The sequence below is a fragment of the Amphibalanus amphitrite genome, unplaced genomic scaffold (genome assembly GCF_019059575.1).
Source record: "Amphibalanus amphitrite isolate SeventyFive unplaced genomic scaffold, NRLGWU_Aamphi_draft 000426F_arrow, whole genome shotgun sequence".
NCBI classification, from domain to species: domain Eukaryota; kingdom Metazoa; phylum Arthropoda; class Thecostraca; order Balanomorpha; family Balanidae; genus Amphibalanus; species Amphibalanus amphitrite.
The window spans coordinates 230,577-301,656 of record NW_024881920.1 but is presented as its reverse complement, the minus strand read 5'-3'; the positions used below and the strand labels follow the sequence as shown (position 1 = coordinate 301,656).

Genomic DNA, 71,080 nt, shown 5'->3' with positions numbered 1-71,080 from the left:
CCGTCATGTCAACAAGAGTAGCCAGTCTTATCAAAAGGGAAATGAACTACAACTTCAAGCGAATCGTCTTCTGGACAGACAGTCAAGTGGTGCTGCAGTTTTTGAAGAACGAAAGTCGGCGATACCACACATTTGTGGCGAATCGTGTATCTGAGATTCACGACACGACAAGCCCAGATCAGTGGCGCTTCGTGCCAGGCTCAGAAAATCCGGCAGATCTCTGCTCAAGAGGAAAGTCTCTGTCAGAGTTGAAAAACCAGCAAGAGTGGTGGCTAGGCCCAGCGTTTCTAGAAAGCAAAGAAGAGCACTGGCCACCACAAGAAGACGTAGGAGACATCAGTCCAGACTGTGTAGAAGTCAAGAGGTCAGCAGCCATCTGTGCGACAAGTCATGCTAGTTCACCAAAAGAAGAGATCACTTCTCTACTGTCCCAGCTCATAGACCCGGCGCGGTTCTCTTCATGGACTCGTTACAGACGCATTGTCGCATGGATAAGGCGATTCATCAGCAACGTGAAGAGCAAGGTTGCTGGCACAGAAGTCATTGATGGTCCACTACGCAGCGCAGAAATTGATGCGGCTGAAATCAGCATAATAAAGGACGATCAAGAAACCTGCATGAAACAAGCTAGTCTCGACCACCTGTCTCCATTCCGAGATCAACACGGCCTCATGAGAGTTGGTGGGCGCCTGAGCAAGACTTCGTTAGACGAGTACACGAAACACCCCGTCATTCTTGACGCCAAGAGTGAGATCACCAGACTGGTCATTGTCGATGCACATCAGCGAGTCATGCATTGGGGATTGGAAAGAACACTTTGTGAGCTGAGATCGAAGTACTGGGTGCAACGGATGCGGTCAGCTGTGAAGAAGCACCTGTGGAAGTGTGCATTCTGCCGTAACCGCCGCGCCTCGCCTCAGCCACCCAGGATGGCAGACTTGCCAGAGGCCCGTCTAGACATGAGACGTCCGTTCAGCACAGTCGGACTCGACTTTTTCGGACCTCTGACGGTGAAGAAGTTTCGAAAGACAGAAAAGAGATATGTGCTGCTGATCACATGTCTCGCCACTCGGGCCATCCATTTGGAGCTAGCTGCTTTGATGGACACCAGTAGCTTCATCATGGCACTGCGCCGCTTTATCGCACGAAGAGGTAGACCTCGAACTATCTACTCGGACAATGGCACTAATCTAGTCGGAGGCGAAAGAGAACTGCGAGAAGCCATCGAACATTGGAATCAGGCACAGATATCCGATGCTTTGAGTCAGAGAAACATCCAGTGGGTGTTCATCCCGCCAGCCGCCCCGCATATGGGCGGTGCATGGGAGCGTCTGATCGCCTCGGTGAAGCGCTCCCTCAAAGTGGTTCTAGGAAACAAATGCGTCTCGGAGGACGTTCTTCAGACGACCCTAGCGGAGGTCGAATTCATGATCAACGGCCGTCCTCTGACCTACATTAGCAGTGATCCTCAAGACCCCGAACCTCTTACGCCCAACCACTTCTTGTTGGGCTCATCTGATAGAAGAGAAGGACTACCGCCAGGGGTATTCAATGATGCTGATGCTGATGTTGTTGGACGGAGGAGATGGCAACAAGTACAGATCCTCGCTGAGCATCTGTGGAAAAGGTGGCTCAAGGAGTACCTTCCTACGCTGATAAACAGACAGAAATGGAAGACAGAGAAGAAGAATCTGCAGATAGACGACGTAGTTTTGGTCGTCAACAGTCAGAGTCCTAGAGGATACTGGGAATTGGAACGCATCACAAGAGTCTACCCAGGCTCTGACGGAGGAGTCAGATCAGCGGAAGTGAAGACAAAGAGTGGGACGTATGTTCGCCCGACAACGAAGTTGTGTCTCTTGGAGAGTCTCAACTAAGCCTCTAAATCGGAATCATCGGAGAATCCGTGCGACGGGGTGCACGGCCAACTGGCCCAATATGTGATGCTCATGTGAGACGAACCGTGAAAGTAATGTTGATTTTGATGGAGGGGGTACGTTCTGTGTTCGAAGACATTGATAATGATCCGCGTGGCTAGCACCCACATTTGTGACCTGCGTAAGGTCAACGCGAGCCGTGACAGAATCGGCATGGGCCGTTAGTGCTCAGAGCTGACACGGTGTGGTCGTTAAGTGCAGAGTGAAAGACACCGAGGGGTGTCAGGAACGTGTGGCCTGTATCGCGAGTGACATGTTTCGTGTTCCCCCTTGTGAACACTGGTGGGGGAGGATGTCGCGACCGGGGGGTACTGTGCGTTTGTTGCCTAGCAACGAAATTGTTGTCATATTTTTGTGCTTAGAAAATTAAGGAAAAGGGGGTTTTTGGATGAGAAGCTGATTGAAACGGGGTCATTATTATAGCTCATTCTGAAACAGTGAAAGTAAATATGCAAAGCCAAGGACGATGCATTCACTGATTAACAAGTGTCAAAGTGACATTCAAGAAAGGTTTATCTTTATGTTTCAACTTATTTCTTAGTTTATTTTCTCTCGTTAGCCGCAATGTGCGACTTTTGGAACGGTGTTTTTCATTTCGATCAAGGAGCGAAGTGGATCAAGCCTGTACCAAAATAAACATTGATTTCGAAAGTGCATTTGCGGCATTAAGTTTCATAATTTTTAACGGCTAACGGTGACATCGGTCATTTACGGTTACTCGCATAATTTGACCTTCGATGACCTCTGATGACGTCATTTTGAACCCTAGCGAAAAATGACCGAAGTACTGTTTTCATAGACCTTCTTACGAGCTTTCGAATGTCGTTTGCCGCTTCTCGCGAAGTTACTTAGTTCTTGAGATCTTTGGGGGGCGGTCATCCACCCTCTCGTCGCTTCTAAGTTGGCTCAGAACCCCTTCGGTGCGCGGGTTAATAGATTCATCTGTCAATTTTTAACCCTATTAGTGGCAGGGGGGGTTGTTTTTATCCACCCCTCAGGTTTTTCGGGAATATCTCTGAAACCGCTGAAGCTACGATGCTGAAATTTTCTGACTTTTCCTAAAACTAAATTGGCCACATTCCCTGAAAATTTCAAGTTCATAACTTTACCAGGGGCGGCTCCAGAGCACTGGGAATTGGGGGGTCCTATTCGTGAAGCGAGTCATTTGGGCGAAGATCACGATGCTGCACCAGTTTTACGAACAGTGAATGAAAGGTATCATGTGATAACATATACAGTTTTTGTGCATCCTCTTTTGACACGTTTTTGCTATAATAGGCGGATCCAGGCGTCCAAAAAGGGGGGTTATGTTTTACCTCCCAACATAGGTGCCCTGACACCGCCTATGCATGACCAATACAATTGTAGTCGTTCTCTCATAAGAAAATTGTAACATAACAAGACCATTACCACCCTTTTTAGAAACAGTACCAACAAAAACCTTATTTACTATACTTTTTGTGTACCCCCAATCTCAATGATCTGTATCCGCCTATGATTTTTGAAAATGCATATTTTTAGGATCCATGTGAATTCCTGGTTCATTCTCTATTGATCGGCAAAAGTTGCGTTAAGATTGGTTCAGAAACCTGGCCGTGATAAACAGTCTAAAATGTACCTGCAATTTGCCCGTTTTTACCCCCCCCCCTCTACCCCCCCCCCTATTGACATTTTTTAATTTTTATTTTTTAGAAATGTAGATCACGTTGAGCGAAATCGAATGCCGTTTGAATTTTGAAAATCGGCCCGTAAGATCTCGAGATATCAAGGGGGGGTCGTAAACAGCCCCCCCTGCCACTAATAGGGGTAGCCAGGAGCCTGCCACTAATAGGGTTAAGGATCGACATTCAAAATTGCTATTTTCTTAAAGATTACAGTGCTTAATATTTCTTTACATCCTTCAATTTACATGGATGGGCGGATGGACGGACGGATGGACGGCCTGACATACAAGGTCGTTCTTAACTTAAAGATTGCATTGGTTAATAGTTCTTTTTATCTTTCAATCTTGGTAGATGACGACCTGGCGGCCACCTTGGTGATCGGTGGCGGCACGACGATTTCGGAGCTGCAGGATGGGCGCAACTCTGTGTCCGTTCACCCAGAAACCCAGTGCCTGGTCAGCGATGTGAAATATCGTCTCCCAAACAGTGAGATGAAGATGCTGGCTGCCTTCGCTGCGGCGCACGCTGTGCTATATTTGCCTTTTAGAGGGCCCAGCATGATCCTTTTTGAGGTCATATATGCACGGGTTATGAAGTTCGCGATTCCTCTCAGTGCGGCCGAGAATGCCATCCTTCGTATAATCCACTGTTGCCGATTCAGAGGCACCAGTGCAGTGGTCGGGTGACCGAGCAGGGCCCTGTTTCACGGCACGGCACTACTGTGCGCTGCGCTACTAGTATCGCGGTATTGAGTTTCCATAGAAACATCTACAAACTTGGACGCTCCAACATTGAGAGCGTTCGAGTATGTGGATGTTTCAAATAGGAACTCAGCACCGCGATACACGTAACGCACTGTAGTGTCGTGCCGTGAAACATCTTCAGTACCTATAGGCACTGCAAGGCCCTATATAGCCTGCAAGGCCCTATAGTAGGCACTGAAGATGATGTGAGTTGAGAAGGCCTCAGTCAGTTTTTTTACGGAGTTTTTGTTGTCAGTGCTTTCCTAGTTCGTACACCTGTGCTTTGATTTCAGAGACCGTACGTTTGGTGTCGATACTCGTTACACGAAGGAATGCTCAGCTGTTTTTAAAGTACATGATGAAACGTGACTTAGTGACCTGATGACCTGTGCTGTGAAGAAAATGTGATTTGTGCAGCTTGTGATATCCTCAGGGAAGTCAGTGTTAGGAGGAACCAATCTGTAGCAACCTGTGATCTGTCGTTTCAAGTTATTTTAAATAAACAACACGTTGGAGAGATGCACCATAGTTGACTTTATCGAAAGTGCTCAGAAGACGACAGTAGATACAATCACGCTGGGGGATAGTTATGGCTGGCGATGTATATTTACCCAGTCGTATTTTTACTCCCTCTGGAAAAGAGCATACAATTATTATCGTTTACTTTTGTTTTGTATGCGGATTATAACGTGAGCTATTTTTACATCTTGACTTAAATTGTACACATTCAGCTTCGCAGCCCGCTGGTATTTCTACACCATGTCGCAAGGCGTAGAAATTGTTTTGGCTTAAATTGCACTGTGGCGTAAAATTATTATCGTAAATTACAAGCTTAATTCTTCCTAACGCCCCTTTACACCCTTTACCTTGGGGTGTAAAATGAATTGATTTGGGGTGGAGATTTGTGTACCGTACTTTTATTCCGCAACGGGTGTAGTTCTAAGCTTACGAGGATATATTACTTACTACCGGGTGGCAGAAATAATCTCCAATTGTCCATGCAAACATCTTTTACTCTGGCATAAAATGAAGTTAAAAGGGGTGGATATTTGTGTACCGTAATAATATTCCAATTTCAGGTGTAGTTTTTCTTTCAGTGGATTATGCAATCAAACACGCAGAAAAAGATGATCAATAGGACAAAGGAAAAGAAGAACTAGGTAAAAAGGACGAGGCGTTTATCAAGGAATAGAAAAAAAAACGGTGAATACCCGGATTGTCCGGCGGGAAGCTTACCCAAAGTAAAGGTGAATTATGAACACATCTACAAGATAAACGGCGAAGTTATTAGACATTATATTGAATCATTGATGTGTAGGTATGTGTAATAATTATATGCGTGTTGAATTGATCAAATTGATCGATGGATGTCAGATCATTTTTTAAATGAACAGTGTGTCGTATTGTGATACCAATTATGTCTAAATGTGATGTGACTTGACTGTGTGTTTATTAAATCGTCTAATAACTTCGCTAAGGAAAATCCATGTTTTAAAGGATATCTGGATAGAATCCAGAGTTTAGAACCGAACGCTCGCCATGTTCAGGAAGCCGGGCACAGAGACCCTGCTGACGAGTGACCAGGTTATTTGGCGTTTAGCACCACAACCGCAAATGGTCGTAGTTCCTTCAGGAGCAAATAATGGGTAAGTGACGCACGCAACATCTCGAAAAGGTTGGTCAAACGATCAGACATAATAGAATCGTTTTGATCAGTACATTGATCCGGCATTCCACATTTCTTCGTCGTAGCTTTACAAAGCACAATATTGACTATGTGCAATTCGAAGCCAGCCTTAAGCTGAGTGACTCATCTATCCCAGTGAGGACTACGCTGCGGTCCCCACAGAGTGGGATATAAGGCCAAATGTCTCGGCACGAATCACACCAGCTGGCAGTCGATAAAAGTTGTTCTCACGACGGGCTATCTGGCAAAGGCACCAAACCTAGCGAAATCTATTCAAATCTCTAAGTTTATTATTAACAGAAATCAGCCAAAGGTACTCCCAAATCTAGTTTACTCGCCGATTTTAGGCCACTTATTTTTCACCCTTCGACCTTTTTACCGATGCGAACGAAACGAAAGCAATTGCAACTCGAAATAATATGAAGAGATCTTTATATTTTGTACGAAGAGATATAATATTTCAGAGATTATTTTGCATCAAGAGGTATTAGGGGAAGCGGGGGTAGCACCGCCATGTGGGAAACACCGCCATCCTCTCTATCGGCAAAACTCTGAATTGTAAATGTAAACACCCGCCATTTCGGTGTCCGAACGGAAACGGGACGCCGCGTGAGGTAGGTTTCGCTAAGATTTATTTGATTTTGAGATCACAATTGCCCATTTTGTGAATTTCAAACCATCGTTGTAATCATTTGGCATGTTTGAGCAGCAAGTAAGGGGTGAGACTAAATGCTTACTTCGAAATCTAAGCTGCGTTGCGGCATTGGCGGTTATGTGCGGCGTGTATGCCGCATGATTAGTAAGCGGCGACCACTAAATTAAAAACTCAATAGCTTTGACCTGTTTTCAATGGATAACACTGCATACCAAAAATGTCCATCGCTCTCGTCATAGGATATTTAGATTTAAATAACTAACTTATCTACATCATTGTTTTGAACCAAATTAATACTTTCAACTTGACCCTCGCCCGTATTTGTGTTTTTCCATCCGCGAACGTATAAGGTATAACCCCTTGCCGTTTCGCTCCTGATCAAGCTAGAGCTTCGCGGAAAAAACGAGCGTGTTGCCCGTGACGAGAGGAAGCCGATGATACCCAATTTTAAGGTCCTAGGTCATCGGTTGACCTTCCAGGTCAGGTCAATGACCCAAAAGGCGGGAAAATTGGGACCTGTTAGAACGTCGTAGTGTGGCTGCTATGGGGTTTTTCGGGGTGCTGATCACGAATATCATGCTAGTTTTGTTCACAGATGATGTCTTCATTCATTTAGGCCAGGTCGGGTTAGGTCAGGTCAGGTCAACCAGTAGAGGTCCTGCCGGGTATTTGTAGTAGGTGTCAACCGCCTCTGACAGCCTCGTAACATGTTACGAAGGCACCAAAACTACTTTGTAAACGTTCATGTGATTGCTTAATTCGAATTCTGCTAGAAAAAAAATGGCCTAGAAACATGTCAAACTCGAAAAAGTGAACCGAGGTCACCAAAGGTCAATGAACTGACCTGACCTTCAGGTGACCTTTACACCCACCCTAATGCATGGGGGCAACATCATATCACATGTTTGAACGCTTGAAACCACGAAAAGACTGCAAACGCGCTGCTAATGCGAGCCGACATACGCCGAATCGCGGTTCCGGCCAAACATGGTCTCGAAAAGTAGGTCACAGGTCAAAGGTTATTTGCGTCAGGGTCATGAAATTTTCAGGGTAGGTGTAAAATTGATCAACGCGAGGGTACTAAAATTTACGTCGTGACCGGCCGCTTTTTACGCGAGTTATTTGCGAAAAACCGAGGGGAGTCCGTTCGACCCCCCCCCCCCCTAAAGGGCGAGGGTTAACTCACAGTCCGAACTCCGAACAAGTTCGGTCTTGTTTGTGAATTTGTCGGAGCATCACCTAAATCTAGTAGAGATGATGGAGGGAAACTAGGCTTTTAAGGAGGGAAGGGAGTCGGTGGCGGTCAGGGGCACTACAAGCTGGTGACAGGGCTGACATAGGTACCATGTTTTGATAGCGTGACTGAAACTTTTTGGGTAGCCAGGAAATCGCATGTGAGAGCCTATTGAAATTCTTACATCGGCCTTTATATGCACCAGTCGTATACTGAGGTGCGGGATTTGGCATACGATTTCCAGACAATCGAAAGACTGTTTGGAGCCAACGAAGGAAGGAATGAGTGAGTACTAAGTTGAAAGCATTAATTTGGTTCAAAATAATGATGCAGATAACTTAGTTATTTAAATCTAAATATCTTATGACGAGAGCGATTGGCATTTTTGGTATGCAGTGTTATTCATTGAAAACAGGTCAGAGCGTTTCAGTCTTTAATTTAGTGGTCGCCGCTTACTTATCATGCGGCATACACGCCGCACCGCACATAACCGCTAATCCCGCAACACAGCTTAGATTTCGAAGTAAGCATTTAGTCTCACCCCAAGTAAGTGGTCATTTCAAGTCAAAATGCCTTGATTTTTACGTTAAATTTGAGAGCATGAAGTGCTCTTTGTTGAGAAAGGAATTACAGAAGAATCGCGTCCCGGCTTGTTTTGCTGTCGGGGCGTTGTCGGTCCATGACTGTGAGTGGGGTAACACCGCCATGCTCGGCGGTGCTACCCCAAGGGGTGGCAAAATGGATAAAGCCGCAGTGATGATTCACTCAGCTCGGAGAAGAGCTTTAGTTAGGCCGCAAACGTCGTCTGTTTTTTAACCTCACGTTTGACTTCACTGGATGTTTCGAAATAAACGTGAATTTGTCATGCTTTGTATGCATATTGTCCGCAACAAACAGTCTGATCTGTGACAAACTAACAACCAACTCTTGTGTGTCTTATATGAGTTTGAGTTACTATTTCAGACAGCAGTAACGCTTCCAAGGGTGGCTGTCACCGTAAGGCCGATCTGTGGATAACATCGCCATCAGTGGCGGTCAGGGGCGGATCCAGAAAATCTTCAAGGGAGGGGCCATTAGAAACCAGGAGGCCCCCCATAATCCCACCTGTTGGAGGCCCCATCTTCCCACTTGTTGGCCCCCCCCAAAAAAAAACTGCGTCTATTGAGCTTATCTAGCTGTTCAGGCAACATCTCAACATCTGTGCAGGCTTGGAGGCCCTCTGTGCAGGTTAGGAGCCAGGAGGCCCCATAGGCGGTCCCAGGGGGGGGGGGCCACGGGGGCCATGGCCCCCCCTTTGGTGCTGAAAGGTGGGGCCATACTATCTTTTGGCCCCACCTTTCAGATCGAACAAAAGTCTTAGAAAGCCTTTTGTATGTTTCATTTTCTTTCTTGCGCCATCAAAGGACGTAAATTTCACTCATGAGTGGGCTCAGTTTCGCATTCTGTCAATTTGGCGTTCAGCGTCGCTGGCACAGGTTCACGAGTATGGCCGGATCTTATATGGAATATCAGCGTGGGTTTACTTGAGGCTCTCGTAGGCCCAGCAATGGCTCTGGCATGAGACCCTCTTCGGCAGTGGCGGGTGGGCCCTGCCAAATGAGCGTGGCTCTACGACACTAAAGTAAGACCTCATGGGTTGGTGCTGTGCACCTCAGAAGCCCGGTGGTGACGCCGTATGCCAGCTTGGTTTCTTAAGGATTAGCGTGGGACCTCCGGGGCCTGCATAGAGTTTGCATGAGCTAGTATGCAATCTCAGAGGCCCGTGTGTAATGTGTACACAGTGGCGGTCGCGGGGGGAGGGGCATCAGGGCCATATCCCCCAAAGGCCAATAAAGGGGGCCATCATATCATTTGTCCCCCTCAAACAACCGATGGGCCCCCATAGGTGTATGGGGCCCTGGCCCTTATTCGATCGTCACGAGGCTAAAAAAAACTCCCAGCTATTAATATAGCTCCCACACCGGTCTTTGAGCGTGCTACAATAACCTCTGAGGGAACTTCAGTGGCGGTCAAGCGCCCACGTTGGCCGCTAAGAGCCCACATCAACCTTTGAAAATCTGGCCTATAAGGGTCCCTAACCGGCCTCAAGGGCCCCAACCGGCGTCTGAGCGTCTCACACCGGTCTCTGGTGGCCTTATTTCTGTCTCTGATGTCCCAAGACGAACCTTTAGGTGCCAATGAGGGCCCCGCACTGGTTGCTAAAGACCCGATGCCGGCCTCTAAGGGCCTGCATTGGCCTCTGAGGAGGGCCCATCTTGGCCTTTGAGGGCCCTCTGCTGGCCTCTGGGGTCTAACGACGGCTCATGCCGGTCTTTTAGAGCCCCACGCTGACCTCTGAGGGCCCCATGTTGGCCTGTAATGAGTAAGGACCCACATTAGCCTCTGAGAGCCCAACTCGGTCTCTGATTGTCTCAAACTACTGGCCTTTGCAGTTTGCAGGCCCTGTACTGGTAGTGGTCTCTGAGGGCCCTCAACTGGCCTCTAAGTGAAAACATACATGGGTGGGCTTCTAAAGATCAGAGGGCTTACGCAGACTCCTGCGACCTGCACAGCCTTACGTTGGTCCTGATAGAGATCACTTTACGTCCTGCTGGTCCCGCGTAGATTCCCTCATATTTCGACGTCGGGACCCCATGAGCCGTTGTGGGTCCTGGGGCTGGCAAAGACTGATGTAGTCCTCAGGGCTCAGGGCCAGTCTTTTTAGCATGAGGACTAGGCAGGTTGAGTGAGCCCCAATAGAGCCGTTGCGAAGCCCGCAGGAGTCGCACGCGGCCCTCAGATGCCAATTTTGAAAGCCAGGAACCTTTGTTCTCCAGAGGTCGGTGTACCTACTCTCTCCCGCCGCCACAGAACTATATGAGCAAAAGTCATAATAGTCTGAAAATGCTCTCTGGGTTTCACATGCTTGTTCAAAGCAAGAGGTAGGTACCTATCTGATTCTGTACTTTTCTGAATTGTTTTATAGTGGGAAGGTCATGAATCCGCGTGCCCGACCTTCCAGTCTATGCTACACCGATCCGTCGCCATGGTGCAGACTGCAGTGGCCCGCGCGGTGGAAACACCGTGTGACGGGAAATGGAACTGGTGATTTTGCCTTAAATTTAGCTTAAAGATTTCACGTAAGAATGAGATGGCTGAGGCATAAGTAGTGCCAACTGCGCGGCGCCTCAGGGACGTAAAACATTAGCCGATCACCCCCCCCCCCTCCGGTGACGGATAAATGTCATGTCCCGCGAGTGTGAGTTTGGCCCCCCCTTTTGCTAGCGGCTGCGACCGCCAGTGGGAGGCCCTGTAAAAGTGGTCATCTCTGTGAGTATAAGAGACCTCCAAGTTATGAAAAGCTTTACCAATCTTCTAACAAAGAAGTCTTCTCAGCTAGTCTTCTAAGAAATAACTAAGTGGGTAGGTTAAAAAAAAAAAACTCATCGGATTTCGGCCACTTTATTTTCAGGAGGCCCCCTTTTCAGCTTTTTAACTTTTTAACTTTTTATTTTATTTTTGAAAAAAATCGGCCAAGGGGGGGGGGGGCATGGCCCCCATGGCCCCCCCCCCTTGTATCCGCGCCTGGTGGCGGTGCTACCCGCACATTTTTTGGAGGACGAAAAATGCAGGACTTGTTTTCGACGTCTGTAAAGTAGCGAAATTTTATAATGGAGCGCTGGAAACTATGCCAACATGTAGGAAAACATTTCTACTTTCACATGAATGCAAAAGAGCTTCGTTTTTACTACGCATATCAGCTCGGTGAGCAGAAATGCTTAAGGTGGCGGTGCTCCCCCCGCTTCCCCTACTTTGTATGAAGAGATATAGCGTCGTATAACTCTTCGTATTATGAGTTTATTTCAATGTTTTAATCGAAAATGATGTCTGATAACTTGATAAATAAGGTTTCTAGCATTTAGTAATTAGTACCTACTACCAAGGCTGAGACCCTACCAAAAAACACTGCACCTAATTTGACTAAATTGCACCAAATGTCTGTGACCTTACATCAGTACGTCACTAGTACTGCGCCGAACTCTGCTGAGTTTAACCCGCGCCCCGCTGGGGGGGGGGCAGAATCTGCCCCCCTCTCGTTTTTTCGCTAATAACTTCTAAACGCGTTACGCCAGGGACGTGAAACATTCTGTACCTTATCATACATCAATTTGACACGATGCCTGAAAATTTGAGCGAAATCCGTCAGAATTTTTTTGAGAAATTGACGTTTTAGTGACGTCATGTTCGCCATTTTCGCCTCAAAAACGGCAAAATTTCAAACGCCGCTAAAATCTTCAATTTTAACCTTCGCCCCAGTGGGGGGGGGGGGCATATGCTACCACCCTGTCGCGTTTTTTTGCGTGTGAATAAAAAACCGCGGCGCGTAGCGCCGCGCCGCTTGGGGTAGCTTGTGGTACATGAATTTTGGACAATGTGTGAAATTTTTGACCCCAGGTCATGTCAGGTCAGGTTACCAGATCAAGTTAACTGACCAAGCCTAAAAAAAGTTTGCAATCATGTCCAGCCTGCAGTGTTTGTCAGAAAGGTTTCAAACTTGGTGGATTGCATGCTGTTATGGGCGCCTACAATTTGTATATCTCGGATTTTTTATATCCGTGACCTAAGGTCAGCTCAGTGGCGTGACCTTTCCATTACAAGTCAATAGAGAAAAATGAAAATGCCTCTAGATCCGTGTGTATGCATCGGAACAGTCCAACTATTTCAGAATCACAATGATTTAGTCCACTCGTGATGACCAAGGTGTCATTTTTGCTGATAGCCTCTTGACAGGTCATCCGAGGTCACTTGAGGCTACAAACAGTTTTTTGCCAATAACTCGCGATTGGAAAGGGATAGAACGCTGGGGATGGTCTCATTGTGTTTGTCTTGTTGAGACGCATCGACTGATATGCAACATGACCTTTTCCGGTCAGGTCATGACCTTGACATGAGGTCAAATTTTCAAGTTGACCTTTCAAGGTCAAATTATAGTTCATTCGACGCGTCTCGGCGAGGGGAACACGATTCTGGCAATAGAAATGTCGTGGCTTTTTGAAGTCAAAAGTTATTGTCGAAAAACACTTTTCGTAAAAACAGCGATTTTTGGAGTTTTTGCCCTCTGGAAGCTAAACCGTTGACCTGAGGTCAATATTGATAATGACCTTTTCAAAAGAAGAGTTCAAAAGCTATCGTTTGCTGTTTCGTGCGTTTTTCTAGCTACCATAGTTCCTGAGATAGCGGCACGTTTTATGAAAAATATAATGACAATTGGCAAATTTTGACCTTTGATGACCTCTGGTGACCCCAATATTGCTCTAAGGTGAAAAATGGCCGAAATACTTTCAAACGTACGCATTGAGAGCTATCGACTGCTTTTTACCGCGTCTTTCTAGCCCTCTTAGTTTTTGAGTTAGAGGTGGGTGGTAACATATGCCCCCCCTCACTAGGGCGAAGTTGGCTGAGACCGCCACTGGGGCGCGGGTTAAAGGAATCAAGACGTAACAAAAAAGGTTATACGTGATTCTACTGTGTCTATCAAATGGCTATCTCGGTTTTTGAAAATTTTGGATTTTGGCCCAAATTTTTTCAAAAAACTGACTTTTTTGGGAAAATAGTTATAAAATCCAAAATTTTGAGGGTATAAAAACCGGAATATATGTCAGAGAAGTAGTCTATGTGCACCTACATACCAATTTTTAGAAGAATCGGTTCATAAATGTGGGAGTTATTCAAAATTTTATGACGTCACGACACACAAAAATTTTGAAAAATGATTTTTTTTTTTTGAAGTTCTAGACCTCGTACGGAAACAAAAATAGCACCATTCGATTCGCCGTGAAAAACTATATCAGGTAGACACCTTTTTAGGCTTTAACAACCAACTTCAAAATTTGACCTCACTTGACTTGACCTTGACCTGACCTCGACCCCAAATTCATCCAGAGGTGGTCTATATCACTTATTGAGTGTGCCTATTGAATTCTATGAGTAAAATGACCCATAAAACATGTATCGCACATGCCCTTTTCTATATTTTGTTTTTGGTGACCTGACCTGACCTGACCTTGACCTTAACCTTTGAATGACATTTTTGCAACGAATATTGTCTTGGTAGTCTAAGAACACGTTTTGGGCAATCAGTCTCAGTCCATTCTTCGGCAACTACGGTGCAAGGCCGATACTGTAGAAACTTGCATTTTGTACCCTTGACCTGACCTTGACCTGACCTCTGACCTACTTAAGCAAAAATTTTGAGCTCTTTAGATCCGCCTTGTTGAGAGCTTTCAATTGCCGTTTTCCCCGTCTTTCTACGACCATCGGTTCGGAAGTTAGACAGGGGGGCAGAATCTTGACCTTGACCTTTGAATGACATTTTTGCAACGATACGCGCCCCCCCCCCCATACGCGCCCCCCAGCAGGGCGCGTATGGCTGAATAGCCCAGCGCGACACAGGCGCGGCTCCAGAGGGCTGGGGTTAAACGACACGTGCACTTGGCACGATGTTATACCTAATCTATCGAGGTAGGTATAAATGCATATTAGCGTTTTAATGCTGTTAGGTCAGCTCAATGCCTAGTCTGTTCAACGTATAATTCTGCCATGATGATTTAATTCGTTATCTAATATTTTGATGAACCTAAGTTTAATGTTTCATGAAGAAGGAGTGTTGTAAAATTGACATCATATCCATATTTTATCGCGGCTGTTTTCAGATTCTCTTCCCGTTCCGCCACTCGCCCAGCAGTGCCCTCACCACGCCGTCGGTCGGTCAGAGAGGCCATACCCCCGTGCCGTCACGCTGCACCAGAGAGCGGTCCTGTTTTTACTGGTGACGTAACCCGCCAGGCCCAGGCGACTCGGCAACTCGGCTGTGGGCGCTCTCGTGCACTGTGTGCAGTTTGTGTTGTAACGTGTATAGCGCGGGGTGCGGTGCGCAGTATTCATTCACCAATTAGAGCTATCCGTGTATAGGACTGGCGCGGGAGTGCAGAGTGCTCACTGTGACTGGTGCCAGTGTTGTTAGATCTACTCGTTGTCGCTGATCTATTCGTCTCCAGGTCTATTCGCTGTCGGTGATCTATTCGAGAACGCAGCCGTGGGATACCGTGATTGGTTATATGTTCAAGGTGAGCCAATTGGGTGTTGAGATAGTCAATAGCATGAATGAACACACAGAGGCGCATGATTCCAATAAGGAGTGTTTCTAGCTAACGCTTTACAAGACGACTTATTGAATACTTTCAGCCTCTGTAAAATAAGATCGACGGAGCGTACGAATAATAACGCGTTGCTCGATGAAAGGCGAGCCTTTTGGCTTTTGCAGTCCATAACGAGTGCAGGATGTCAATGGTGGGGTGTCTTGGGTGTAATAACCTGAAGTGTATATCTATAAAAGCGTATACCTACAGAATATACCTAAAGCGCGGCTTGCTACATTCTTTTAGCTCAAAACCTGAACCGACTTTTCGTAGCTTTTGTAACGTAAAGGTGTATTGTTTTTAAATAGTTTCCTAATGTCTCTCTCGGGAGTGAGTCCCAACCTACCACATCATGTAAGATCTCTATGACCACATCCCTTTCCACTACCTAATCTTCACTCCAGATGTCGAAGAGTCAGCAGCTGCCGTTCAAGATGATTCCCCTGCCAGACGACATCCAGAAGAGAATCGCCAGCGACTTCAGGGGCTTCCCCAACGGCCTTGTCAGCTGCAACCACTGGGGCTACAAGGTGTCCGCCACGACCACGGAACAAGAGCTGGATGGCATATTCAACTACCCGCTGGATCCACGTGACGTTTGGCTGGTGACGCCGCCAAAGTGCGGAACCACCTGGAGCCAGGAAATGGTGTGGCTTATCGCCAACGATCTGGATTATGAAGGAGCCAAATCACCACTGATGCCAGACAGGTAGGAGTTGAGAAGTCACTGCCGAGGGGGCCATGCAGAGGCCCGCCCGCCGCTCATAAAAACCGGAAATGGTTGCATTCCCGTCAAGTAGATTTTTCAAGTAACTTCAACTTTCAAGTAGATTTTTCATACCATAGACCTCTGTACACCGGTGTACAGAGGTCTATGTTCATACCAAATCAGTTGAAGCTTCCGTCCACGATAAAATCACTATGGTATCGAAATACTGATGATAAATTTGTAAAGACGTTTCCGGGTTCGATGGAAAGGCGTTTACAGCGTTCTTCTTCATCCAGCCCGAATGCCTTCCCAGGTGGAACTTTCCCGACTTTGTGACCGTGATCGACAAGGACGACATGCCCCGCTGGTTCCGCGGCAGTGTTCGCCACGGGCCGGGCCAGCCCAACGGGCCATGGGCCGGGCTGGGCTACGGGCTGGGCCGGGCCCCCAAATATCATTAGTTAACGGGCTATGGACGGGCTGGGCCAAGAGCTTTGTGCACTATGTGTTTTGCGACTAATGTCAATTTAAGAAAATTTGGAAACTGATGCAAACAAAACCCACTGGGAAAATACAAATACTAAACCAAATTTAAGCAATGTGAAAGAAAACCTACCTGATACTGAATTTTGGGAATCTTGAGAATTATCCAATATCACATCATGTCACACATAGGAGGGTTTTCATAAAAATTCCGCAACCAAAAAGATCAGAGAATCTCTAGCATCATGAGTTTGTAATAAAAGTTAAAATGTAGTCATCAGAATAACTTACTTAGCACTACAACTCCAAAAACTAAGAAGCCACTCAACAATGATGGGCTACAGGGCTACATTAAGTTTAACACTTATATATGGCGATAGTGAGACAATTCCAACACAGTCTTTTTTCCTTCACCGACGGCTTTTTAACGAACAGAACCTTAAAAGGATACTCACAAAACACACTGTAAGTAACGAGGAGCTCTACAGAGTATTTCGCGATGAAAGCTTCTTTAAATGTCCATAAATTTGTCAAAATAAATCACAACAAACCAGCCCCTTCTCAACAAAATTTGCAATCATGGCGGCGGCGCTATGTTTATGTGGCGGCATCTAGGTAGTATACACAACAGTATATCAAATAAATACGTTTTTTAAGTAAGTATCAAGGTGAAAAACAAAATTAAACAAATAAGAAATAAAACCTAAATCACGAAGTCTGAAAACTCGAACGAAAAACAAAACAAAAACTTGATCATATATGTTTTATTATACAATTGGTCAAAATTCCTACCTGCCGCAGCTGCGACAATCAAGAAGTGTTCGCTCATTTTCGATTGATGATGATGATGCGTAAAAGTCGCAAAGATACCCAATGATATTTCAAGCTTATCATGTTTTCTGCTTACGCTGCTAGCGATATCCATATCTTGAAAAGAGCCTAACATAAAATAGCAAGGAAAGTAGCAGATAGTTGTCCACAGAGATTCGGTTGACACGTGGGCATGAATTGAAAATAGATAAGATCAGTTTTGCTGATAAATGGATGGATTTTCTCTTTTTTTGGAAGACAGTGCTAAAGTTAGTGTCACCTATTTTGTATGCTTTCTCAGGCGTTTGATATTGCAGCATCTATGGAGTGAATTTAACAGCAAGGTCAATCCCAGACAGATTCATCAATGGCCATAAGTCAAGCTTTTTTTCTGCTGGTAAGTGCTGGGAAGTATAGAGTATGTGGCAAATACTTCCTTCAAGTATGCATTAGAGTCACCAATTATGAATGATAATGTTCACACACATCAGCTTGCAAGATAACTTTACTCATAGAATGTAGTTAATATAATCATGTGAACTTTTTATAGGTGTGTAATCATGACCTAATTGACTGAGGTGCTTGCTGTTACTGTTAAAATTTGTGCCATAGGTGCTTGAAATGATTATATTCATTGAAAAGAAGGGAGTCATGATTGCCATGTTAATATTCATGCAATTTGAATTGTTCTCAAAATAGTGTAATCAATCATGCTTATTATAGCAATAGACTAAGACAATAACTAGATTGCTATTTTTGACGGGCCGGGCCGGGCTGGGCTTGGAATATTTGCCAAGAGCGGGCTACGGGCTGGGCCGGGCTCTGAACCCATGGGCCCGGGCCGGGCTGGGCTGGGGATTTTGGGGCCCGTGGCGAACACTGTTCCGCGGTCCGACGGATGACTTCAGCGCGCTGACCGGCGACCCACACCGACCGGCGCCGCGCTACGTCAAGTGCCACCTGCCACTGTCCATGTACCGGCCGCAGCTGCTGGAGACCTGCCGGGTGGTCTACGTGGCCAGGAATCCCAAGGACCTCTGCGTGTCCCTCTACCACCACAGCCGCTTCTTCTACTGCTACGACTTCGAGGGCGACTTCGAGGTGGGTTGACGGGTGTTTATGCGCTGCATATCATCCGGGAACTATAATCATTGGTTGTAAACGGAAGAGACATCTGGCGTCTGCTAACTGATGTAGGGTCACGAGGAACTATTTCACTTTTTAGACAGGTGTTGACTGTTGTCAAAGAGAATGTCCATGTCTTAACGTTTCAGAGCATCAGCTCAGCAGCGTGACAGCGTCCATGGGGTAAAAACTAAAGCACCAGTTTCCGGCGACTAACAAAGTGGAATGCTTTTTTTTCTCGGCAGCTGTTCCTGCAGTACTTCATGGATGGCAACATTACCGATCTTCCCTGCGTGGAGCACATGATAGAGGCCTGGAACCTGCGTCCCCACCCCAACCTCTGCTTCCTCTTCTACGAGGACATGAAACGCGATCTCAAATCGCAGATCCGCAAGGTGGCCAAGTTCCTGGGAAAGGATTTCTCTGAAGAACAGGTGACCAAGCTGGCCGAGCACCTGCACATCGACAACTTCAAGAAGAACCCCTACGTCAACCGAGAGAACCTAAAACAGGATGGCGTGGCGTACACTGACAGAACCGACTTCATCAGGAAGGGCAAGACGGGCGATTGGAAGGGCGCTTTCACAGCCGAGATGAACGACAAGTTCGACCGCTGGCTCGAAGACAAGCTGAAGGGAACTGACCTCAGGTTCACCATGGAGCTGGACACGCAAGATTGACTCGACCGGACCCAGAGGCTTCCAACGTGGTACAATCGTGGACAAAAGTTTTGTCCACGACTGTACCTGGGTTTTGTACCTGGGTTTTGTCACAAAACCCAAAGGCTTGGAAAGGGTTTAGGGGTGCGCTGTAAAAATTGGTAAATTCTCTCCAGTGAGGCTTTGTCATGTGATAGCCGAAATGAATATAATATAGCATGATCGCCATTTTGGGCGCGGCAACTGGAAATTGTCAATACCTGATGTAGCATACGGCTGCACTGCGACAGTTGGAACTACATGGAAACTACATGGGCGACTACATGGAAAACTGGGACAAAGCTGGTGAACGAACGACAAATATTGCCAGAAATAACTCAGAAACAATACCCCCGGGTCTATATTCGTAATAGTAGCCTGTGTATGATGCAGCGTAGGTGTCCGCATCCGGTATAACGCCCACAATTTGGATCAGCCCGCACATATCAGAGGCAATTCTATTCACGGCGTAAACACTCCAGTATATTGCGTTCCACAAATATACACACACTGTGTGCTTCGCAGATCTAACTATGCAGGACAAGTTGACCTCCGTCTAGAGCGGGAAATACCTACGCCTTAACAGCTGCACAAAATTTCTCCGTCAAAATAGTAGTATGATTTGGGGTTTAGGGCGCCCAGACTGCGATGATCATTGGCGTCCACCGCTAAAATAGTAGGCATCGCAAAATTCAGGCAAATCAAACCAGCAAAACTTGGAATGCATAAGAGGAGGTAACTGTGTTACAATGAATTCGTCACAACCTTTGGTACAAAAGAAACAACATCTCCTGAGCATAACTAGCAAACACCGTTATAAGACTATTTATACAAACATTAGCACAGCCTCGCACGAGACAGTTCGCTAAAACACTCGAGGGAAGTTGGCATCCCATAGTTATCGTCAGCATCCCTCGACCTTGATAGCCAATATCCTGGATGCCGAATGCCACGAGAGGAGTAGGTGGTTCAACTATGACGCAAGTGCTAAACCAACAGACGATAAACAACAACCGCAGAGCTATGCTGCGGTAGTAGCCTCTTGACGAGTGAGTGTATACACATAGTGTTACACTGATCAGTCGCTCATATCCTATAACTTACACAATTATGCTTGCACTTCTACGTGTAACTTTACACCGGAACAGTCGTTTACGCTCAAAGGGGTCGGCTTTCATGCTAGAAACAGTTCGCCACATATCACATCTCTTCCCAGCAGTGCCTAATAACCAGCAGTTTGAAAAAACGCCTTCCGTGAATCCTTCCATGCCCATGGAAATTCGAATTCCACTCCAGCAGTTCATGCCATTGGAAGCCCAACGTTCGCCTACCCTTTCGCTCCGTGCCACCACGCCATACAGAACTAGCGGACGACTCACAAACTTTGCGTTCACAACGACCGCCGCCAAGTGTCCCAGAAGTCCTACCTGCACGTGTTGGGACACGGCGGCTGGTAGCGGCCCAGCCTCCGCTGTACCTCTGGAGGCTGGCGGAAGGCGGGCGTCGGCCCACCGACCTCGTCCGACCCGTCGCAGCAGTCGCACACACCGTCCCTGACGCGGCTGGACGGGATGTCGACGCCATGACAGTGAAACGAGCCGTGCGCGCACGCCGCCGTGCCGGGCTCGTCCGTGGCGTCGGCACAGTCGCAGTAGTCGTCATTGATGCGCGACCGCGGCAGCACCTCGCCACTGCGAAGACAGGTGAACTCGGGCAGCCGGTAGAGGGTCGCTACTTCCGGTCTCACGCCGACTGGAACGTCGGGAGGCTTCGCGGCTGGCGGCTGGATCTCCGCCTCCACTCCGCCGTGTAGAGGGGCTGCCTTCACAGGCTCGGGCGCGGCCGGCCTCAAGAGCTCAGGCGGGACCGCCTTCACAGGCTCGGGCGGGGCCCGCCGTCTGTTCCGATCGTCTCCATGCGCCTCCTGCACCGGCGGCGGGTCTCTCAGCGCCAGCGCCCGCTCGTATTTGCGCTGCCCGAGCGGCGCCGAGACCGGGTCGGCGCGTAGTCGGAAGAACACCAGCGCGGCGAGCAGCAGCGGCACGCACACCACAGTCAGCAGGAGGCGGCGCGGCAGGCGGCGAGCACCGTGCCGCCAGCGCACGTAGCACCGGTACCAGTTCCACGCCATGGCGCTAGGCGGGCATCATCGGCCGGCAGAGGTGCAGAGACTCGGTCGACAACAGCAGTGGTTCAGCGGTACATACTGCGGCCTGAGTAAGGGGAAACAGAGTAATCTGTAAATGAAAAAGGTTATCAGAACACACTCTCTGAAATCGAATGAATGAAACATTATCGAATGAAACATTAACAGTAAATGAAAATGGCAGCAGTTGCATTGACAGCACCATGCAATTCTAATCAACTTTAGGGCACCCTAATTGCAGATGTTTAAGGTCAATATTTGAGATGACAAATTTGGCATACCCCTGTCCGTGACATTTGATAAGAAATTAGAGATAGGTATGGATGAGTGAAAGGAAACTGTTACCATCTTAAATTTGAATGTGCATGAAAATTGAGCTAAACTGTATGCTAATAATAAGCAGCCTGCTCTTACTTCTTAGAAAATAAAAAATAAAAACATAAAAATAAAACTAGGCGCCATGTTGGAATACATGGATAGATGGATAGATAAACCCAGAGCTCAGCTACACAGAGCATTTCACATAGGCTTATTCCATCTGGTAGGGACAGGCCAGAGAGTAGGACAAGTCGAATGCCACAGCAGGCATGGCCAGACACTGCCTGGTGGCTGGCCCACTCCACTGACTTCAACGGCTTGCAGCTTGAGCTGCTCCCATCAGCCTGAGTCAGACCATCCCCATCAACACCAATGAAAGCATCATATCCAGTAGCAGCGGAACACCTTCAATTAAGGGGGGGGGGGTCACTGCTGACCAGGGTTGGCAGGGGGTGGCAAAAACTGGTTTTTGCCAGTGGTTTTAACCGGTTTAAACCGGCTGGCAGAAACCCTGGTGGCAAAAACTGGCAAAAACTGGCAAAAAATCAGATGGCCAAACCTACAACTTTTCTAGTTAGGAATGGATTTGAAATGTACAGAAATGCATTTAATGCATTTCTGGTAGTTATATAGATGCACTTAACATTCTGAAGTTGCCTCATTACTTATCCCTGCTTAAAATGTCTATGCAATTATGCATGTCGGTAGACATCCACAACGGAATGTATTTCCATGTAAGGGGAGAGTGGGACAAGGCGGCCTCGGTAAGTAGGGTGTCATGCGGTGCCGTGCGCATATCAATGGCAGATGCCTCTTCGCACTTCTGATTGTGCAGGACTCACCCAGTCACCCTTGCATTGGCTCATTTATTACCCCCAAAAGACATCTTACTAGCTCCTTATGGATAGCCCATGAAAATGTTTCTGAGTTAGGTATGAAACATTTCAATGGTCAATGTCACTTCTGTTTGAAAGCATAAAGCTTTCACCGAATTCTCCTTAAAATGTTTCCTGTTCAAAATCATGTCTAGGCATAGCATTGTGATATTCTGAGTTTTTGCCAGTTTTTGCCACTTTTTGCCGGTTAAAACCGGTTTAAACCGGCAAATGGCATAAACTAGTTTTTGCCGGCAAAAATGCCAACCCTGCTGCTGACTTTTGGTCCCATTCTTTCCATGCAATGCCCATAAGGCTAATGTTAAAATGCTGAACTCAAAGGGGAGCACAGTGCCTCGGTGCTCTCCCCGTTCCGCCGCCTATGATCATATCTCAAGCACCGGAGTGACTTGAACTTGGGCTCTTACCACCAGGCACCAAGAGACCACTGACCAGCCAAGACTGAAAAAACAAGCTATGCAGAATAATATGTCCAGCATAGTGGCTGGATTGGAGCAAATCCAGCTCCAGTGTAATCTCACACATGCTGAATTTCACATATGGCGGCCTAAAAATTCTTCAGCACTGCCAGCTGCCAAATTTCTCGATGCATGTTGACAGCCAATTTTTTGCCATTTTGGTTAATCTAAAAGCAGAATGATACAAAACAGTATGGGTGAGGCAGACAACGCAAGAGCCTTGGACCCAGGGGCGCGGGAACTACTTTCCAACTGGGGGGGCACACCATAATAGAGATCAACCTAGGGTACCCCCAAATCTAGTTTTCTCACCGGTTTTAGGCCACTTATTTTTCACCCCTCGGCTTTTTCAACAAAAAAAGAAAACATTTGCAAAAAAAGTGTGGTATTCCGTCTCAAAGCTGTGGGGGCACCGCCCCCACGGCCCCAGAGTTGGGGGGGCAAGGTGCCCCCACTGCCCCCCCGGCTCCCGCGCCTATGCTTGGACCTTGACCTTCCATACCTCAACCTCAACCTGCCCTGCCAAAAACAAAGCTATCAGGAAGGTTTGAAATGCCTTACAAAATTTGGAGGAGTGCAGCTCAAGCTCAGGCGGATGAATGTATAGACAATCCTGAATCCAAAAACGAGCCATTAGCCCATTAATGTCACTTGTCACGTGTATTGTCCGGAAATCGAACCAGAAAGATTGGATCTAGAGACAAGGAAGGTATTGAACTAACCCATGGACCAATTTGCTCCAGTGGGGGGCCACAACACACAAACCCCGACTCAAGGCCCTAAATACACCCCGACTTATCCAAGCCTCGAGCCCTAACCCAAAACAACAAAACAACAACAACCAAACGTCGGAATTTGCCACTGAACGAATTTGCCATCGCTCATAAATGTGACATGCGCCCCATATATGTCATCCACTTTCTTTGTAAGGGTATTTTTATTTAGTTTCCACGATAGAAAAAACACTTTAGATGTTTATGGGCTTCTCATGATATTGATTCCCATGACCTCATTTTAGCCCTTCTATATTTTGTTATGTGACTTGAATGCACACATATTTTCGAAATATCGGTATTATACATTATATTTTTGTTTTGTACTTATTAAAATGGTAAAGGAAAAACTGTATTAGATAAGGAGAAACTTCATATGGCAGTTTTCATATGGTAGCAATTCAGCCGCGGATTCACGTGTATTTCGTGGCAGCAGGTGGCGTTCTTTTGCGCTGCTAGGTCGCAGAGGGCGGACGTCGGAGTTGGGCGCCATGAAATTGCCAAATGATAGGCTTTTGCGAGACCTCGGGTTGTTATCAAGTTGTTATAAAACATGATCTGAGAAATGTGCGTCTTCTTGATGGCTCTACGAGTCTTCTCTGCATGTCTTGATTGGGGGGCTGATGCCCTGCGCCAGAAGTTCGAATGGCCGGCGGCCTTGGCATAAGGTAAGTCAAATCCTTTTTATTCGCTCTGTCCATGCCCTCTGTGAACAGTAGCAGCGGCACACCTTCAATTAAGGGGGGTGGGCACTGCCGACTTTTGGTCCCATTCTTTCCATGCAACGCACACAGGGCTAATGTTAAAATGCCAAAATCAAGGGGGCACGGTGCCCTCCCCGTTCCGCCGCCTATGTCTGTGAAGTTACATCTGGGAGGTATTTTGTTCACTGAGTGACCTGTAAAGAAGCACAAACATTGCATGCAATTCAATATGATGATCAATATCAATTCAATATGAAGTGAAGAGTTGGGAAACTACCAGGCGAAGATCCAAAAATTGATTAGCCAATAAACGGCTGGAGTGGGTGGGGTGATGACCATATTGATATATCAGTTGGGCAAACTAGGCGGCGGGAATCAAAATATGGAGGCATCAAAATATTGATTCTAGGGGGCAGAGCTTGGACCATATATGGGCATACGTGCAACTGCAGGCCATTACAGAAACGTCAACTCTTAAGCAACCGGCTATAATTTCAAGATAGTTTCTCCTCATTTCGCCTTCTGCAGTTCCAAAGGGCAAGCTGCTGCCTGCAGAGGCACGAGTCCGAGCCTTGGAACACCTTGCCTCTTACGATGGTTTTATTCCTGTATTCACAGACGGCTCTAAAACACCTGAGGGAGCGGGCTGTTCTTTCGTTGCTGGCGACGATACCCATTCATTTTCGTTGCCATCTTTCGCCTCGGTGTTTCCATCGGAACTTGTTGCCATCGAGAAGGCTTTGTGTTTTATTGAGGTATCGGACGGACCTTTTTACTTGATTTTATCGGACTCCCTAAGCAGCCTGTTGGCCCTACGGAGTTTTAATCCAGCCGACCCGATCGTTCAAGACATTTTAACTCGGCTTCAGTCAGTAGAACAATCGGGTAAATCTGTTCAGTTCTGCTGGATTCCCAGTCACGTTGGCGTTCATGGCAATGAGCTGGCAGACGCGGCTGCAAGGCGTGCTGCTGCAGCACTCTGCACTCGTCGGTTGCCATTGCCGGCGCGTGATTTTTACCCTGCTGTACGATCTTTTATTCTAACGGAGTGGCAGGCAGAGTGGCGCCTGCGTGGAGGCAGGAAGCTCCGAGAGGTGAAGCCGACTCTGGAGCATTGGAGGTCTTGCTCGCAAGACAACAGGTCAAACGAAGTGATTTTATGCAGGCTCCGCATCGGTCATACGTATGCGACGCATGGCCACCTTCTCCGCGGACATGGATTAGAGATTTCCTGGATCGGCAACTCTCCGTCGGCGCCTTTGATGTAAGCGACCACGGCTGGCCACCTAGCGGCGGAGTGGTGAAGCTTGGTGAGATAGGACGGCGGAGGGTTGGGCGCTAATCCCTGTGGTAAACTGCGGGCCAAGATCAATCGAATTTGGGGATTGAACGGCTGGGTGCGGTGCGTTAAAACGAAGTTATGGTGTCGGGAACGTCCAGTAAGTCCATATTGTCCTCAACGAAGTAATCGGACCATTGGGGTAAGAACATTTTGTCTCGGCAGAGGACGTGCATACGAGTCGCCAAGCTCTTATGCCGGCGTAAAATGCACGCATCACCATCTTTTGATAACACACTGTTCCATCTTTTCCATCCTCAGGATAGTCAAATCCTTTTCCTCCACGCCTCAACCCCCTGATCCGGGCTGGACGGGCAACTTTATCCCATGCGGGCAGCTCCGCCAGAGCACACCCGTAACCGGGTGCATAGAGTACATACGTACAGGTCTCGCGGGTTTTAGCGGTAGGTTTTGCACCTAGAAAATTTAGTGTACTTCAGGCTATATCTTCGTCGTCTTAAGCTTTTAAGTGTTGAAGATGCGATCGACTTGTTGGGTAACAAGCCGGCCATGATCGTGTAAAATGGCTTCATCGTAGATCTATTAGTTTCTGAGATATAACCGGAAATGTAAAAGTGCAAAACCTACCGCTTAATCTCGCGAGACCTGTACCTACTTGGGAGGCTGGTCGGCCCGTCCATTCGGACGGGCTCAGCCCCGGCGGGCGGCGACTCACTAGAGTGCCTGCCAAGACCAATGTCTCCCCTAATTCTAATCATCATAGGCGGCGGAACGGGGGGGGAGTACCGTACCCCCTTTGATTTTGGCATTTTAACATTAGCCCCATGGGCGTTGCATGGAAAGAATGGGATCAAAAGTCGGCAGTTCCCCTTAATTGAAGTTGTCTCACCGCCACTGCCTATCATCGTTCCGGCTCTGAACTGGTCTCGTCAGACCGAAAGGGCCTAACCCAGCAAAACAAACAAAGAAACAAATCACTTCGCCTATAAAATAATCTCGGAGCCGCGATTTCCGCACTAACGGGCTCTTCTTACTTCAGCACGTCAAATGCTATATTCTTTGCTTGGTGGATGAATACCTAAGGTCAACTCGAGTGTGGACCTCAGGTCAAGGTCAGTCAGATTAAAGTCACTAAGGTCACGAAGTTGGTTGAAGGAGGTTGTATTGCATACCTATTATTCGATTCAATGGTCTTCCTGAGTCCATTGATGGCTTTTGCGACTCGCTAACTCGATTTGATATCATTTCCGGCGCCAAAATAACAGTTTCCATAGTTCCCCGCAATGACATAGAGGCTTATAATGGTGAGGTCATGTTATGATGTTAGCGACCTGACCCCAGATGCCCTTTAAAGGGACTGTCCCACCTTAACATTAGATTTGAGTTGAGATAGCCATCTTGATGGACGTTCTTTGAAAATCAGTGCCGTGAAAACCGTTTCTCCAGCAATTACTTCATCGCAAAGAAATTTGAGTTTGATTTTGACATCTGTGCAAATAAGTGCCACAATGTATTGGTATAGGCACTTAAATCTGATGACGTCATCAGGCTTTCGAACGTCCGTTAAATGTTTGACTAAAACGTTTTGTAGCACGCGGTGGTATATGCTGCGTTGCGCGCAACAAATGCCGCACTTTTAAATAAAGTCGCTAGGAACAGCGGAGATCCCAAAAAGTAAACAAAAGTAAAAGTCTAATATCTTGAAAACCGGTGAATATTTTTCGGTGAAATTTGGTAGATATTCGTTTTCGCTCTTTCTGAACCGAGCGACATCACTTTCATGCCAATTCATAAACTTTTTTAAAGGTGGGAGGGTCCCTTTAAGAAAAATCCAATATATACAAGTAAAGAGGTCTTTGGAGCAGGGCTGCGGAGTCCGGAGTCGGTCGGAGTCGACAGTTCTGACCGGGGCCGGAGTCGGAGTCGATTTTGCGAACCGGAGTCCCGCCGAAAATCCATCGACTCCGCAGACCTGGCAAGGCTGCAGAGTCGGAGTCGAAGTTGAAGTCGGTCGGAGTCGACAGATCTGCCCGGGGTGGGAGTAGAAGTGGGAGTCGGAGTCATCGAAAATCCATCGACTCTGCAGCCCTGCTAAGTTTCATCTTCCAGTGAAAATCGTCTGGCACTGAGGGCGTTGCGAAGTTGCAGCACTGAACTATTTTAGGACCGTGCAGAACGGCAGAGGTTTACGTATGACGTCATAGGTCAGTGATCTGACCCGACCTGAAAATGTGGTTGATTTCACAAGATCCGGCTTGAATCAAAGGCCTGGTGTTCCAAGTTTCAGCTCTTTATCCCCAGCGCCATACGATCAATCGCGAAAAAACCGTCAGGGTGGGGCGACGTCGACCCGCCCCCCTCCCCGTCGGCCCCTCCCCGTGTTAAAGTTAAATCCTTCTCAACTCATAAAGATTATGAAAAACAGTGCCGTTATCCTTTATCAGTTGAACTTCGAAGATAAACTGCTCAAAAACCACCCAACCACCCCGTCCCATCATTGGAACGCATAGCCGCCAAACACCGGCGTCCTATCTGGAGTTGGCGCATGCGCACTGCGATATTTGGTCGCGAATCGAGGGAGAGTTGCCAATCCAGTAAATACTTCATCCATGTCCGCGGAGATGAGCAGCCCGTTTGCGGCGGGTGCGCCGTGCCTCTCACCGTCGCCCACGTGCTTTTATCTTGTCGACGCTTGGAACCGGACCGGACTCGCTACCTGGGCCGCATCGCTCCGGATATCACCGTCCGCCACTTGCTGGGTGACGAGTCACCCTGGGTTTTATCTGGCAACATCTTTTCCTTTATCCGTTCAATCAAATTCCAAGTAATCTACTCGATCTGATACCAATCCAACTAGTCCATACGTCTATTCTAATCTAGTCCTTACGCCTAGTCAGCTGTCTTTTACGATACGCTTGGAGTATTTTACCCTTCTGTGCTCTTTTTAACCAGCTTTTAGGCTTTTTAAGCCTTTTATTACGTCGGTTTTCTTGTGACACACTTGCTTTACTTGTATATAGTTATGGGCGCAAAATGACCTTGTAGTCGGCGCGCCCTTAAAGGGACCCTCCCACCTTAACATTAGATTTGAGTTGAGATAGCCAAAATGGGGTCCCTGGCTCACAATTACCGGTTTCGGTACTCACAACATCGAGAAATGCCTTAAATCGGAAATATTGAATTTCAAAATTGCAGCATTTTGATTCAGAGGGGCTAATGCATAGGAATACCCCTCTGAATGTGTGACGTCAGCGCAGATATCTAACGATTTTTAAATGTTTGACTAAAACGTTTTGTAGCACGCGGTGGTATATGCTGCTTTGCGCGCAACAAGTGCCGCACTTTCAGCTGCCATTCCAAATACAGTCGCTAGGAACAGCGGAGATCCCAAAAAGTAAACAAAAGTAAAAGTCTAATATCTTGAAAACCTGTGAATATTTTTCGGTGAAATTTGGTAGATATTCGTTTTCGCTCTTTCTGAACCGAGCGACATCACTTTCATGCCAATTCATAAACTTTTTTGAAGGTGGGAGGGTCCCTTTAAGCCCCAATAAACAAACAAACAACAAGAAGAAAAACATTGAAGCTGCCTACCAGGCATGAAACAATAGCCCTCACCTCTTTGGTTAGTTTAGGAAATCATCGTAAAAATAATCAAGATGTTGATTCACCAGGACTGCTAATCCCGGCGAGAATCAATATTTTGATTCCGCAAACAGCTGGCTAATTATTATTTTGATTCTGAAATCGGCTGGTTTATCAATATATTCCCTCCCTCCCCAGACAGGGCGCAGACCAACCTCTCCCCTCCGGACTTCCTGTGCCGTCTAGTTTGCATGACGCCAGTGCCAGCTGTCAAACTGGGTCGTCCGTGGCCACAACATCCGCCGGTCTCTCACCAAAGCAAAAAGTGACGCTGGGCCGGAAACAGCTGTGTTCGACTCCGGACGCCAAACAGACGCAAAACAGCCGACATCCTCGAGCCCGGTGACGTCAGCGCGCGGGCCTGACTCAGCTCACATTTGACTCGGCGTACTCCCCTGCCAAGCTTTCTGTTCTCAACTTCTTGAGCTCATAGCAAAACATCGACATGTTTTTGGGAACCAATTCTCGAGCATAAAACATAACTTTTTTTTAACCATCACATTGAATTAAAGGTAGTGTGCCACCTTCAAAAGATTTCCCATTTTATTTTTCCTAGGATAAGAAGCATCTGTTTTTACCTAATATCGCAAAAAAAATCAAAAATGGGCCTGGAATAGTGCCTTTTTCGCCTAAAAGTTTATCGGTTTTTCGATATGTATAACAACTGTAGTGGGCTGACCTGCAAACAGGCGTCGGCAACAATCGCGAATGCGGGGCACATGTGACAGTAAGCAAAGGTCATTATAGAGTTACGACGTACGGGAATGAGTTATCAGCTGTCTAATCGTAGACAACACAATGTCGAGCCTTAAACTGTAAGCCTGTATTGGTATTGTTTCTTTTATTTGGCTGTCGAACATTATTTACGGTTTGAAATATGATTTTATGTAAAATAATTGATACGAAAAAGCCGTCTCTTAAGTTATGACCCCATCTCACCACATGAAAGTGGCAGAAATGACAATGATCAGCTGACGCATTTTTCTTGGCCGAAGTCAGAGCGCGCGGCCCGACGCACCACCACCGCACCACAAAGTATGAGCAGAAGTCGCGCCCAAAGCCAGGGCCCCGGTAACGTGAGGTAGCCGAGTCGGGGCAGCGTGCGCTGACCCAAGCCGGGGCCGCAGCTTTGGGCGCGGTCTACCGCATCCCCGCGGGCAGCCCCGGGCTATCACATGACACCGGGAGGACGCGCGGCCCCGGCTTGGGTCAGCGCACGCTGCCCCGACTCGGCTACCTCACGTTTCCGAGGCCCTGGCTTTGGGCGCGGTCTACCGCACCACCTAACAGGCGTGTTCGAAACCGCAGGAGATGATGATGAACGGGTTTATCGAAACTTGATTGGATGAGCATATCGGTAATAGCGATTTCAGTGTGTGCATTTATTGTTCATAGTGGTGTGAAATGTGGTTGGGGTACGACCGACAACCCGTCGGGGCGAATTTCGCACTGGGGTACTCAAAATTTGAAGAATTTAAGACGTTTCCATGAGTTTTGAAGGTATGGATAAGTTCTAAAAATCCGGTTCTCCTTATCTGGGCCATTAACTCCATACGGTCCAGGAAAGCTGGCACACTACCTTTAACAGACAACACACTGGCCTTTAAACGACCATACGACCAAACGACCGACCATCTGTCTGTCCATTCGCTCATTGGGAGATAGCCAAGAAAGAAAGACAAATTATAGAGCCATCAGTTTTGTCATATATATCTCCAATCATTCTTGTCAAAGCGTCAAGCGGTGGCTATCGCCGGCAGCGGCGTATTTAGAAAATCGCGAAGGGGGGGGCCAAGGGTTTGGAGGGCGCCACCTCACCCAAGGAGGGCGCCATACGGTCGCGAGATAAAAAATCGCTCAGTGGGGGTTGGGGGGTTGGGAGGCGTTTTTTACCATGCCACCAGTTTTTTTTTTGCGTAACCTCGTATAGGTCGTGCTGCATTGATTTTGCATCGTGTGTATTCTTTATACTCCAGGTCACAAAAGGTCAAGTGTTCTTGAAATGCTGCGCCGAAGGCGCGCGAAATTTTTGAAAACAACCTTTTCCTCCGCTTTTTAGGCACGCCTTTTATACGATCACTGTTCAAAGCTCCTCTCGCTCTTTTACCAAATTTGAAGGTGTAAAAAATACCTAAGGTTTGGTCGGGCCGCTGCCACACAAACTGTACAGAAAGCTTGGCTCATGGGTGTCGATGTATAAAAGTTTATTGGCGGTGGCATATCTACGCACCAGATCACTGTATCGGATTGATACCGGAGCGCGAGATGCGTAAACATCATCCAAATTACCTCAGACCAGCCTTCATAGCCTTCTCACAGATGCATACAGTGTACCCACATAACCAGTTTCAATCACCGAAACTTAAGATGCCTGCTGTTGCGCCCGAACCTGTTGACAATACTTAATCGTAATCCATATAGATGCCATGATGCACGTAAAGTAGGATCAATCCGTTAAGACCAAAGACGTGTTTTATGCATCGTAGAGCGTAGATAGTTTTGGTAGGTATAGATACTTCATTCATTGTGCTGAATGCACGTTCATTTGTGGCAGTTTTCACAGGCAAGACATCAACTATGTGCAATAGAACGACTAAGTTGAAAAACATGCCAAAGGAGTAAATAAATGATAGGAGGGCAGCGATCAACGGATGTTGCCAATAGGTAGAAGGGCTGCGATCCACAGGAGGGCACTAATAGGTAGAAGAGCCCCGATCAACATCCCGAGTTTCGACAGTAGGGCACCGATAGGTAGGAAGTTGGCGAGCAGCAGGAGGGCGCCAATGGATAGAAGGGCAGCGATCAACAGGAGGGCACCAATAGGTAGGAGGGCGCCGATCAACAATCAACAGGAGGGCGCCACCAGGTAAGAGGGTGGCGAGGAACAGGAGAGCACCAATAGGAGGGTGGCGATCAACAAGAGGTCGCCAATAGGTGGGAGGGCGGTCATCAACTGGAAGTCGCCAATGAGCGGAAGGGTGACGATTAAAATGGGGGTGGCAATGGTGAGGAGGGCGCCTTTGCTCAAGAGGATGACACGAACAGGAGGGCGTCTGTGCGGAGGGCGCTGGTCAACAGGAAGGTGCCAGTGGATAGGAGGGCGGTGATCAACAGGAGGGTGCCAGTGGTTAGGAGGGCGGCGATCTACACGAGGGCGCCAATGGGAGAAGGGCCCCGATTAACATTCAACAGGAAGGACTAGGGAACCAATAGGTAGGAGGGCGGCACTGAACAAGAGGGTGCCAAAAGGGAGAAAGGCGGCCTTCAAAATTTCACATGAGGGCTCAATAGGTAGGAGAGCGCCAATAATTATGAGGACGCCGATCAGCAGAAGGGCGGCAATGTGTAGCAGGGTGGCGACCTACAGGAGGGCGCCTTCGGGTGAGAGGGCGCTTATTTACAGGACAGCGGATTACATAGGCGACCACCGTTACGCTTAGAGAGCTACAGCCTACAAATGTGGTTGGAGGGCGCCCGAGGGAGCCCTCCAACCGTATTTGGAGGGCGTATTTGGAATGGGCGTCCTCCGAGGGCGCCCTCCATCCGTATTTTCCCTGTAAACACATTCGCGATTGGAGGGCGCCCTCCAGTCGCGATTGTTTTTCGATTCGATTATATCACAATTGCATTTGCGATTGGAGGGCGCCTTCGGCGCCCTCCAATCGCAAAGGGCGCCTTCGGCGCCCAAGGGGGGGGCCATGGCCCAGTGGCCCCCCCCCCCTGCCTACGCCCCTGATCGCCGGTTATCGTCCAGACATAGGTATCCAAATTACAAGTGGTTTAAGATTTTCCAACACCAAAAACACTGATGTTCGTGCCTTCCTTGTATTTGCAACTTATTATCGTAGGCGTGTTCCAGAAATATCTGAACTTGCTGCTCCCTTGACAAAGATAAGAGATGCTGGAGCGTTGCGCAACGCGGAACTGCCGGCACTTGGCCGCCTGCCATCCGGTCACGTGACGGCGTCACCTCATCAAACGTCAGCTGAGTTCTGAACATACGCACTCACTCCTCTTCCACCGCGTTTGACGTCAACACCATCCGAACTCCTGTCCGGGTGCGACCGAATAAGCCGTCCGACACACTGCCTCCAGTACCTACGGCAGCGATCAAATAGCTGAGGATGAGCTTCAAAGGACCGCTGGCTGTGCTAGTAACCAACAACGACACCACGTTCACCGTGTGTCCCAAAATTGATTTCTAGCTGGGGTGTCAGAGGAGAAAATTAACCATCAAAAAGGGGGAGAGTATAAAAGGGCTGGTTATTTAGATCCACAGAGTATAAAGTATAGAATGTATGAGTTCAAACCGAGCATGCACCCAACTGCTTTTTCTGAAAAAATTCTTGGTTGAGAGTGGAAAATTGCTTCTCAAAATTGATGGTGAGAGTCGAAAATGAATTTTATTTGGATGTCACTTTCCACCCAAATTGACAATTTTTGGGACAATGCCGGTTCACAACTGCCTAGTTCCAGGCCATCATTAGAAAGGCATTCTGCACAAGTTCAGCCCGCCGCCATCCAGCCTCAAACGGTCAGGCTGAAGCACTGGTCAGTGGTCAAACCTCGAGATTGTCAACAAGTCAAAACAGCTCTCGCTAAGCGCATGGATGGCTCGCTCAAAGCTACGCTATCTCGTTCCTTGTTCTCGTACAGGAACTCACACCGCGTACCACTATAGGCCTGCTGAGCTGCTTCGGGGCCGCTCACTTCTCATGCCCCTGGACCAGCCGCACCCAGGCCTCGCTGCAAGCTCGACGGCAACGCTTATGGAGAACACACTGCACGGACCAGTCCGCATCCGACAGGCAGTTTCAGGTCGGTGACTGGGTCTACGTAACAGCGATCACCAACGCCGTCGACAAATGGCTACCAGCAACCGTCGCCGCCGTGTTCGGTCAAAGCTGTGAGGTACAGCTAATGTACGGCCGAAGTGCTCTTGCGTCATCGTTTCCATCTCCGCGCCCGAAGCTCACCGGCCTCTGCCCCGGCGGCCGTCCCATCCTACATCAGCCCCGCCGCCATCACCGCCGCCGCAGCCGGCCCAGACGCCACGGCCACCTGATACCGGTCCGTATCAGCTCCGACTCGTGCACCGCTGCCGCCGCGTGGCCCGCGGCCGAGCCGCCTCGCCCGGCCGCGGGCCGGGTCTGACCCTTGGACCCGTGCCTCGCGCGGAGAAGCTGGCCCGCCTCGTTCGTCAGCTGCGCCCCCCCCCCCCCGCCCGCCTGACCACGTGATTGGCGTGCTGCAACGTGCTGCGCAGTAGGGCTGATTATAGTCTGGCCTGTGCCTCCTGCGGCCTCAGTTGCTGCTTATATTGCGCTTTTGCCGCGTCTCTGGTGTGTTACTGGTTTCCTCCCGGGTCGCGGTGTTTCGTCTGAGAGGGAAGACATTGTGCTGTCTGCGGATACTGGCTGCCCTTGCCGTTGCGCTTGCGCCCGGCGCCGGAGCAGGCGGCCGGCCCCGGCTAGTCGGTACGGACTAGGCTTGGTGCAAGCACGACGGGAATATAGACAACACACACGCGTGACAAGTCATGGGTCACTGACCTCAGACCTGACCTGGTTTCAACATGCAGTAGGTTCCAGAAGGCCAGCCTTAATATCAAACGTCACCTACGTCAAATTTAAACTCTAATCCAACGCGCTTCTACACATCGTGACTGAAGCAGCAGTGGTGTGGTGGCACTGGCACTGACTCCCGCCACCGATGAGAGGCCTCGTTCGAATGAGTCACAACGGGCGATCATGTGACTGTGAGTCATCGTCGTGTGGTGTGCCGTATGGTACGACGTAGGTATGTGACGGATGGCGCGGTGTCGTCGTGTGCTTCGGCTGCAGGGTGAATCTGGTCAGTGTGTGGCTGGAGGGGCTGCCGAAGGCGCCGTGATAAGCTGTTATAGGAAAGGTGTGTGTTGTGCAGCTAACGACATGAATGTTGTTGACGTGATTCTCCAGCATAAATGTTGACTTAAACTGTCTAGCTGAGAGCCGCTGTGTCGCTGGACTTTTTTGCTCAGTTTTGATTTTTCTCTGTGTGCTATGTATCATGTGCATTTTGCACAGAGTCTTTTGAATTAACAGGCACAACGTTTTTAAGACATCGGGATGAATGATGCACCCTACTCTCTATAGTGAAAATATGATAGTTGGGTCGTTTTTACACCGTTTGGGTACTGCTTCAGGCGTTTTGTTCTGTCTAAAAGCGTTCGTTGTTGATTTACCAAATCGTAAGCCCCAAAATGGAAGCATGTTTCACGCTTTGATGTCACAAGCAGCTCCTGATTGCCTGTGACATCACAACTCAAATTATTGAAGGTTCATGAAGTTAATATCTTCCCTAAATGCCCCTCTCCCCCGACTGGTTTTATAGGAGTCTTCTCTAGCCATTAGCAGCACATTATTTATTCGAGTGCTTTGCTTTTGGTTTCTAGAGAAACAAGCTGGAATGCCAGCTTCACACAGGAGCTTCACATGCTTACACGGCTTTTGTCTGACGTCAATTCAGTGAATCAGTGGAGTATCTACATGCCAGAAGCGCTAACAGATTCATATTGTTTCATAAACGATGTGATGTGCACAGTTGTGATAAAAAATCAACCAAGCATTGCAGATAACCACAATAATCTTTTTTGTTGTTCTGTTTGCAGGAAAGCTGGTGCTTTTGAAGACCTGTTGAAAGGCCATGGTTTGGCGCAAACCTCACATGACATGACACACATGATGGCAACATATGAGGTAGGTCAGCTCGTGAAACGCTCGACTATCAGCGTGCAGAAACACGGGTCCCATTGCCCTGGTCAGCAGCCAGCTATTGCGCAGCCCGCGCTGGTGCGCGAGCTTGTTGCAGAGCAACAGGCTCAATTGATGAATGAGAAGCAAGCGGAGTGTGATGCATCGTGACCCTGTGCATGCATTGTCGGCGCGATCAAAGAGCGATAGCTGACCCGCCGCTGCAATTCACATCAGTGGCGTGTTACAATTGTGAATCTTGGTGAATATTGTCTGCACTCTGCTCCTTCAGCCATATTGTGACGCCACGGTCCTCCTCTTGCTGTTCGTCCATAGCTTTCTCTAGTCTGGCTGGCAGCTTATCTTCTAGCTTACACATCGATATGACATGATGTTTATTTTGGGATTGCTTTTGCAACGGTCGCCGATTACGAATCACAAACAAACCAATCAAACAAAGAGCTCACACATGATATCACAGTCAATACCAGGCCGGGACGGTGCCATCCCATGACATATGCCGTCCCGGCCCCGGGGAGAGCTGTGGGATAGGTCCCCGGGCCGCGGATATTTAGTGGATACCTCCCCGCCGCTCCAGACGGGCAGCCCGCCCCCGTCCGCACCCCTGGTAATCAACTTTCCCGGGGGTGCATTTTTTTAAAGCATATATACATCAACCTACCGCCTAATAGTGGCGTACACTACGTTGGGCTAGTAGTACTAGTCCATGGGCTGAGAGTTAGGCTTCTCGGTAGGAGTCATCTCCTGAAGTGGGACCCCTTCCTCCAGCTCCAGCAGTCTCGGCCCGGGCACTCTAGGAGTGTGCAGGCCCGATGTCCAGTCGTGTAGCATGTACTGTGTCATGGAGTCGCTCGGTGCGGCCAGCGTGTGCAGACCCACGCCTCGCTTGTGGGTGAGCCGTCTCCCGTTGAGTACCACGGCAAGCCTCAAACCCACAACTCCGACGAGCCACCGCCAGGAGTGCAGGAAGCGGACCACTCGACCTATCCAGCCAGACCACGCTAGGGGTGTTCCGGCCACCGCGTTGTTGATGAACCGCGACTCCCCCCTGACGTACTCGCTTACACGGGCATTCCGGAGCGACGGGTGATCAATTCGGTCCCTAAGACCATCATATGCTTCCTGAGAGTACAGACCGGATTCCACCCACGCGATGCTGGTCGACCGTAGGTACGAGAACAGGACCGGTCCATGCACTGCAGGGGACGGGTAGGGACGCAAGTCGGGGGCGAGTGCATGCCATGACCCGCCCTCTTTCAGCACTTGAGGAGCCAGTCCCGTGCAGGGAACAACTGCTGCTTTCTGGGTGAGCCGCCGGGTTCGGAACTGGGCGAACCAGTGGGCACCCTCCCAGGACACTGGGATGCCGTCGTAGCATATGTCCACATGCCGCACCTCAATTCTCACCGGAGTGCACCTCCAGAGGTGGTATGCCTCACTGGCTGCTGTTATCCAGGTACCCTTCGGAAAACCGGGAAGGATGCCACTGAAGTGAGGGGACTGGGCCAGCACGGCCAGCTGAGTTTGAGTGACCTGGCGCTCGAGTTCACAGGCGGCCTGATAAATCTTTCCGGCGAGCTTGGTGTTGGCAACTTCGGAGTGGTAGTAAACGAAAGACGTCTGGGTGTTCAGGAAGTCAAGGGTGGTCGGCCGAGCCGCGTGGAGGACCGCCTTTGGAAAGGACGCCCCGACGGAGCGATGTAGAACCCCTCCAGCTGGGTGGGGTGAACATTCCGTCCACAGAGGGTCCCCGGCTCTCTTAGTTCAAATCCTCCACGACGCCACCCTCGGGGTCCTCCAGGACGACACCGGCAGCGATAGAGCTAGCGTCCGTCCAGACCACCAACTTGTCCCCCTTCAGCCGCCATGGGCCTCGAGCCGGGTCACTGTCGTTCAGTCGGGCCACGACATGATCGACCTGCCCGCGCAGCCCCACGTCCTCTGTTGGGTCGTCCCATCCTGCTGTTAGAGCATTGACGCGCCGTTTGAGCCACGCGGCCGCTGGTCGCAGCCATCCCACCACTGGCAGATGGGACACCAGCTGACCACACCAAGCAAACACAGCCCGACGCGTCAGCACTTCCGGGGGCGCCGGCACTGGGTTGTCACGACGCCAGCACAGCTCTCCAGCGACCGCACTCACCCGCAGTCCGAGCTCCGTGCTCCCTCCGCCGCCCGCTCCGGCGGCTTGCAGTCCAGGCCGTACCGGGCGAAGTGCTCCACCACGTGGTCCGCGCTGACGATTTCTTCGTCCACCTTCGTCCACCAGGAGATCGTCCACATAAGGCAGCACTCCTCGGGCCACCACTTCATCCTGGAGCATGACGGCTCGTACCACGGCCTTCATGACAGCCGGTGCGATGCTCAGGCCGAATCCGATGCGAGTCCGGCAGTATCTCTGACCTCGCACCTCCACCGTCTGGTACGGTCGCAGCCGCCGATCCAACCGGAGCTGAAGGTACGCCTTCCGCAAGTCCACTACAGCAATGCGAGCGCCATGCCGCCGCCAGCGACGAAGCTGATCGGCGCAAACGTCCGCATCTGCAGTGTGTGCGATTATGTGACCATTCAGCTCACGGTAGTCCAGGACAGGCCTCACCTTGTCCTGATTTGGCTGCGGGACCGCCATCAGAGGAATTAAACCTCGGACTGGGCCATCCACCCGCTCGTCGTACGGCTGCAGCCATCCTTCCCGGATCCACAGCTCCAGCTCGGCGTCATATGCTGGTCGAGCTTCCGGCGGCACGGCACACTGGGCGACCTGGTTCTGCAGATACTCCGGGCCTTCCCCGTCGGCCCACTTCCATGCCACCGTCCACTCTCCAGTTTGTGCCTCGAACCGGGCCGAGAAGTCTGCTGCATCCAGCGCCAGCCCCTGGGGGTCGACCTCAGGCTGATGCCACCTAGGGCCGTGATGCCCGACATGCCCAGCACCATGTCCACTCCCAATGGACGATCAGGCACAACAAAGGCTGCGAGCGTCACTCGTTTGCCTTGGCACTCCATGGTGACTTTGGCCGTCCCACTACACCGCAACGACCCACCGTTCACAGTCCTCATCATCACCGTCCGCGGTGTCCACTGCTCACAACAATCCTTGTGCACGAGCGTGTCTGTGCAACCAGTGTCACCAATACACGCCGCTCACGACCGTCTACCTTGCTCTGGATCACAGGGAGGACGCGATCTATTGCTCCGGGGACAGTGCTCGCGCTGACACGTCTCTCGAGGCGTTTGGGCAGGCCGCGGCGAGATGACCCTCAGTCCCACACGTCCAGCAGCGTCTGGGACGAGGTGGGCGCTTCGGTCGCTGCCGCCGCTGCAGATCATTGTGAACCGCCGCCACAGCTTGCGTCTGGTCATTACCAAGCACCGCCCGCGCGCGGGCGACTGTGCTCTCCAGACTGAGTTGCTCTGACCTGGTTCCTGCTCGGATTGTGTCCGCCACGGACGCCGGCAGACCGTTGACGAAGGCAGCTACCAGCTGTCGGTCCGTCACGCCGCCGAACAGGGCAGCATAGCGGCGCAGACTCGCCAGGAAGACATCAGCGCTCTCCCCCGGCTCTAGCCGACGTGCGACGAATGCTGTGTGAGCCGCGAAGTCGTCCATGGCGAACGCCTTAAACAAGGCGTCTCGTGTCGCCGTTACTGACCGGCGGTCCACCGCGGACAGCTGTGACCACACGGCGAAAGCACCACCTTTCAGCCGCATGGGCAACACCTCCGCCGCCGACACACCGCGGTACTCACAGAGCAGTGACGCCTGCGTGTGCCATTCGACGACGTCGCCGCTCCCGTCGTACTCGTCCATGAGGCGAGGATCGAGTCCAGCTCCGATCCGGACCTGCTCAGATCCCTGCACCACAGCGCCCGTCTCTGTCGGTGTGTCCATGATAATGCCGAAATGCCGAAATAGCTTGTGGAAGATGTAGAAGAAAAGATCTGGGCAACACTTTGGTAGACTCTATTCAGGTCTAGCAGTCCACGACGACTCAACGGTACACGAACGCACACAACATTTATACAGGGGCATCACGTCATTTCACGTCATCAATCATTCATCCCATTGGCTCCCCGTCACATCATCCTTCCCAGTACTACTGACACAATGCCTCGGGCAACCCCTCCAGTCACACACTGATCAGGTTCACTCTACAGTCACTCCATACGGCATGATTCATTCACACTCACATGACCGCTGACTACACATAACTACGACTGCCTGCTCACTAGTTACTCTGCCTCGATAGGGCCGAACACAGACCCAAGGCTGCGCTGTCAGGAACTGTACTTCGCTGCTGTCGGTCGACCTGACCCGCCGGCCGGCGCACAGGGGCGATGCTGGGACACGGCAAGGGCGCGTCCAGACACGCCCCAGTGGCGCTGTTGGGACACGGGGTAATGGTGCGTCCAGGCCCGCGACAATCCAACCCAAGTCACAGTCGACAATGACTGTTTCTGCCTACCGTCGAGTGCAGCCTCACGCATGCTCGAACAACATAAGGGTTTATTTCACTCCACGACAAGTTCCATATAGCATGGCTTCTGAAAAGAACACAAACGGTCGTTAGCAAAGGTGCTTATTGCGATTTTTAAAGTTTTTCGATCTTTGGACCCTACCTTTGAGCACACCATGTTCATGCTCAATGCCTGATGGAGCACTAGATATATTTTTATTCGACATTTTTCCTGCCTTAGTTTGTGTCGCGCATTTCGTCCATTTCACTTTGGAGTTCACACTTGGTTACGAACAGTCATCTTCCACGTTTCCAGCTGAAAAGCTTAGTCACCTATCAGAAAGCGTCCTTGTGGCATGGTTCAATCACGGAATGCTCTGTCAGGGTCTGGCCGAGAGAGCAGTTTTTGAATACTCTTGAGTCGTGGACTGATCCAGGCCAGCCAATGCAAGCGCCTTAAAAGCGTCCAACATCATCACACACCCCCATGAGGTTTATAGAATGCGTGTGCTTTCGGCTCACACTGGCATGTTTATTTCCAGATGGTCTGGGTATTGAAATATGACACCCGTCAACGCTCCGACGACGTCTCTGATGCCAGGGCTGGCCTGGAAGTCGTCACGGACATCGGAGTCCTGCCAAGCTTCTGTACACACCATTCAGGCTGCGTAACAGGCGAACCACTTCATCGACAAAACTCCATGCGGTGGAGATGGACAGGTTAAGATCAGAGCCGCTTTTTGGAGGGTTCTGATGCTGCCTGATAAGAGCAGTCTTCTTCGGCTCAGGTAGCACACACATATGACCATGTGGGACCACATGGGCATGCCTATCTATTCCACATGGTAACTACATATACTTCCCCATGTTGTAACCATATGGACTGTCCCATATGGTAACCATTGGGGTTTCCCTGTTTTCCTTTCTGTCGCGATTGTTGACCAGCCACTTGCCGATGGCGTTGGCGATATCCTTCTCGGTGACGGACAAGGCCGGGTTCTGTTTGAGTGCCCCTGTCAGAGCTGTCTAATACAACGTGTGTAACATGTTGCAAAAGCTCACTTTTCTACAAAAACACTTATTTGTGGGACCAAAACTATAGGTAATAATTGGATTTTTATGGCATAAAAATAGTCGTCGTCGTGTGGTTTATAGCATAAAAGAGGTTGCCGGTCGTCGTGTGGCTCTCAGACCGATGATGGTGTGGCGTCCCGAGACCCGTCTCCGTGCGGTCCTCCTCCACCAGCGTTGCGCAGTTGAAACGGCTAGGCCAGCGGTTGTTGGCTGGCGGTGTCAAAGGCTGGTTGCGGTGTGTTCGTAATTCTTGTAAGTCCACGGGGGCTTCGACGGGGGCGTGATACCTGTGGGTTCTTGATTCTATACTCGTATTTGGAGGAGGGCAACGGTTAGCAACTTGCCGGTTGCTCTTGACCAAGTGGGTAAAATGTACGGGGCGCGACCGATATACCTACAGCTTGAGCCGGGTGGTGTGGAAAACACCTTGCCAGACAGTATGCGCAGGAGCAGCGATGGAACCCGTGTGCTGACGTTGTCACCAGGTCATAACCGCAGTGATGGCAGTACCCGCAGTCGAGGCACCTGTGCACGTCTGGATGGTAGTGGCACTGCCACTCGTGAGTTTGAATTAGATTGTGTCGTCTTGTCAGATATTGGCGGTGGTACTGACAGACCTGGGTTGACGTTAGAGCTGGGCCTTGTAGTTGAAAGATTGATGGGATGATGGCATCCCAACAAAGACACTGGCCGTTGGGGTTATCGATGTCGTTAAAGCCGACCGACGATCGGCCCGGTCCGTTGTTCGCTGGTGCGGGAAGCACGGGAATAGTGAAACGTACCTCCGGGCTGGGTGGCGGCAGTGACATCGATATTGGCGATAGGTGCGACCCGGGCCGGTTCCCTGCAGCTGCTGGGTCTTCTTTTTGAAGTCAGTTTGAGTTTTCTTATCTTCAGCTGAACTTGATTCGCTCTGAAAGGAAAATGCACAGAAATGTCTTTGGAATTGTCGATGTCGCACTAATCGTTACAGTAAGTAAGGACTAGCTTTCAAATTGCGTCTAGCCTGCATGGTGTGCACTGTGCACGCTAAGGCTGCCCAGAGCAGAGCCGATGACACGAGTCCGTGCAGTGGACGTGGTCCAACGAGGGTGCTGGCTCAGCAGCCAGTCAAACGTACTAGCCCTCCCTGCCAGGTGTCGGCTTGATATCTGAAACTGGTGCGCGCCCGGCCAGCCGTCCAGCGCACGCACAGAGTTGGTCTTCGCCATCGTCAACGTCTGAAAGAGCAGCCAACTCGATGCCTCCCCCCCCCCGAGTTTTGTTTTGCGTTTGCTGGGGCAGAGAGCTGAAAACTAGCAGCTGTCCTTCATGTTGTCATACAGGAATCCTCTAGGCTGTCCCACATGCCGTCATACAGGAATCCTACAAAATGTCCTACAGGGTGCTCTACATGAAACCTACATGATGTTGTAGGTACAGGGCGTCCTACAGAAGGTATGTCTCACGGACATCAGTCAGTAGCTAAAGCAGCCATTCTGCTTGATCACTTGGCATTCCACTTCAATGACGTAATCGCAATCAGCTATCGACCTCAACAAAAGTCGTGGACTGTGCGCAATGTATTCCACATAATGCCCATTTTACACTTGGAGGTCATCGCCGAAGACTACGCTGCCGGCTCAGTTGCGGGGTGCGTTGCAGTCCTGCGCTGCAGGAGCTTCGTTTCATCATTCACCTTCGATCGGCAAATCACACGCAGCTCCGATTTCTTCATTTTTAGTTTCCTCTCAGAATGCCTGAAAAGGTGACTCATTTAAGCTTAATACCCGTACAACTGAAAACTTCCTCATCGATAGGATATACTATGCATTAATACATGCCATATAATGTGATTAACAACAGATAACTATAAAATCGGTCCCTGGCGGCCCTCTTCGGGTTCGTTCAGTCGACCGATCGTTATGTCGTCCCGTCCACGTCGTTGCAGGGGCCGATGGTGACCTACTCAAGAGACGAGTGGTTGTCGTTGAAAACACTTATGATGAATGTTTGACATTCAGTATTTTTTCAAACTTGTTGCTGAATTTAATTCCGTATGCGTATCATTTAGTTTTAAAAACTGGAACATTGCGGGACCTAAAATGCTCTTCTATAACTGCCAAAAGAGTTCTATAAGTTACCATGCAAAAATGCCTTTAGGGTGGCCTCTCCATAGGTGTTGAGGACTTTTTTTGCCCGTCGAGGCGTCCGTCTCTTGGAAAGACTTTGACAAGATGTCGTCTTCGCAAAGGTTAAACTTTGCAGTCGTCTTCCCTCCGGGCCGGACACTCAATATGGCGACGCGGAATCCGGCGCCCTGAAGGCGATACACCTGCGAATGCCGATCCTTAATTAAAACACAAACAACAAACCACGGCAGAGGATGCAACACATGTTACTGCAAATAGAACATTACCTGGTGCCACGTACTGCTTTGCAGGGCTGCTGTTTCACTTAACCAGCCTGCCATCCGGTGCTGCGGCTCGCCCCGTTGCAGAGGCCGTCGTTGGCGGCCAGGTTCCGCAACAGCACCAGCGGCATTCCTGGCTTGAGGGCCAGGTCGTGCGCCGGCAGACCGGGAGCACCGATGGTGTTGGGGTACTCCACCGGTACCGGCAGCTCGTCCTCCGCCTCCTCTTCCAGGCTGTCGGCGTTCAGGAGGTGCACCTCCTCGCCGGGAAAGAGCGCCGTGACGGCCGCGTTGATCGCGTCCACCTGCGTGTTGCGCGGCGCCAGCACGGCACGCGACGCCATCCACTGGTGGTCGTCGTGGTGGTCGGCGAGCCCGTCGAACACCCAGTCGATGACGGCGGTGACGTCGGCGTCCATGAACAGCTCAGGAGGCAGCTGGACAAAGCCGTCCTCGGGCCCGGGTAGACGGCCGTCGCCCAGCTGGAGGAGCCAGTCGGCGAACGCCTCCAGTTACGCGGCTCCAACAGTCCTGGGCCTGGCTAACCCGGCGTCGTCCATTGCCGTCCGGATGGACGGCCTACATGACAGTCCCGGGTGGGTGGCCTCCGTAACATTCCGGGCGGCGACCAGCATGACAGCCCGAGCAGTCATGTTATATGAGAGAGAGAGAGGCGTGAGGCGTGCGGCTGCAAAACAAAGAACAAAGTTGTTAGTTCCAAAAACATATTGATGCCATTCTGCAATGAGAAAATAAAACACTTACGAAGTGTAGTGTTAGTTACACCATATTTATGACTAAATGACCTTGCCACTGCTGTGTAAATGTGACAGCCGAACCGCCAAAGGTAGGTACCCTGTCAAAATATTAAGTGTTTTACTTTTACTTACACTGCCACTTGCACTACATCCGGCCTCTGCTGCGAGATGGTCAGCTGACTCGCTCGGGCTGTTGCTGTTATCGCGATCGGCCTCTGCTGCGAGATGGTCAGCTGACTCGCTCGGGCTGTTGCTGTCATCGCGATCGGCCTCTGCTGCGAGATGGTCAGTTGACTCGCTCGAGCTGTTGCTGTCATCGTGATCCTCTGCTGCGAGATGGTCAGCTGAATCGCTCGAGCTGTTGCTGTCATCGCGATCGGCCTCTGCTGCGAGATGGTCAGCTGACTCGCTCGGGCTGTTGCTGTCATCGCGATCGGCCTCTGCTTCGAGATGGTCAGCTAACTCGCTCGAGCTGTTGCTGTCATCGTGATCCTCTGCTGCGAGATGGTCAGCTGACTCGCTCGAGCTGTTGCTGTCATCGCGATCGGCCTCTGCTACGAGATGGTCAGCTGACTGGCTCGGGCTGTTGCTGTCATCGCGATCGGCCTCTGCTGCGAGATGGTCAGCTGACTCGCTCGAGCTGTTGCGGGGTGCGTCGCAGTCCTGCGCTGCAGGAGCTTCGTTTCATCAATCACCTTCGATCGGCAAATCACACGCAGCTCCGATTTCAAACCGGTCCCTGGCGGCCCTCTTCGGGTTCGTTCAGTCGACCGATCGTTATGTCGTCGCATCCACGTCGTTGCAGGGGCCGATGGTGACCTACTCAAGAGACGAGTGGTTGTCGTTGAAAACACTGATGATGAATGTTTGACATTCAGTATTTTTTCAAACTTGTTTCTGAATTTAATTCCGTATGCGTATCATTTATTTTTAAAAACTGGAACATTGCGGGACCTAAAATGCTCTATAACTGCCAAAAGTGTTCTATATAAGTTACCATGCAAAAATGCCTTTAGGATGGCCTCTCCATAGGTGTTGAGGACTTTTTTGCCCGTCGAGGCGTCCGTCTCTTGGAAAGACTTTGACAAGATGTCGTCTTCGCAAAGGTTAAACTTTGCAGTCGTCTTCCCTCCGGGCCGGACACTCAATATGGCGACGCGGAATCCGGCGCCCTGAAGGCGATACACCTGCGAATGCCGATCCTTAATTAAAACACAAACAACAAACCACGGCAGAGGATGCAACACATGTTACTGCAAATAGAACATTACCTGGTGCCACGTACTGCTTTGCAGGCCTGCTGTTTCACTTAACCAGCCTGCCATCCGGTGCTGCGGCTCGCCCCGTTGCAGAGGCCGTCGGTGGCGGCCAGGTTCCGCAACAGCACCAGCGGCATTCCTGGCTTGAGGGCCAGGTCGTGCGCCGGCAGACCGGGAGCACCGATGGTGTTGAGGTACTCCACCGGTACCGGCAGCTCGTCCTCCGCCTCCTCCTGCAGGCTGTCGGCGCTCAGAAGGTGTACCTCCTCGCCGAGAAAGAGCGCCGTGACGGTCGCGTTGATCGCGTCCACTCGGGTGTTGCGCGGCGCCAGCACGGCACGCGACGCCATCCACTGGTGGTCGTCGTGGTGGTCGGCGAGCCCGTCGAACACCCAGTCGATGACGGCAGTGACGTCGGCGTCCATGAACAGCTCAGGAGGCAGCTGGACAAAGCCGTCCTCCGGCCCGGGTAGACGGCCGTCGCCCAGCTGGAGGAGCCAGTCGGCGAACGCCTCCAGTTACGCGGCTCCAACAGTCCTGGGCCTGGCTAACCCGGCGTCGTCCATTGCCGTCCGGATGGACGGCCTACATGACAGTCCCGGGTGGGTGGCCTCCGTAACATTCCGGGCGGCGACCAGCATGACAGCCCGAGCAGCGGCCTCCAGGGCAGCCCAGGTGGGTTCCCTCAATGGCAGCCCGTTTTTTTTTTTTTGGTTGTTCTGGAAATTTAAACCCAGAACAGGCGGTGTCAAACTGTACCACTGCCTCAACATTGATTTAAGACCATGTTGATTGTCTTACGCCGAAATACGCGCACAATTTGCTTTGTGTTCCGTTTGAGGTGTTCGAAAGCACCAGGCGTGAAAGTTTCGACTGATGCTAAACAAGGTAGTCAGCCGACGTACAGTACGTCGGTAAACGGGAATCGTCATGTTGACGGTCTCTTCTCCACCGCACTCGGCGTTGGTGCAGGAGATGATTAGAACGATCGTTACGATAACGGTGATATTCATAGCGCTTTTATAAAATTTTCACCAGATTGATGCATCATTGCTATCACTTGCCCTTTAGGTAGTTTTCTGAGAATGTCGTTATTTCCGGTCACTTTGGTGGTACCTTTGAGGAGCATTTCATAATCAGCCCTGATGTGATCGGCAACCATTGTTTCTTCAGCCAAGTGCAATGCCACCTTTGTGCCTGCCTGGCAATTTTGCTTCATGGCAGGCGGCAGCCCGGTTGCCGGGCTGTCTCCATGACGGCTTGGTTGGGCGGCCTGTTGAACATTAGAGCCACCTGGCACAGGTAGGCGTAGGTGTCCCGCGTGTCTGGATGATCGTCGGCTCGCTGTCACACTACGGCCCGAACTTGGCGGTCCAGGCGAGCCCACTTGAGCCGTTAAGCGGGAGGTTTCTCTCCCGACATGACTTTTTGCACCTCGCCGTTGAAGTGCTCGCCGCCTCGGCTCGCTCAGATCAATGATCTTTGCGGCTATCGTGCGCCTCACTTCCCTCTTCGTTAGGCCTGTTTTCGGTTCCAGAGAGTCTAGGGAGTAAATAGTTTTGTGTAATAATCTTTTCTTTATAAATAGGAGTTAAGTTCTGTAGCGATGTCCGACGCAGTTTCCTTAACTCACAAATAACAAATGATTACTGACTTCGTTTACCATTAGGAACCTTCCGCTGAACCTTGCGGGTGGTCGGCGTTACGAGTAGATAATGGGGAAGCGTGGAAATTAAAGTTCACCATCGGCATCATTAGGGTTAGTCAATGTAGTGCAAGAACAATACCTACATAGTACATATACTCAACCGACTACGTCGTACTGCAGTTCGTCCTGGTCCGGAGCAAGGTCTGACCTCCAGACCTGTCTGCCGGTACTTATTTCCCTTGCTCGGCCATCCTGTCATTGAGGACGCCAGGAGCACCGGCGTCGTGAAAACGACTACCAGAAGTTCCCGGACCGCCTTCTTGGAATTGCTCCACTGTATCTTCCGCATCATGGCGGCGCGCACCGATATAATACCGAAATACATGCCACAGAATGTTATAAGCAACATATATAATGAACCACGATGTACGTAATATATTTTTAAAACAACCTGCTCCGGATGCGAACCTAGCAATTTAAACGTGCTTTCGAACCACCGATCATCTCGTTCAGCTTCACTTAGTCGAGCGCAGGCCGCGCTACTACCTCGGCCCCGTTGGCGTTGCTGCGACCTCCCGTTAAGCTGGACCGCGCCAGGACGTCCCGGGTGAAATCGGCCTGTAACAAAGTTCATCCCCAGCCCCCTGCCTTACTAACAATGTCCTTTTATGGTCCTTGTTCCTTACCTGTGACGCCTGTCCTGACCCGCTTCTGATTGGTGTTATGATATGGTTTCAGAGTCCGAACTGTTTGGTGAGGCTTGAGATCCTGATCTCCTGAACTACACTGTTAAGCGCTGCTGTGACAATCGACGCCTCGGCCATTTTTCCAATAAGACAATGAAACAAAGAAACAAACAAGCAGACACAAAACACCAAAAATAACAAATACTACGTTATGAAAGCGAGAGTGTTTTGAAAGAGAGAAAAGGATTGATTGGCTCACTGTTCGCCGTCTTGTAGTCCGTATAGATGTCGAGATGAGATGGCCAGAAGTCCGCCAGAGATGAAGAGTCGATGACGCGCGAAAATTTTAAAAGTCTTTCCCGACGTTATCCGGGTCATAAGGCACCAATTTGTAACCCTTTTGGTTCCTGAAGTCTATATTCTCGCGTTGTGTTTTCAATAAAGAGAGAGTTCCTGTTTGGCTTTTATTTGCCTTAGCCAAACCAATGGGGTTAGTAATGAACAAGCGTGGCCGTCTGCCACAAGGCCCAAACGTAGTCTGCCGGGGGCTCTGCCCGCTGTGTATCTTGTGTATGTGTATCTTGCACCACTTTTTGTGAGATGGTACTGCCTACTGTTGTTTCGGTGGTACTGGTTCCTCTTATTTCGTGAATTCCCATTGAGCATGAGAGGATTTTACATCCCAGGTCTTTGAGTTCTGACTTGACCATTTCTAGTTGGTACGGATAGATGACACCTCCGGCTGTTTTCCCACTCTTCAAGTACCACCAGAAGTTACATAATGGAAGGCAGTAGAACTTGCAGTCTGCTAGATCCTCGAGATTTATTTGATGAACGTTTTCTATCGTGATGAGCATCGTCGGTAGGTTGCCGCTGTGATATCGAAGTATGTCTTTTATGCCTCCTACTCCTCCTCCGTTCGCATAGTCATCTGCGTCCCCGTCTACTTCATCTACATCTAGATGAATACGTTTCGCGTCCGGCTCCTCACTCATATTTGGTTCTGGCGTTTGTTCACGTTTATTATCAGACGGACCAGCTTTCTCAGGCGTCTCAGGCGGCGTGGGGAGGGTATGTGCTACGTTACGATGACGAGGCTGAGTACTGCGCCCCGGAAGCTCGTCCCAGCTATTTCTGAGACCTTTTGCTTTTTGATCTGCAATCCACTCTCTAAAATAATGATTAAATCTTCTATATAAGCGATACGTGGGGTCGCGACGACGAGGACGACCTTCTTGTCGTCTCTTGATGTCGTCGAGTTGAAACTCTCGGAGGATTTCTGCTCGTCGCTCCGGGTCGTTTGCTGGGTACTCCCAGGCGTTGGGATGAGCCAACCAGATCCCTCGTCTGTAGCGTTGTTGTCCTCTTCCTCCTCCTCTAGTCGTCATGGAGGTAGGTATGCTGGTCCATTCCTGGTGAAGAGGAGATCACTTGTTACACTCTATTCACTTTATATTGTCACAAGCACATACACTTTTATACAACACAGAACACGTCTGTACCCACCCACTGCCCGAGTAGTACTGACCTGTTATATGTTTGAAGTGGACGTCTGTGAGGCCCAAGTTGCGGTTGTATGCCTCCCACCAGGTGGCAGGCGTGATCCTCTCAGGAGGATTCCTTAGCGGGTTTTCGATGTTCCGGCGGTCACCGGTGCTCTTTATTTCCCGATGAAGATTGAAGGTCTTTGTGCGACTCTGGATCGCACAGCGGTCGGTAGCTGGGAGGAATCCGCCGAGGACGTTGTTCGTGCTAGCGAACACAGGAACTCTTCCTAGGAGCTCAGGTGCGGTCTCGTACTTGACGCTGATATGCATGCTCTCTATTCCTAGGAGTTTCTTGAAGTCGTCTTTGTTTACTTCGCTGATCGTCAGCTCCTCCATAGCAGCGATGTTGGCGTTGAGAAGCTGAGCCAAGTAGAATGGACTGGCATTATTCATGGCGCTTAGACTCGTGGGTTGATGTAGTTGTAGGAGGCTGCTCATGATGAGTGTCTTTCCTGTCGTAGTTGGTCCATACAGCAGCAGGGTGTTTGTTTTCTGTAGTTTCTGATCTCCGATGACCTCTGCCCATGCGAGAAACTCGACGATTTCGATGTTGTTGGCTTCAAACAGCTCCTGAAGCCACTCGTAGCCTTCTGAGGTGTGGGAGTCGAGGTCGAATTCGCCGAGTTCACTTTCAAAGACCTCCCAGAATTTCATGGCCTTTCTTCTCTTGATTCGTTGTGCGTTCTCGAAGGTGATTACTGTCTTCACCCGGTCGCGGAAGTTTGGAGTGAGGTTGTATAGAGTGGTGAACTCGTCCTCTGTCAGGTGGTTGATGAGATGACTGCTGCTCGTGGAGTTGTACTTTCTGACGAGCTCTTGTATGTAGCTGGCTTCGTCGTACTGCCTTTTTCTTCCTCTTTGTTCTGTTCGTTGGTTGCGGCTGGTTTCTGATGCAGATGTCGATGCATTCTCGTCGTTGGGGTTACAGTGTCCTCGCCAGAGGGGTTGAGCCTCGTGGTCTCCGTCGACGGCGTCCTCCTGGTCTTGAAGTCTCACGATGATCGGGAGGTTTGCGAGCTGTTGGAGGATCCGTTTGAGGTGTTTGATAGGACGGGAGTTACCAAAAACACTGGTGAGTCGTACACCGTAGCGGCAGAGATATGCCATCCATCTCCCAATGTTTCTGATAGTTTGAAAAGCGGGGTGGGTCATCCACGTGTGGAACGCCGCTCGGATCAGGAACGACGTTACGTTCGTCAGGTAGATCTGCCATTGCAGCTTCGTATTCGGCCCAGTCTTGGGCCTCGGGTTCTCCGAGAGGAGAGAGATTGAGATCTCCGGAGAGGAGAGTAGAGCTTCCTGTTGATGGAGGTGGTGTGTTCATCGACCGAGGGCGGCAACCGGGTCAGGGTCCGTCGTCCAGACGATGAAGATGTAGTCTCTCTGGTATATCCGCTGTCCGCCGGTCGGGTGGTTGACGTACTCGTCTATCATCTGTGAAGAGAAGGAGGAAAAGCGTTAGAGATTCTTTTGGGGAGATGAACGATGAACCACCACATATGCAATCACTCGTCACTACTCACCGGGAGATGTTCACTCGTCGCTCGCTGGAAAAGCTCTGCGTGTTATCCGCCCTCTAGCTCCTCTTATGTAGTAAAGTAATCGAATCACAACAGCCAATCAGCGGCCGGCGCTCCTCACCCATCCCGCTGGGCTCCCAGCGGGATCCCGCCTGTTCAAATTCAGCGACAGTTAGCTGGGAATACACCTGGGTCCGCTGACCGTGCATGACCCCTGCTGTGATGCAGAGAACCTGCCGAAACGGGGGAGCTATGCTCTCTGGGAGACTACGGCCTCCGTCTCGCCAGTCTCCTCGAGTGCGTCTCGCATTTCTGACATCCATCTGAGTGCCGAGCGTCGCGCTTCCACCCGGCGTTTCGTGCCGATGTCGGCCTCCAACTCCGACTGTCGCTCGGCGACCCGTCTCACACGCTCGGCGCGTTTTTGCGGCCGCGCGATCACCTCCTCGCCTTTCAGGGTTTCGGCGACGATGTTTACGAGGCCGTTCCACTCCATGGCCAAATCGTCGCCGAGAACAAACACGCGACGGGGAATGATCGTCAGGACATGTTTGATAGCGTTCAGCATAATGTGTGCTGTCGCGCTGTGTCGCTTATAGACGGTGCTCAGCACGTTCCGAACTTTTTCGACGTTTGTCGGTGACCCGAGAAGGTGACGAAAGTCGAAAGACTCAAGCCCGTCTGTTTCAGAGAGGCCCAGGAGTTCGGGTGCCGTCTCGTATTTGACGCTGATATGCATGCTCTCCCCTCCTAAGAGCTTCTTGAAGTCGTCTTTGTTCACTTCGCTGATTGTCAGCTCCTCCATAGCAGCGATGTTGGCGTTTAGAAGTTGAGCCAAGTAGAATGGGCTGGCGTTATTCATGGCGCTGAGGCTCGTAGGCTGATGGAGCTGTAGGAGGCTGCTCATGATGAGGGTCTTGCCAGTGGTAGTTGGTCCAAACAGCAGCAGAGTGTTTGTTTTCTGTAGTTTCTGATCTCCGATGACCTCTGCCCATGCGAGAAACTCGGCGATTTCGATGTTGTTGGCTTCAAACAGCTCCTGAAGCCACTCGTAGCCTTCTGAGGTGTGGGAGTCGAGGTCGAATTCGCCGAGTTCACTTTCAAAGACCTCCCAGAATTTCATGGCCTTTCTTCTCTTGATTCGTTGTGCGTTCTCGAAGGTGATTACTGTCTTCACCCGGTCGCGGAAGTTTGGAGTGAGGTTGTATAGAGTGGTGAACTCGTCCTCTGTCAGGTGGTTGATGAGATGACTGCTGCTCGTGGAGTTGTACTTTCTGACGAGCTCTTGTATGTAGCTGGCTTCGTCGTACTGCCTTTTTCTTCCTCTTTGTTCTGTTCGTTGGTTGCGGTTGGTTTCTGATGCAGACGTCGATGCATCCTCGTCGTTGGGGTTACAGTGTCCTCGCCAGAGGGGTTGAGCCTCGTGGTCTCCGTCGACGGCGTCCTCCTGGTCTTGAAGTCTCACGATGATCGGGAGGTTTGCGAGCTGCTGGAGGATCCGTTTGAGGTGTTGGATAGGACGGGAGTTACCAAAAACACTGGTGAGTCGTACACCGTAGCGGCAGAGATATGCCAGCCATCTCCCAATGTTTCTGATAGTTTGAAAAGTAAGGATGGCTGTGCTGATCCAGCTCTCATCGAGTCCGAGGAGCTTGATGATGGTTGCGAGGCTCCTCCGTCTGTTCGGTCCTGGGTTGGGTATGGTGAAATGCGTGTGCCCCTCTGCCGCTTGGAGGGGCGCGAGGTTTGCAGGCGCTTCTCCACGATGGCTTCCAGACGGTTGACCTCTCTCATCTCCGCGCCCTCTAGCTCCTCTTATGTAGTAAAGTAATCGAATCACAACAGCCAATCAGCGGCCGGCGCTCCTCACCCATCCCGCTTGGCTCCCAGCGGGATCCCGCCTGTTCAAATTCAGCGACAGTTAGCTGGGAATACACCTGGGTCCGCTGACCGTGCATGACCCCTGCGGTGATGCAGAGAACCTGCCGAAACGGGGGAGCTATGCTCTCTGGGTCGACTACGGCCTCCGTCTCGCCAGTCTCCTCGAGTGCGTCTCGCATTTCTGACATCCATCTGAGTGCCGAGCGTCGCGCCTCCACCCGGCGTTTCGTGCCGATGTCGGCCTCCAACTCCGACTGTCGCTCGGCGACCCGTCTCACACGCTCGGCGCGTTTTTGCGGCCGCGCGATCACCTCCTCGCCTTTCAGGGTTTCGGCGACGATGTTTACGAGGCCGTTCCACTTCATGGCCAAATCTTCGCCGAGAACAAACACGCGACGGGGAATGATCGTCAGGACATGTTTGATAGCGTTCAGCATAATGTGTGCTGTCGCGCTGTGTCGCTTATAGACGGTGCTCAGCACGTTCCGAACTTTTGCGACGTTTGTCGGTGACCCGAGAAGGTGACGAAAGTCGAAAGACTCAAGCCCGTCTGTTTCAGAGAGGAGGTCTGCTTGTACGAGTAGTGACTTAAGATGATACCTATACGAGCGCCGGGTTGCCTCAGGCATACCCTCCGGCATGATCTCTGCCGTCATATGGGGGGGGGGGGGGAGTGGCTTCCGATTCGCGACACGGATTTGGCCAGGACGCGCACAGCCTGGCTCACAAACCGCCTCCCGCCCGAGGCACTGCACCGGTGCTGGTGGAGGCGCGAGCTCCAACAGCAGGGGCGGGGTCACTGCTCGCGTGGCCTTTCGGTCGAGGGTGACCGCGACGACGTGTCGGTGTCGCCGCCAGAGTCGGCGCCCGATGACGGTGGCGCAGCGTGGACGTGGTGTTTGGAGTGAAGGACTTCGAGTGAAGGACGCTTTGATGTGGTGACAGTTTGGAAAGCGCTGTTTAGCACCTTGTCAGTTGTCGACGACACGTTGTCGCCTTGGTGCGACCTAACGTTTTTGACGCCATAGCTTAGCCTGCCCTCACCATTTCTAAGCAGGGGCGCGGGAACTACTTTCCGACTGGGGGGGGCACACCATAATAGAGATTAACCTAGGGTACCCCCAAATCTAGTTTTCTCACCGGTTTTAGGCCAGTTATTTTTCACCCCTCGGCTTTTTCAACAAAAAAAGAAAACATTTGCAAAAAAAGTATGGTATTCCGTCTCAAAGCTGCGGGGGCACCGCCCCCACGGCCCCAGAGTTTGGGGGGGGGGGCAAGCTGCCCCCACTGCCCCCCCGGCTCCCGCGCCTATGTTTCTAAGCCACATCGTGAAAGAAAAGTGGCTAGCACAGGGCCGGCGCTACATAAGTTTTCGTCCGGTGCGGTCGGTTGCCACGGTGGGGGCGGGAGGGGGGCACCGCGGAATGCATCAGCCAATCACTATTATATATTTTAGAATAGTTTTATTGTACTTTCATTTAATAATTCTGTTAAGTCATATCTGGTGTGTATGTTGCATCTTTAGGTATCAGAAATGGGTAGGGTACGCTTGAGGTCCTTTCCGAATTGTAGAAAGATTAACCTTTGAGAAAAAGGATAGTTTTTGTAATGATTGTAACCAGCTCCTGCGAGAGCAGTCACTTTCAGTGTACACGACTGCTATCCCCTTGTCACTGGCCCCGCGCCGTCTGACACGTTGCAGGCCTCCAGGCGGCCACACGAGGGTGGATGTTTATCCGACCAGCTCACCACAACGCTGTTGATATACGAGGCACGAGGCCAAGGCGAGGACGCCATGTTGATCCGGAACGTCCGCCGAACCCTGCCAATAATAAGCTCCGCGCGAATCCACACACGTGAGATGTGTCGCGGTCTGTGCATCTCATTGCGAGTCATCTGTTCCCTCCCTTTGGAGGAGTGAGGTGACATGACCCCAACGTTAATCGCCGCAAATTCGTCTCGCGCTCTTCCTCGAGATCCTTGGGATCGTCCTTTACAAGTTTTGCAAGTACATCGCATATGAGATAGGTATCCCGCCAATCTTACCATCTTCGGTCGTGGGAGGAGAACCTCGGAACGTGTCGTTTACCTTCCGGCGGATGCGGCGGGCATGGGTGACGCCTTGTCCTGCCATGCCTTCCACCACCTCATCGTCTGAGATGCCGCGGAGATCCGGGCCATCCATTGCTCTGGCTCTCGCGCACAAGTGCCAAATAAAGTTTTTCCCGAGCATTTGTTGTGCCTACACTATCACCGTATCAGGACTATCGACTTATCACCGTGTGCCACCGCTCCATCCAGGTCTCGTCTGATGCTGTCCCCCTTACGAAAAAAGTTGCTCTTGAACTGCCGTTGCGCAACTGAGCAGTTAATCTGCTTTGTTAACAGCGAGTCCACTCCAGCGAATGGCCATTGAACCATGCCATAAGATGGCACGTTTTCTTACCAACAGTGCTTGTGTCATCATCGGGATCTGCAGGGCCAGGCCCGAACTGCGCACCGAAGCTCTCCCAAGGGCCAGCGCGGTCGTTGGCCTGGTCTCCAGGTCCAGGTGCTGTAAGAACACGAGGAGGCCTTAAAATTAAACTTGAAGTTGGTGGTGTGGGATTTCACACCAAACTGCATCTAGACTGGGGCAATGAAATGGGTAGGGATTCACAATCAATAGTGGAAAGCTCTTAATTTGTATTGTTAATAAATAATTCAAAGGAAAACTTCATTAAAAACTAAAAAGTTAACCTTTTTTGTTGTGCATGCAAAGCATTCTGGAGTTTCAGTTGTGTTCTGCTATCGCAATACATAGCACCAACTTTAAATGTATGATAAGTTCTTACTACATAGGTACAGATTTAGTATCTCAGTATCATTAAGGTATAGCCTTTAAACTTACTAACCACTCTCCATGAAGTGAAATCCAGCCCTATCTCCCCTGAGGCAGCAGCAGCAGTGACTTGCCAGCAGCTCATCACGGAGCTCCTGATGCTGCAGAGGAGGAGCTGCGGCTGCACCAGAGGGGGACATTTTCCGTCTCCGCTCCTGGTAGAGCCTCTTCATGTTCTTGAGTTTTATCTTTATCTGGTCCGCCGTGGCCTCGATGTTCAGCGCCCGTAGGCTCACAGAGAGGTCGTTGTATATCTTTGAAAAAAGATCATAGGAAAGTGATACAATTGCCACCACACACAATACATCTCAACGGAACTGCTGACAACACCTCTATAGGTACCTGTCTGCAATATCATTTCTTTGTCGCACATTTATTCTATCTCATTTTGATTTCTTCATACTCAGGGAAGGTTGCATTGGTCTAGTTATGTAAGGTAAGGTTGAGATAAGTTTACATTAAGTAAGCAATGGTGGGAAGTAGCTGGCACCGGAAAAAGGTGGACAAAGAAATACTGAATACAGATAAGATACTCGTATTTAGAAGGTGTAGCGAAAAATATTTCCTTGAATCCTTGAAGATCAGGTTTTATAATTTTGGGGGCTGCATAACGAAATAAGACTGTAATAAATTGAATGAGATAAGTTGCAATGATACATGCAATATGCTTTCACAAGACTTCAAAATTATGAAAACCCAAGATCACCAGCCTACGGATTAGTCACTTTCTTCCCATCAAACTTATCAAAGATCTTCTTATCAATAGCCAGACGCAACAGCGCTGCCGTCTCCTTATCCGCCCATGAACACTTCGGCCTCACGTCCCCCATCTTGATCTGGAACATTTACTTCTCCGCACTGCACAATACTAAACCAAAGCAAGTACACAACGCGAGACCTTCCTCAAAATTGGCTTCGATTCTAAGGCCGTCGATCACTGCGATGGCGCTCAATTGGCGCTTGTCGACGAAGCTTTTACCTACCTATTTGCTACCATATTGCTTCCAGATGAGTTCAAAACTGGGATTGGCCGCGCTCATCTTCTTTTCGATCCGGATCGGCCGATCCGATCCCATTGCGCGAAATGTGCCGTTTCCATGACCGTTTGAATCCGGATTGGGAGCTAATCCGTATTCAGAAGTGTCATACGGGGCTTTTGTTACAAACACCCTGTTTGTCGCCTTCCAGCACAACACAATCACGGTACTGCAGCAATAGATTCTGCACCTTTTCACGCTGTTCTGGGGTAATCTCTCCGTATTGAAATGCCTCTTAGTATGTTTTGTTGGATTCGCTGCCGCACTGTGAGCCCGTTTTTTAGGGAACTGGTTCCTTTTCTTCTGAGGGGTTCGGCTTGGGAATGCGTTGAGAGTGTCTCTGTTTTCTCTGCAGTACCACTGCGGCGACCATATCCGCAAACGGTTGAGTGCTGACCGGTGTGAGGAATCCAATAGCATCTTCGTTCTTGATCGGCCCTCCCATCACAGGGTGCGGATTGAATTCGTACCCTTGAAGCTGTCCGAGTGCTTCTGCGGCACTTTCGGGGACTCCAACTCCAAATACGAGCAGTATCGTTCCTGCCATTGCCAAGATATGCAAACGGGATTCTTTTGAGATGTGCACGTGACACGCGCGGATTCATATCAAGTTTGAGTACCATCGGCCCAGTTGTCGCCTATATATAGCAACGTGATTATTTTCGACACTCCCTCACTCTACACGTCCACACTCCACATGCTACCTACAGTGGTCACTTGGATAGGTCGATATTGGTCACATTCGTTGTGGAAGATGATGCTATCAAGCAAAGCAGATCGAAAGTCAATCGGTCTCACCGCTCACGGCTGTTGAGATATATAGTAGTGGTGTCAATCGGTTACCAAAATTTCGGTATACCGATACCGAACCAATACCGATTCGGTATTCGGTATTATATACCAAAAGCATTTGGTATTTTGTCGGTATCATGAAAATCAACTACTGTCATAAAATATTTGAAAGCATTTTTGATATACCTTCTGAACTCAAATTTGATTTTGCTAAATGACACTGGATGAAGAAAAATGGCAATCATGACACATTTCTCCCAAATGCATGATGTCCTAACAAATGGGCAAACACATCAACTGTAATATCAAATACATCAGTCTACCAATGTTAAATGGCAACTTATCAGTGTTAGCAAATTCCAATACCATGAGGATAATTATCCTACAAAGAAAGCCAATGTGCAAGACATAAACATTAATTAATGTTGAACTCACTGTATGCTGGAAAACATACTTAAACTACCTTTCTCAAAATTTCCAAAGCATTTATTAGCAACAAATTTGACTTTGTTTTGAGGAGTCTGTGATTGATCTTGACCTTGTCTTCCTCTTCATTTTACTGCAATGCAATTACATTATCCAAAACCCTGTTTAATACAGCACTAGCTTCACCATTATCATCTAATATTTAAGGCAGCATTTGTCAATTCATCATCACCCGCATCACCCCACAAATCTTCAACTTCGCTCAACTTCAAAAAGCCTTGTAGTGAGCGATGCTGTCATGATCCTGTGGATAATTTATTTTCTTCAATTAGTGTTCTCTTTCCTGCTCTCTCAACAGATACAGATCGCTAGCAATTTAATCATAAGCTTCATAAAATATAATTGGCTTTTGGCTTGACTCGCACACAGCAGTTTCAAAACTGAACACATCTAAAAACATTTCAATGTCGCAGCTGCGCCAGGTTGAGGAACCGATATAGCTCGTTTTTCTGGTACTTCATTTTTCAGCAAAAGCGGCCTACAACTTTCTTGAATTAATTTTAAGAAGTCAAAATTTATACAAGAAATTTTGATTTAAGTGGACTTAAGCAAAAAAGAAAAGAAAAACTTTATTTTATACAGTTTTATCATTAATGCAAATGGCCGCCGCCTCTAAGGCCGCCATTATGGAAGAGATGACACGTGACGTGTGCCAATTCCTCCGTAAAATTATGGACATTTTACTAAGATTTCATCGCGGTATCATTACAGTGGTGTCTGCTATCTATCAGTGTGCCTCGTAAGTAATTATTTATCAAGTTTTGTTGTGTTACACATTTGTTGATGAAGAAAAATTGGCTGCGTCAGTATCGTCACCAATCACCATGCTACTTGGGCTGAACTGTAGGTATCATGGGCTTTGTTTATATTAATGGTGTAGCCCAAGGTGTAGCCCATCATTGTCAATTGGGTCACCACTTTTGGATCATGATAACACACTTAACCCTGTCTTGACTGGACTCGAAATGAATGACTTGAATTGAAAGAAGGTTTGATGGTTCAGGCATGGACAAGATTCAGGGTTCAAGTTATTTTCCTAACACCTCATGCAGTTTACTTGAATCCACATTCCAGTAAAATAACTGACCTGAATATTTGTTAATAGTTACAAAATAAGTTATAAATGTATTTTTTGCAATGCAAATAATCAAGAGATTGCCTGATTTGTTTTTGTTACCTTATTTCAAAGTATTAGGTACCTTTCAAGGCTTATCATATGTCTTGAGAAAGTTTGAAGCATTTGTTTGATAATTCCCTGATTTCGGTATCTAGTCGGTATTTCCCCCTATTTCTGAAAATCGGTTCGGTTTTGGTATACTCTCAGTGATTTTGGTCGGTATCGGTTTGGTATTGGTTTGCAAAATTTCTGAAATTGACATCACTAATATATAGCTCTAAAAATGTGACCAGGGCCTCGTTTCTTAAAGCGATCCCGTAACTTAGGCCACCTTATATATTATCAAAGGTCGGCCAGCCGTTGATACTCGGGGTTTCCAAATACATTTCCAAATACATCAACGACTGGAACAACCACGAATCTGTGTGCGTTGTGCAGCAACCAACAAAAGTAAACGTTTTCTCAGTGTTTGTCATGCAGCAAAAATAACTTGTAAAGCACTGTAGTGTCGGCGCTGTTCACCGTTCGTGCCTCACCGTTCGTTCGTTCGGTCGTGAAAGCAATCTTGAACTCAAACGTGTAATTTACGACAAGCACGAGAGTAACAGAAGAATGCAATGACATCGAGAAAGCAAATCATGAGGCCGAACGACCGCGTGCCCTCGCTCGGCCACGGCCGCGGCCCGTCCGCGACCGGCTCCACTCCCGGGCGCCAGGTCACGCGAGTGACGTCACAGCGCCCCGGGCTGCGTCGCCGGTCGCCGGCCGGCTCTAACCGGCTCTAACCGGCGCTGACCGGTACCTGCCGAACATGACACAATACCACATTTATCCCCTCCCCTTTATGGGAAGCCATAACGATCAGGCGGCCGCCCACCTCGCCCGGATCGTCTCAACGCGACACCGGGTGCAGAGTCCGAGCGCCCGGAACCAGACGCCGCAGTCTCGCCACCATTCGACGCCGCCATTGTTCCACGCGCCTCCGCGTCACTCACACGGTTATCACCATCAGAGTCACTGGATCTGGCGCCGTCTGCACTGCCCGTGTCAGGCGCGCCGTGACCAGCGACGGGAACGTCGTCGTTCAGCGGTGGCCCGGCAGCCGGCTGCGGCGCGCCGGCGCCCCAGTACGGGGGCTACCCGCAGCCGGCGCCCGCCTACCACCACCTGGCCGCCCCCGGCATGCCGCACATGTACCACCACCCGCACATGATGCCCATGCCGGTGGTGGAGCCCGATAGTGTGACCAACGGCGCCGAAGACTAGGACAACAGGCATGATAGATAATGTTTGTGTACATATGGAATGGCGGCCGCGGGCCTGGGCCAGATACCCCGCAAGAGCGAGCTTAGGAAGGGTCCGACCGACGCGACATGGTGCGGAGTCGGCTCTGAGAGTGCATCATGCCGGGAGCGGTGCGTACGATGAGGAATGTAGTTCGTTACGCAAGCCAAAAAATGGTGCTGTGCCGAAAACGTCTATTTGCCGTCCGTCACATCGACACGATTCAGACGGACTGCCCTGCCCGGCGGCCGGGGGCCATCTCCCCACCTCACTCACCCCGCCCCCGCCGGTGCGACCCGATCGCGGCATGACGCTTGGTCACGCCACCGCCGCTCGGCGCCCGTCCGCGTCATAGCCGTCCAGGGGCACTGACTCATCCTGCCAGCACTCAGCACGTCGCTACACCCGACTACAAGGAACGGGGCCGTGTCGCCGGTGCTCCACCGCCAGGCCGGCCAGGCCAAGCACATGAACCGCATCATCACCTACACGGGCGGCTACCTGCCGCGGAACTCGAACGGCTACCCCCCGGCCCACTCTCCCGGCTCGCACGTGTAGTTTACCGGTGTATTGTCCGCACGTGCACGCTGCACCAACCCTCCAGTCCAACTGACCCACCGAATCCAGGCTAGTACCCCTCCCCGGGCCCGCCGCGGGCAGGCGGCGGCGGCCGGAGCCGGTCCGACCTTTAGCCGGCCGGGTCAAGTAACCGGGGCGGCCGCGCCCGGGCCGCCGGGAGACGGAGTCTGGTGCCCGCCGGCGAGCCGTCGACAAGGGCGCGGGGCACATAAGTCGGCTAAACACTATACCCCGCCCTGATCCTCCAGATCATTCATCGCAGCGCAGCAGCTCGCACGGCTCGCTCAAGGACGTCAAAGACGCCGAGCTAAGCGAGCGTTGTATATGTTTGTACTATAGGCCGGCGGACCGTCGATGTGGGTGCGGCGCCTTTTTAAACGGTCATACATATGCTCCATGGCCTTGTGTCGTCCTTCCGGCGCCGGAGTCCATCCGGCCGCCGCCGGACAGGTCGTCCGTCAGCAATGTTTCAAGACTAAGCAAGGACACAGGAGCACCGCTGTCAATCAATGCATGTATTTCCCGGTCTCTGACGGTCATTTTCAATAGTTGGTGGTTGGCCGAGGCTGATCCCGGCTCGGGCCGTTTTTTGGACACTTGTTAGCCGGTTGTCATGTTCCCTTTCAGGCTGCGCAGACGATATTTCTACAGTCTGCCATCACATGGCCTTGTTCTCCACAGATGGAACAGCCCAGCTCCCCGCAGTCCCGACGGTAATGGCCAGGACGTTTGCAATGAAAGCAGATTACTGAATTGCGGTTCTGTTTTCGGGGAGGGTATGGCTTGCGACCTCGTCGACCGCCGGACGGCCCTTGCATATATTGGCGCTCTAGTTCTGTTCCGCCTGAAGCGATAGTTCCGGGGTGCGTATACCTGCGCCATGTAATGGGGCTCCTGAACCCCCGGTAAGAGAGAATGACGGCATGGGAGGATATCCTTGAGGAGAAGGAGCCATTTCTGTATGGATTGCATGGATGATGGATCTCCTCATGAACCGATTGTTTATCTCCTCGTGATGCGCGGCTAGATCCACGGCTTCTTGGAAATCCGTCACCCGCCTCTCATAGATAGGTCGAATGAGCAGGGGCGGTGGACCAGCCGTAAATTGTTCCAAAGCAATGCAGTTAAAAAAAAGCTCTTATCTTTGCGACATTACGAGGACCTGGTCTTGGCACAGCACCCCAATTAATACACTTTTTTAAGCCTTTTATTACGTCGGTTTTCTTGTGACACACTTGCTTTACTTGTATATAGTTATGGGCGCAAAATGGCCTTGTAGTCGGCGCGCCCTTAAGCCCCAATAAACAAACAAACTAATCATCAGTTCACAAAGCTTGAAATGATATCACTGAAAGCACTGTACCCATGGCTTCGAGGAGTTAAGAGGCTATCGTCGAAAGTGTACATACTTATCAAATGCAGCTGTGAATCGTGTGTACTTGACAGCCAGTCTCTCCACCGTCTCGACAAGTTACTTGCTTGCTGTGACCTGGTTTTATGCGATTCGGTATGCTCGGCCAGATTGCTGGTTTACTCTGATCCGACACATACCCCTCATTTTGAACAAGCTTTCGAAGGATTGTAACGTCCTTGAACGAAGTTCTCTTTTTTAGTGCCTCCGCTGTTTTTTTTTTTCCTTGCGATTTGGGATGATTTTCCCGTTTTGCGTTGTGGCTGTGTGACTCCATCGTGTTTATTGTGACTTTTCAACATATGAATTCTCCTTGCGCCGGATTTTGTTTTGCTCCGGGGCCATTTCGGGCGCAGGCATTAGCCAAAATCCAAAGCCCAACTTTTGGATCAACCTCAAGTAGATTGTGTTTCCTTCTTTTTGCTTGTTCTGATATGGGTGTCCATCTTCCGCGAAGAAAAGCTGACTTCCGGCTCTGCGGCCCTCTGAGGTATGGAACCTCATGACTTTCTGAAGTCGTTCAGTCATCAATTGTTCTGTACCTTGACGGAAGCCGAACCAGAAAAGTTGCATTGTATCATCGGGTGAAGTTGGCCATTCACTTCCGGGGCCTCGTTCAAATGAAATGTCTCCAATATTTGTTAAATATCGGGAACATTTCATTTTTATATTTGAGAAATATTAAAATGAAATGTCTGATTGCCCTATTAGTGGGTGAATAACGGCACATGTCACACGACGAGTGCGGGCAGGGCCTGTCACATTAGGATTTCGGCGTCCGCAACAAATTTAACCCGCGCCCCGTAGGGCTACCGGCGGACCCTACCACCCGTAGGGGGGGGGGGCCGTTTCGGCCCCCCCCCCTAAGATCTCGGAAAGTTACCGGCCGATTTTCAAAATTCAAACGGCGTTCGATAGCCCCACCCGGGAACTACCTTGTGACCAAATTTCATTGACCTAGGTGAAACTGATGACGTCACAGGTCAGGTCAAAGGTCAGATTTCCACCGTTCACAGGCAATTCAAGAAATGTGCTGTGAAAGCGAGTAAATTGGTAATTTATTGAAAACCATCGATGGTACATTGTTCGTCAAACACATACTTTGCTATCTGAGGTCACTGATACCAGGTCAGGTCACAGCGAGGTCAGGTCACCGTGGGTCACAATATGAATGTGTCGTGTGATACATGTTTTATGGTCCATTTTACATGACAAATGCGATTATGTGGGTTAGGCAGCCTTTGGGGCCAGCCTAGGTCACGTTTTGGTGAAGGTCAGGTCAAGGTCAGGTCAAATAAGGTCAAATTTCAAAGTTGATATTTTTGCATAAAATGGGTATCGATTCGATGCAGCTCGTCACGGGGAGTCTAATGGTGGTCTTCGTTTTGCTCTACGAGTTCTAGAATTGCCAAAAATTGAGTTTGAAAATTTGACGTCATCATTTTTGAACAGTTTTTTCGCTATAACTTGGCCAAAAAACGAGGTATCGATCTGAAATTTGGTATGTAGATAGAAGACGGTAGGCACTATCACATATATTCCGGTTTTTTCGAAACTCATAAAACTTTTTGGATTTTTTGGCGAATATATCCAAAAAAATGCTTTTTTGATTTTTGGGGGTCAAAACTCAAAAATTTCAAAAATTCGAGATTGCAGTTTTGTAGCCCTGTCAATTCTACACCTTTTATGTCTTGATCATTTTTCTGTATCTTCAAAGCTGTAGTCCTGACAGATCTTCTCGCAAAGGTCTTTTTTCGGTCGAAAATGACAGAACATGACGTCACTCTGACGTCATTTGTGGCCAACCTATCATAGCCTCTGGAAAAAATTTTTGGTCACAATGTGTAAAATTGATGCCCGGAGGGGTCCTGAAAGTTTGGTGGCGATATCTCCAGCCGTTTAGGAGATATCGACCGAAAAGGACAGGGGGGGGGGGCGTTTCGGCCCCCCCCCCCTACGGGGCGCGGGTTAAGAGTCTTGGCCTCGTCAGTGTGGTCTTGTTTCGGACACACAAGTGCGATGAACTGCTGGAGTACGCATCATTTATTTTTCGTGACCAGAATGTAACACTCTCCAGTCCACTTCTCTCTCTCTCTCTCTCTCTCTCTCTCTCTCTCTCTCTCTCTCTCTCTCTCTCTCTCTCTCTCTCTCTCTCTCTCTCTCTCTCTCTCTCTCTCTCTCTCTCTCTCTCTCTCTCTCTCTCTCTCTCTCTCTCTCTCTCTCTCTCTCTCTCTCTCTCTCTCTCTCTCTCTCTCTCTCTCTCTCTCTCTCTCTCTCTCTCTCTCTCTCTCTCTCTCTCTCTCTCTCTCTCTCTCTCTCTCTCTCTCTCTCTCTCTCTCTCTCTCTCTCTCTCTCTCTCTCTCTCTCTCTCTCTCTCTCTCTCTCTCTCTCTCTCTCTCTCTCTCTCTCTCTCTCTCTCTCTCTCTCTCTCTCTCTCTCTCTCTCTCTCTCTCTCTCTCTCTCTCTCTCTCTCTCTCTCTCTCTCTCTCTCTCTCTCTCTCTCTCTCTCTCTCGTCTTCTCTGTCTTTCTCCTTCAGTCTAAACTACTGGCTACGGACTGGAGTGTTACACAGAACATCTGTTGTATTTCATCGTGTGAGGGGGGCTTAGGCCGGTCCTATAGGCCCTTCGTTACCTCCCTCCGGATGTCTACGTTACTCTACATGACAAGTGGTAGGCCGGGACGTCTCCCAGCCATTACCCCGACTGCCACCCGGTCCACTGTCATCTACACTAATTGTACTAAACTATGCATCGTGGTGCAGGTGAATAACTCCGCCATTTTGGGGCATACGCGGTTGGAAGCGTACCCTCGTGGGTTTGGAGCTAAGCTCCTGAGCCGTGATGACTTAACTACAGTACCGAATGAATCAGACTCCGCTCAACCTCCGTTCCCCTTCGACTCAACCCATCTCCAAATGCATCTGGTCAATTCTAAACCCATTTATTGTGAATGGCCGAACGATATAAAAGACTGCGTGAGTCTACATTCGAGACGACGATTCACCTTCCGCATTTCGCAAATCTCTACCCTATCACTGCCCTAACGGTTTACGGCGCGCGAATCTGCCTAATCCTCCACCCCCGTGCTCCTATCCTAATTATGGGATGTGCTTTGAGCCCAGCATCAATCCCTACGTGACAGGAACCTACCTCGAGCCAGGTGAGCCAGCAGCAGAGAGCAGTCGGGGACTCGATGTCCGTACCGGACGGCAGTCAGACACCAAGAGCCACGATCTCCTCTCCCCTGCTTTCGTCTCGTCCCTCGCCTGAGTAGGCCACGCCCACATCAGCCGCCTCGAGGCTAAAGATGGCGGCCGATGTGCCCGTGCGGTTCCCGCCGCGCTTGCCTCCCTTCAGACCCCTGCCTAAATATCTCACGCGTACAATTTTAACAAAACCAAGGTAAACTAAAACGGACACTGACTCAACCCTAATCTCTAAACTGGTACGGCCGCTCTCCCGCTCCCCTACAATCGCAATGGATGGCAAACTTGCCAACAACAGTAAAACGTCTGTCCTACCTTAAATCGCGATATTCGTTATGGTTAATGTTTTATAAGAAAAGGGGAATGCAAGCATTGTGAATAAGCAGAAACGATGTTAGGACGGAAAGCAACAACATATCTTGAAAACAATGTAAAATCCAACACACCCCGCAAACATAGTTGGACTACTACATCTTAGCCCAAAGGCATGCCCTGTGGTCAGAGGCCCGTTTGTGCCTGGTAATCACTGTCCCGTGGAAGGACTGACTGATGGTGGGCGCACCGTGGTCGTCCTAGGACGCACCGTGGTCGTCCTAGGACGCACCGTGGTCGTCCTTGGGACACACCGGAATCTGTCGTCATCAGAGAGGTGACGCTGCACACGCGCGAGAAGGCGGTTGGCCTGTAGTAGAAGACAAAATCCGGGCAGCACTATAGCAGACTGTATTCACCAATAGCGGTCCATGACGGCTCCCCGACACGTCCGTCCCTGTCGGTGTGTCCATGGTTGATGATATTGTCGAAATAGCTTGTAGTAGAAAAATCCGGGCAGCACTTCAGCAGACGCAGGCTATATTCACCAGTAGCGGTCCATGACGACTCCCCGACAAACAGACGCACTCAACATTTATACAGGAGCATCACGTTATCGATCATTCAACCTATTGGCTACCCATCACATAACTCTTCCCAGTACTCGCACAATGCCTCAGGCTTCCCTCCAGTCATCCACTGATCATATTCACTCTGCAGTCACATCATACGACTGTAACTCATCCACACTCACATGATCGGTTACTATAAGTTCATTACCGACACTTCAAGCCTCAGTGCCACTCGGGAGATGTCGAGGCGTACCTTTGTTTGGTGTCACGGAAGCTGGGTCGCTCGCTCGATCACTATCACTATCACTTTCACTACGCGCCAGGCGGACTGTTCCGATCATACGCGAGAGTCTGGTTGTCGCGATGGGTGTTGGGCGCCCTTTGAGCCACTCGTTGAAGTTCATCTCGCAGACTGGCGTCCGTGGACCTCGCTGGAGAGTGTGACATGACCTCTCGTTTCGGCCGAGTTTTATCTCGATGACGGGAGACGGTCGGCTAAGGTTGTCAGCGGCTGAGGTCGTCCGCTGGTTGTGATAACTGCAGTTGCAGATCGCGGCCTGCGCTGGTACAGTTCTGATTTCAGAGCCCTTTGATGACTGGCACTGGTACGGGTACTTGTACCTCAGACTGGCACTGATGAAGATAAACGATGCCAAGCTTTGGCGTGCTCACTTTTTGGAGCAGTATTGTTAAACGGCTCACAGTAGTGTGTTGGCAGGTGCACTAGCCTTTGGAGCTGGCTGGGGACAGCTGGAGCTCAGTAGCGATGAACAGTTACTTGTGGCAGAGTTCGTCGGCTGAAGCATTGGCGCACGAAGAAGCAGATGAAAGTGAGAATACGGCCTGTTCGGCAGGATTGATCCGACGTCAGCGGCACCAATGCAGCACGCCGTCTGGTCTCTGGCCCAGGGCTGGGGTACTGCGGGCAGGTGTCGGCCCTTAGCAGACAGAGTCTTCCGGCTTTGATGTATTGCACCGAGCACAGGTAGATCGAACACGTCTGTCCTCGGTGACGGCTTGGGGTCTTCTCGAGATCTCCCACACAAGTACGCGGAGCAGATGGTATGCGTCCGGCGGCTGTGGAGTCCCGTCGTCTTCTTAAGACCGATAATAAATAACTAGACACACACTTTACAATCGACGACCGACACAACGAGGCGCTGGTCCATCTCACAATGCGTTCTTTTGCAGTGTTTCCGTGCTCCAGTTACCGATGCTCACCAAACACCTTAGCAATGACGCTGCCCGTTGACTTCACAACACTTTTTGGGGTGAAGACAGGAGCCGGGTACGGATGACCAGGCTGGTGAACGCCCGCGCGGCTGGCGGAGAAGGACATCAGCGTACTGGTTCAGCACATCTTTTTTTTGGGGGGGGGGTAACCAAATGTTTATTTAGGCACACCGAACTGATTACTAAGCCACCAAAACGACGGACAACGACACAACGGCAACGCAAAGACAAACAAACGACAAACGACGGATACAAAACAATGGACGAACGTACGCACTACGCATACATGATGCTGGAGAGTACCTAACCCTATTTACACTTTATACATTGGTTACACTTTATACATTGGTGTGTAAAACACATGGCCGCGTATTTGGCTACATGGCCGCAAGGATGTGGAGTATTTCCTTGCCACGAACGCACATCACTCCTTTCTCGCGCGCTTAACTTGTCCGTCAGGCATCACCCACACCACAGTTCTGCCCGCTGGTTTGACGCGACGAATAGAGGGGGCGGGCTGCATTAGCAGGGATATCGGTGGCCGGGGATCGAAGGATGCTGCGGAGAGAGTTCGCATCGTGGTCAGTGAGGGGACCTCTACAGTTCCCACGCCGGAAAGGACCGACACCCCGCAGCTGCAAGAGACTGGGGGTTCCTGCAGCCTGGGGGCTCCTGCAGCCTCTTCGGATGAACTTGATAAATGCGTCGGGCAAACCTCTTGATTATCGCCTCTTCGAAGGCATTTGGTGCCTTTCTATCAGTCTCTGACTGGAGATCTGTATGTCTGATCTCTGTGAAAGCGCTCTCCAGGACATCATCTTCAAAAGTCTCGAAACGAAACGTCTGCCGCTCAATCACCCACATACTCAGCAAAGCGATGTGATGACCTTTACCTTGCAGGCGATAAACCTGTTTTCTGGTGCTCGTAAAGATATTGTTCAAGTTGTCGTCGCGCATCCTCGAGCCCTGCTCTCTCAGCTGCCGACGCAGTGCAGTGCGCTGGGGCTCACGATACTCACTCGTAACGATGTCCAGAAGCCCAGTAGTCCGCCAGAGATGAAGAGACTCGATGACGCAAATGAAATTTTAAAGTCTTTCCCGACGTAATCCGGGTACACGGCACCACAATTTGTAATATAGTTCTTGGTTTACGAGTCTTTCTCGTTGCAGAAGTGCCTGCAACTAAACTACTGCACTGGCGGAACACCTTACTGGCACTGGCACTGGCGCGGTCGATCTGGCCAGCTGATGCAGATCAGCGACGGCACGCAGATCATCCATGCTCTGACCCAGAACATAATTAGCCGCGTTTTTGTCGGAACCGCTGACATCTTGACAGGCCTTCAAGAGAGAGTGGTGCTCGTGCTTATGGTAGTCCCTCTGATGTCCGACCGTTTGATAGCCCTGTGGTGCACGTGCAAAATTCAGTCCCTGTGCTGCCCGCTCTAGTGCGAGTCCCTGTGAGCCCTGCACAAGTGACACTGACACCACTGGATTCTGAAAGGACTGTTTAGGGAGAGTCCTCCTTGGGACTTACTCAGACGTTTTACAAAGGGAGGCTCCCCAGAGGGTAGACACCCTGAGGGAATCTTCCGAGATGATTGCTCTAGAGAAGTTTCCCAGAGGACTTTGAAACGCTGTATCACCGACATTGTGCCTACCTTGTTGCTCTCCTCAACATGCAAGTTTTTTCTGGTTTTCGTCCACTGAGTCATTCTTGCATGAGGTATGTGAAATGCACAATACGTTTTCTTCGTTGTGTCGTCCCAGCCCCAGGTGTATCTGATTGTGATCAAAGCCCCTTTGGGGCGGGCTGCCTCGCCTCGCCTTGGACCCATGCCTTGTGGCGACTCTTGCTCCAGCCACCTAACGAAAAACGGATACTTTGATGACACCGTGTTGCATTTTCTACTCTGAAACTGTCTTCTTGGTTTTGGACCGTTGATCCTTTTTCTTCTTGTTTCTGTTTTCTTCGGACCGCCGTTTCTCGCAATTTACCCATACCTCCGCTAAGTTCATGGTCTTCATTTACTGGAGACTCAATGTATTTATACCATTTGTTGTGCGTTTTCCTTCAGTGGTATCTCACTTGCTGGTTTTCTGTCCACTACGGATCCGTCATTTGCCTTTTGAACGCCCGGGCGTGCCGTCTCATCAGACCAGCCAACACCCCGACCGCTGGTTACTGTGCTAGTCAAGTAGTCATATTTTGCCTAGTATGGCGTTGCCGCTCACTATTTTCTGTGGATTCTGTTCAATGTTCGATTCCGATTTCTCTTTCTACGTGCGGTGTCGCAGATGCTTCTGCCAATTTGTCGTCTCGTGTTGCGTTTTGAGATTGTTCTGCGATTCACTGACGCGAGGGGGGGCAGATAAACAGAGGAGAAAGCTGAGAGTCGGGGGCGTTTTGGCCCAGATACCAGTCTCTAGATTGCGGTATAACTCCGGCGGAAGTTAGAGAAATGTCTTCACCCTGAGACGAGGGCCCTCGTGCTGCGGAACGGCAGCCCGGTGGTGCGGCTGACCAGGCGGCGCTGGTTGGCGTTGAGCCAGCGCAGGATGGCCTACTCTGCGGGGCTCCACCGGCTGAAGTGTTGTCCGCAGCGGCTCCCGTCGGCGGCCGGTGTTCCTCGCCTGGAGCCGGTCCGAATTCCTGGCATACTTGATGGCAGATATTAACCTCAACCACTGTCAACTCCATCGGTCAGCACTCCAAAAGATCGGCCAATCATATATTCGCCCAAGATCGCCCACCAGACCTAGCATCGCTAGCCAAAAGTGCACAATCCACAACAGTTAGGTACGTTGCTAGGCAAATGTTGAAAAGTTATCACGTGAAAACAGTCATCCAGGCCCAACACGATTGGTTGATCGAAAACAGCTTTTCTCGGCATCTTTCGGTCACACTGAGCATTTCACATTTGTGTTCACCAAACGCTGATGAACCCTTGCCCGAGTCTTATCAACAGAGGAAGCGGGGCCTTCTTGGTCCGGAGATGCCTGAGTGTCTCCGGGTGAGGCGCCGGG

General features: G+C 50.1%; 3 protein-coding genes and 1 long non-coding RNA gene across 5 annotated transcripts; 3 read left to right on the top strand and 1 right to left on the bottom strand.

Moving 5' to 3' along the window:
- Positions 1-14,638: 14,638 nt before the first annotated feature.
- LOC122391213 lies at positions 14,639-17,976 on the top strand. The gene is made up of 3 exons (XM_043384908.1): positions 14,639-15,026; positions 15,503-15,807; positions 16,121-17,976. The coding sequence occupies exons 1-3, from the start codon at positions 15,018-15,020 to the stop codon at positions 16,266-16,268; spliced, it is 462 nt and encodes a 153-aa protein (XP_043240843.1). The 5' UTR covers positions 14,639-15,017; the 3' UTR covers positions 16,269-17,976.
- Position 17,977: 1 nt separating this feature from the next.
- LOC122391212 (sulfotransferase 1C2-like) lies at positions 17,978-19,130 on the top strand. Its single transcript, XM_043384907.1, has 3 exons — positions 17,978-18,201; positions 18,471-18,952; positions 19,003-19,130. Exons 1-2 carry the CDS (start codon positions 18,073-18,075, stop codon positions 18,903-18,905), a joined length of 564 nt encoding a protein of 187 aa, XP_043240842.1. The 5' UTR covers positions 17,978-18,072; the 3' UTR covers positions 18,906-18,952; positions 19,003-19,130.
- A 249-nt stretch (positions 19,131-19,379) lies between these two features.
- On the bottom strand, positions 19,380-23,597 carry LOC122391211 (SCO-spondin-like). Of its 2 annotated transcripts, none has more exons than XM_043384905.1 (2): positions 23,464-23,597; positions 19,380-21,136 (listed from the first exon to the last, which is right to left on the bottom strand). In XM_043384905.1, exon 2 carries the CDS (start codon positions 21,052-21,054, stop codon positions 20,347-20,349), a length of 708 nt encoding a protein of 235 aa, XP_043240840.1. In that variant the 5' UTR covers positions 21,055-21,136; positions 23,464-23,597; the 3' UTR covers positions 19,380-20,346. The 2 variants fall into 2 exon arrangements, with proteins under 2 accessions (XP_043240840.1, XP_043240841.1); XM_043384906.1 differs by having other exon boundaries at positions 23,560-23,579.
- Positions 23,598-23,965: 368 nt separating this feature from the next.
- LOC122391209 lies at positions 23,966-41,463 on the top strand. Its single transcript, XR_006258308.1, has 3 exons — positions 23,966-24,182; positions 35,816-35,903; positions 40,918-41,463. It is a non-coding gene; the product is annotated as an uncharacterized LOC122391209 (long non-coding RNA).
- The last annotated feature ends 29,617 nt before the right edge of the window (positions 41,464-71,080 follow it).

Bases quoted from the DNA above. Each gene is read 5' to 3' on its own strand.
- LOC122391213 (XM_043384908.1), top strand. The intron at 15,808-16,120 runs GTAGGAGTTGAG...ATGCCTTCCCAG, and splicing joins TCACCACTGATGCCAGACAG to GTGGAACTTTCCCGACTTTG.
- LOC122391212 (XM_043384907.1), top strand. From the start codon at position 18,073: ATGTACCGGCCGCAGCTGCTGGAGACCTGCCGGGTGGTCTACGTGGCC. The intron at 18,202-18,470 runs GTGGGTTGACGG...TTTTCTCGGCAG, and splicing joins ACTTCGAGGGCGACTTCGAG to CTGTTCCTGCAGTACTTCAT.
- LOC122391211 (XM_043384905.1), bottom strand. From the start codon at position 21,054: ATGGCGTGGAACTGGTACCGGTGCTACGTGCGCTGGCGGCACGGTGCT.